This window comes from Corvus brachyrhynchos, unplaced genomic scaffold (assembly GCF_000691975.1).
Source record: "Corvus brachyrhynchos isolate BGI_N302 unplaced genomic scaffold, ASM69197v1 scaffold34, whole genome shotgun sequence".
Classification (NCBI taxonomy): domain Eukaryota; kingdom Metazoa; phylum Chordata; class Aves; order Passeriformes; family Corvidae; genus Corvus; species Corvus brachyrhynchos.
This window is the reverse complement of record NW_008238126.1, coordinates 2,842,055-2,895,114: the sequence shown is the minus strand read 5'-3', so window position 1 is coordinate 2,895,114 and position 53,060 is coordinate 2,842,055. Positions and strand designations below refer to the sequence as shown.

General features: G+C 41.0%; 1 protein-coding gene across 1 annotated transcript; it reads left to right on the top strand.

Annotated features, from left to right (window-relative positions):
- Window positions 1-12,086: 12,086 nt before the first annotated feature.
- On the top strand, window positions 12,087-30,728 carry PRRG1 (proline rich and Gla domain 1). The gene is made up of 4 exons (XM_008633036.2): window positions 12,087-12,201; window positions 15,982-16,031; window positions 20,239-20,399; window positions 26,966-30,728. Exons 2-4 carry the CDS (start codon window positions 16,022-16,024, stop codon window positions 27,482-27,484), a joined length of 690 nt encoding a protein of 229 aa, XP_008631258.1. The 5' UTR covers window positions 12,087-12,201; window positions 15,982-16,021; the 3' UTR covers window positions 27,485-30,728.
- Window positions 30,729-53,060: the final 22,332 nt, after the last annotated feature.

Here is a 53,060-nt window from a genome sequence, read left to right as displayed (position 1 = left end):
GGGGCCGCCGGCGGGAAGGAGCTGCCCGGCGCGGGGACCCCTGAGGGGAGGGAGAAGGGAACGCGCCCCACCGCCCTCCGCTCCTCGCCGCGCTCCGGCGGCCGCCCGGTAAACTCTCCTCCAGGGGGTTGTGCCATTTCCAGTTAAGCTGGGGGAGAAAATGTGTGGAGTGTATTGAACAAAGGAAGAATCCTGCGGAATTTCTCTTTTGGAAGAGGTTAGCGACTCTCTCCAAATTAGGCAGCTGGTACATTTTTCTCTGAAGTTTTAAAAAACACCATCCCCCAAAACAAACCCGCAGAGCACAGCCGCAGCCATTCGAAGCTCTCGTATTCATGTTAAAACTTTTTCCACTGTCGGCAGGGTCACGCAAAGGCCTCGTCTGTGCTGGAGCTGTGGTGGCCTGGACAGGCTGAGGCTGTGGATGCTGGGGTGGGAAGGTGTCTTTGGGAATGAGCCCGACCCTCGGGGGCTCTGGGGGACCTCTGCTAGGCCTGGCGCTGGCAAGGGAGCAATTCATCCACAGGAAACAGGAGGGGCAGAGGGAGCCTCAGTGTTACCACAGTTGAAGCTGGGATTGAATGTTGCATTGGTTGAGGAGTGAGAGAGCAGGCAGTGATTGGGCTCGTTGGGAACAAAACAGAGAGGAATGAAGCCAGTGAGTAAAGGGAAGCTATAAGCACATGAGAACAGTTGAAAGCATTTCAAGTTTTCATAGAAAAGTCTGGAAAGAGAAGAGGGACAGTTGTGCAGATGTTGGTGTTCCAGACTAAAATCAAGACCTTAAATTTATTACTACTATTCAATGTTACTGAAAAATACCCCTAGTTGTGCTTTTTCTCCTCATTACCACCTTCTGTACCGTCTTCTCCCCCTGCTGGCACCATTTTTGATACAGCAGTGAGGCAGAGTGGCACGGAGCATTACCCACAGATTCACACTGACCTTTTAAACACTTTTTCTGATTAACCTAGTTAGTAATCACGTCTGTTCCCCATCAGGATGCTTATACTGGCTCAAGGAAACGTGTGGTTGGGAGCAAAAGAGGTTTTTTTTAGTTGTACGTAAATGAATAGGTATGCGTGTAGAAGCCCTGTTTTTAATGTACACGTGTGTATTATACACAGACACATACACACACCTGTGCAAAGGGATTGTGCAACTGGGAGGTTGAACGTCCTGGCCCTTGTGTTGAACAGAGGGAGTGCCATTGATAAAGCAATTGTGGGGGAGGTTTACAAGTGCAAGAGGTGATGAGCAGTCTGAGGAGACTTACCTAGTAAAGGTGAGTAAGATTGCAAGAGTAGTTCTTGCTGAACCAGGGGAGTGAGATTAGAAGCCAGAGAAGAGGGGACAGGGAACTTCTGTGTGAGAGTACTGAATAGAACAAGAGACTTTTACTTATGTGTTTAGTTTCAGCCATGTCACTTCAACTTCTTTTAGACTAGAAAACTTTATTTTCTAGAACAGATTAGGCTAGAACCCTCTCTTTTCTTGGAACTAGCAAATATCAGAAAATCCCCGGGTGAAACATGGATTATCCTTTTCTCAAGCAAGTTCACCCAGAAATTTGGATGATCAAGGGAATCATCCTTCCATTCCACATGACAGATGTAAGATAAAACTGTGGAGATCAGATCTGGTCCAGGCAGGATCTGATTTTTTTCAGGGTATTCAGAGTTCAGTGTCCTCATTTATGTTAAGTGTACAGGTGCAAATAAATTGAATGTCTGTTCTAAGCCTGTTATGCTTTTGCAAATCAAGCACTCAGATTTTGGGAGAGGCATCCCTAAAATAAAATGTATGTAGTTGGTGTCCACATTGGAACAGCATTTTTAGATAATTTATTTAGAGTCATGAATAAATTATCTGGCAAAAGCAGCATAACATATACTTCAGGACAGGTCTAACTTTAGACTACAGCAGTGTGAACCATTTTTGTTTGCTCTGCCATTTTAAACATTTAAAACCTCCCATTTCCTGTGATCCTCTTGTCCATCATTTTGTTCTGCCTGCCTCTGTGACCTCCCTCACTTGTGATAGTGTAACCTTTTCTGTATTCTTCTGGTGAGGCAGATCACAGGATCAATCAGGTTGAAAAACAACTTACTGGCTTACTTTTGATTTCTTACCTGGCTCTTAGAAACAGCTGGACAGGCAGGGAACAAGAGATGTGGTTGGTACCACTTACCCCAAGTTTGAGTACTGGGAAAAAACTAACCCATTTTGCCCCTCTGCTATTATTCCAATAAATTTCTTCCCATTTACTCACCAAATAACACCAGATTCCTATAGGCAAGAATTCTAATTTCTTTTGTTTTTTTTTTGCACCATCCTGTTAAAAGCTTTTGCTTTCAGTTTCTCAGCTCAGTCCTGAACTTTGTTGCTGGTTTTCATCTTGCTCTTTCATGAATTCCCGTCAGCTGTGTTTCCAGGATGCTTTCTGGTCTGGCTGGTGTTTCTTTAATGGTTGTTTTGCTTCAGCCTCCAAAGACAATCCATTTTCTTCTCCCCACCATTGCTTCCTCTCCCCTTCCACTTTATAAACAAAAGCACTTGCAGTGTGCAGTAGAGAACCCTACAGAGCTGGCAAAGGAGTGGCCTGAATGACCTAATGGCTCGTCTGTTCTCCTGCCAGCTGAGTTCAGGTGTTGGTAACTATTTGATCTTGTAAAATCTAATCTGACGATACCCAGCCTTTTCCTTGTTTGCCTTTGCTTGTCTTACTGATTCTTGTTAAGTAAAATTTGATACACGTTTGTGAGGTCTGAAATACACTTAACCCATTCTTCTCTTGCTAACAATTTTGATGGTGCTGATTATCAAGTAATATGTGTTTTGATCAAGATTGCTGAATACTATTATTAGAATAGCTACATTTCAAAAGCAAAGCCTGTATTCATACTGAAAGTTAAAGAAATTGCATGCCAGCCATCTAAAATCACACCATGGATTTTGGCTTGCTAAGAAAACTCATCTGTTGAGAGCTCTTTTGTGCCTATTTCAGGCTGTTGCGTATTTTTAATAATGTACAATCATTATGTAAAATAACTTTAAATAAAAGGCGTCTGTTCAGAACTACATTTATAAAATCAGGCAAGAAATACATTTGCACGGCCCAATGTATTGGAGTTAGCATCCGGGGCTGAGACTCCTGGATAATGTAGTAGCTCAAGAAGTGTTGCCCATTTTCAAACCAGGAATGCTGCTTTGTGTAAACAGATTATTTTTTTGAGCATAGATGTCTTTACATGAGGGAGAGAGAGACTATCCTGCAATTGCATCTTGAAAGATCTTTGAGATCCCTTGCATTTTACACATTTCATTGTGCATTTTACACATTTCATTGTGCATTTTACCTGCTCAGTGTAGTGTTTTGTTTAAAGTATTTGAATCAGCCTTCTCATGTGCTTCTGAAATTACTTTTGAAAGGTAGCATATCATGTTTGAAAATACTTGACATACTTCCAGTTTTTCATTTTAGTGGTTAGTCTGTACCAATATGATTACTCCAAGAGTGGTCAGATTAAGTGACATTCAAGCTAAAATCCAGACACCATGTGAAGTGTAGGATGGGAGTAATTTGTCGTAGTGAAGTATTCATTGTATCACTTGAAACTGCAGAAAATCTGTATTTGCCAGAACTCTAGGGTGGGTGAGATTTTTTTGTTTGTTTGTTTACACCAAGAATTGTGGTAATTCTGGATATTCCTGTGTTGCTGAGCTCTTTGTTTTCCTGTAGTATAACAATGGATGGACTGGTTTCAAGATTCACTTTACAGCAATTCTTCATTAAAATCCCAATCGCTAAATTAACTGCTTAACTGTCTAAACTATAATATTTATTGTAAGTAGCTGCATTTTAAAATGTTTCCTACTTGGCATTGAAGAATGACTCAAAAAGCGAGAATTTGTTAGGTCACCGGTGTGAAGGCAGTTTATGAAATCCTAGCCGGAAAATTCATAAATAGTGGCTTCATCAGACATGTGAACTTTTGCACCTGGCTGTATCTCTGGGTTTATCAGTGAGCTGTTTACTGACCTTGTGTCCATTCTTCAGCTTTTATTTGCAGACTGTAACTCTTCAAACTATTTATTAAATAAACCTGGGAGGAGAAACAACTTTCTGTTTGTCGTTCTCTCCCTAGTCTCTATTCTCATGGCTATGGGGAGTGGGGAAGGGTTAAATGAGGTTTCATTGTCAGAATTAGTTAAATCTCCTGCTGGCTTTCCTATAGATTTCTCCCATGGCAGCTGCAATGAGCTCACTCTGTGATATTTTATTTCAATACTGCTGAGCAGGTCTGAGTATCAGGAATGGAATGGACTCACTGTGCTATTTTCTGTTTGCTGCTGTTGGTTGTCAGAGCTGTGGGCAGCAGCAAAATAAAGGCTTGGCCTATTGAGTGTGCGGCTGCGTAAGCGGCTTAATTGGTCTAAGCTTCTGTCACTGCCTGAAAACACGAGTTCTTCTTTTTCCACTCCATCCTTGCTGGGTTTTGCATTTTGACTGCTTCCCTGGTGTTCTGCAGCCAACTGCATCAGGGAGCTGATCTGTTTTATTTTGAAACAAGCGAGAAAGTGAGAAGGTGAACAAACTCATCTTTTATGAAAAGGCCGCTTAGGGTGAACTGTAAAGAAGTGCCCAACTACAAGCTCATCAGATCTGCAGTTCTCAAAAATTGAAGTATCAAAGCACTTTCACTATGGCTGTTTGTTAGGAACTTTTGGCAAAGGTTTGATTAAAGTTTTCATCTCAATATAAGAAAGAAATTTTTTACAGTGTGATCAATCATTCACTGGAACACCCTCCCCAAGAACATGGTGGAGTCCCCATAACTAGAGGGGGTTTTTTGCAATTGGGCAGGGTGCTGGATAAACTCATCAGGGCTTCCTTTCCCACAAAAAGTTGGACCAGACAATCTTTTGACATTCCTTCCAGCCTGGGCTGCTCTATGGTTCTACAAAACTTTTTGTGTGGGTCAAGTGATCTACACCAGAAATACCAAAGGTGGAGATGCACCTGCTGATGGACAGCATGTCTCCAATGACTTCTGCAGCATATAACATATGTGAATGAATTACCAGACCTAAAAAATATCAGTGGTGTATTTTTTGCATTAGAAGACTCCTCCACATTTTCTGTGTGGTGGAGTAGGTGTTCAGCTTTGTGGGGTAATAGGGGAATACCCTTTTAAATCTTCCAAGAACAAAATGTTAGACATGTTAGATTCTGTAGAGGATCTGTCAGTTATGAATGAAGTTTTCAACAGCTAACTTCATTTTAATTCTGTGTATGCTTTTGATACAACTAAGATAAATTACATCTTCAAATACATATAATTGCACACACAAATTTGACACATTAATTTGGCATGTGAGTTTTAGGAACGTCAATGTGAACGTACTCTGAATTGTTTTTGTTATGTGCAATTTGTGCTTCCTACTCAGGCAGAATGGGTGTTATACTCTGTCACTTCATGGAGGAGAAGATCAACAGTAGAATTATTGGTTTAGTTTTGGGAGCTGCTCTAGTGTTTTTACAATGCTTGAAAGTACAAAAAAATTCTTTGTAAGTATGACCTGATACTGGTAGGTATGCATTTATGCTGCATGATTGATCAGTTGTGATTTAGAGCTTTACTGTGATCCTTATTTCTTCATAAATGACTGTTTGAATTAGATGCTAGTTCATCTTCCAGTGTTTTCTCCAGTTAGGATGTTCAGAATGCCTCCATCCTCTAGACCAGTGTGCTTCCTTTAGGAAAACTTCCATGAATTTAAGGATTTCTACTGCTCCATAGAAGTCGTTTGGAAGGGACCATGAATAAAATTGTTGGACTAGAGGTCACAAGGGATGCAAAACTAGCTCCCTGAGAGGTTGACTTTGGTGGGAGATACAGTCTGGAAAGTTCATATTTCCTTTCTGTGGCTGCCCTGGAGAGCAGAGGGGCAGAGGAGGAGGGAGGTCAGTGGGTGAGGGACAAAGCTGAAGTGCAGAGCACGGAACTGCATCAGCCACATCGGGGATCTGATCCCCGGGAAAGGGTGGGTGGCAGTGGCTGGAAAGGAGGAGAAATTCCTTGACTCTTCTTCAAGGCTGAAGCCAAAACATCATGTTTTACTATACCCCAAAAGTGTAAATGAGCTGGAGTACTTTTGTGTGTAGGTGCAATCAAGTGCAATGCAGTAAAATAATGTGTACATCTTCACGTATTTGGAAATTCAGGTGAAGGTGATGTGAGGAATAATGGATGTGGGTGTTGAGAGAGGGAAGTAAGAGTATTTAGTATTTAAAACTTACATTTTTTTTTTTTCCTGGTTTGTAGGGCTTTTTACCCTTCTGTTTTACTTCAGCTGCTCTCTGGACTCTTGTGTACAACTTTCTGTATGCACTCTCTTTGCAATTCCCCAGTGTGACAGAAAACTTAATAAAATCTCTAAAGCAGTTGTGCCTCATTATCTTTTGCCTAGGTACCATATAATTCAATAAGATGAAATATGTGTTTATGACTCTTTCATAACTTGCCTGCAATTTGATTTTTGGTTGACTGGAAAATCCTATTAAAACATGCTCTGAAATGTTGTCATATATGCATTGCTTCAGGGGAGGACAGGCAGGGTGGAAATTTATATTAAAGCATGCTGATGGTGCATGAATACTTGGAAGAGAAGGCTTTGTTTGCACATTTCTGTAGCTTAGTTTAGTACTTCACAAAGGAATTACTTTTATTGGTTTGGGATTAATTTTTCTAAATTAAGTGGGGTGTTAGACATTGGCCTACAAAACAAGTGCTAAATGCAGTTGCTGTACAGGGCAGAATGTTGCCTCATCACAGAAAAACAAAATAAACTTCATGAAGTAGTAGTCTTACGTTTGCTATAAAATTATTGCATGCAAAATAAAGATGCCAGTGTGAAATTATCCAGGTTCCTTTTTACTGCAAAAATGCACATTCTGAGATCTAGACTCTTTCTGGGTTTTTTTAATAGCTGCTTGAAAAATACTGGTACTTTGGAGGGAAACTGATTTTTAGAAGTAGCTATTGCTGCTTGCCTTTCACAATATTGTAATAATTCCAAGAAAAACTTCAGTGAGTTGAGGAAAACCTTTTTCAAATGTATGGAATTGTTAGGTCTCTCTTTTTCTGTGAAAACAGCAGACTTGAATATTGGATTCAGATTAATGCAGTTGGAGGCTGAATCTTGTACAGCCAGTTTGTGTTATTGGAAAATCTGTAAAGGTATTATTGGTGACACTTGGGTCATGGTTTTGCTTTATAAGCTGTGTTGGGGAAGAAAGTATCTGTAGGAGTTTCAGAGCAGGATAAATGGTACCTTGTTAGCTTTGATCTTGTGACCTTTTCTGAACGGACAAACACTGTACCTGCAATGAAATTACACTTTTGTGAATGGACGGTGCCCAGAGACTGTTCTTTGGCCCTTCTCTCTCATGTCTGGAAGGTATGATCTAAAATTAAGGTAGTACTTTTACTTTTTTTTCCCTTCCCTACCTAACCTATATATGCTTTTAAAAGGCAGAAAACACTGTTGTACTCTACTTTCTACTTATCCTGAATGCTTTGATGTGTTGATTAGGGAGACCAGAGGCAGTGTGAAAGGGTGATTGTAGGTAGGGAGTAGGATCTTTAAAGAGACCACTTGCCATCTATCAACTCAATTTCTGGTTTTGTCATGGTATTATGTGCTGGTATTTACTCCCCTGGTCCTAATCCAGTTTTAAACCACTTTGGAGAGGAACTGGATGTAGTTACCCATTCTGTACTGGGCACTGGACTTCTTCTCTCCTTTTACAGCCAGGTAGTTACCAATAAAAGCTACATCTGAAGAATTGTGTTCCAGTAATCACCAAATTTCACCCTCATTTATTGATTCCCTTTTTATTTGTTTTCATCTATTTCTACTTTTGTCCTGAACAGCACCCTATGGCAGCAAGTTCCATTAATTATACACTATGTGAAATTTCAGGTCCTTTGATTTATTTACATGTGTCAGCTGAGGACAGTGGATACCCTCCAGTTTCTCATGTGAGAAGTAATGGTTGGCTGCAATGAGTTGCAGGTGTTACAGTTAGATCAGCTGAATGTCTGTCTTCTCTGAACTGAGAGGTTTGTTATACACTGATGATTTAAACACAAAGGATATTTTTCTTCTTTCCAAATAAATAGCAATATGTAATTTTTAATCCATATACAATATAATTTTCAGCTGAAGTTGAGAGCTGCTGGCTATTCCTCAGTTTGTTGTCTGTAAAGCATCAGGAGATGGTCTGAACTACAAAATCAAAGTTGGCTTGTTCATAATCTGCAGAACAGATGCAAATGTTTCATTTGTATGAAAACAGGGACAGAATAGGGGAGGAAAATAAAATGATTGCACGTTCAAAGCTCCTAATTTAGGGAAGCTGTGAGTGAAAACATGCTGTAAAGAAAACATTCTGCAGCATTCTGATACTGTAGATGTGGGTTCATGTGGGTTTTTTTCTTAAAAAGTTCTAGCGGGTCCATTGATTATTTTATCTTAGTATAAATTTAAAAAAATACATGATAGATATTCAATAAGCAGCTGTCACTTTACTAGTATAACATAGGATTTTATCAATACATCATTTAACACTTCAGCCACCTGTAAATGTGTAGCAAAGGGATTGTGTACTTTCTCTGGCTTATTATGTATTGACTTTGTGTGTTACTTTATGATTTTAGAAGCTGGTAACATTTTGGAGAGGAAGTTATTGAAAATATCGGTAGTGGTGATCTTAAACTGGATGTTAATTTTCTAGTCTGTAACTGCCAATTTCCAGTCCTTGGCGGGGGGGGAAGGAAGAAGGTGCTTTTTTTGTTTGGGGAGGTGAGGGCTGGCTAGGTTGTCTCATAATTCCTGGATTAGCTGTCTCTCTGTGTCTCTTTTTGTGGTATTTCTGAGAAACCACTCCCGTATTTCAGGTTTTTAGCCTTAGACTGGACCCTGTGGTGTCCTGTGTATTAGCAGTATTTAATTTCCATGCCAAGAACATAACTTTTGAAGACAAGAGACAAGCATATAGACTGCTTCAGAAATCTCTTTGACTGTGGTGAGATTTTTTATTTTTGAGAGGTTTTATTGTTTGGTTTGTTTTTTAGTTTGAGGGAGAGCTTCACATTACCTTTGTTTTTGTCAACTTATTTATCAGAGTAATTTTGTAGCTTCACAGAAAGTTCTTCCCAAACATTCACTATCACCCCATAACAACCTTGGGCTCTTTACTGAGGAATCATTTATATAGATCTTCCTTCCTCAGCTTCTTACTGCTGTGAGTGTGCTCATACAGTGCCTGTTGAGTGTATCTGCAGGAGCATTTTGGTTCAGATTAGGAATCTCCCAATTGTCACCACTTACTGTGCTTTGGTTTGCATTGCAGAAACATTTCAAAACACTCAGACTGAGCTATTTTTGGATGAAGGTAAACCAGGATAAACTCCAAGAGCTGCAGTCCCACTGCTAGACAGTGCTCAGCTCATGAAAGCAAAATAGAGCTACCCCAAAAGTAAAATTCTTGACCTCTTTTGTGTAAGTGTTGGGTCCTCAGCACCAACTGTTTTGCTCTTCAGGTGCACTCCTAGTGCTCTGCATTCCTAGCTAATGTGAGTGTAGTCATGGATAGAGATAATTATTATGCACTTAGAAGTTATTATTCATGGCCAGTGTAATTGCTTCATATAAAGAGTCCAGCTATTCAAGCCTGAGTTACAATAGATGATATCCAAGTGGCTGACAAGTTAGATTTGTCAGCTGGTATCCAAACACTAATTAGGTCAGGGAGCACCAAATCTATAGTGAAGCTGTGTTCCTGTCTCTGTTACCTTTTCACCTTTCCCACTATTAATCTGACTTCCCCTCAATTCCCTAACATGCTTGTCCTTGTTATCCAGCTGCTACCCCAAATCACAATGTTCTGACATCTCGCATGTGCTGGCAGTGTCTTTGTCTCTTTAACTTACTTGAGTTGCCCCCTTGCAAAGGGCTGTGGAGCTGTAGCTGGTCCTGGACATGGTGTTTGCTTCCTAACTGCCCTCTTTTTGCTGGCAAAATGGATAGTGATTTCCAGCTGCCAAAGGCACTGTGACTGTTGAGATACTGCTGCAATTGGTAAACCCGTCTTCAGTGAGAGCATTAATGAACTTTCTCTGTTCTTCTTGGTCATTGATTTTTGTGGAAAATGTGTGGGAGCACAGAAGAAGTCTCAGTGTCAGATTTAGTTGAAAGGTATTGGGGGAGGAGCAGAATGTGGAATAGATAAGTGACATAGTATCAGTTTTGTGCCCAAACAAAATCAGGATAAAAGCACATCCTGCTGTGAAAGCTTTATTTAATTGTGCATCATTCTTGCTTGAAAAAGGAGAGGAACCGGTTATTGTTATATCAACACTTCAATGGATTATCAAGTTAAATACTCTGAATTTGAATTCCCGAGGCATAGGAGATTGTCTAACCTAAAGCAATGCCTTCTGTCAGTAGCTTACAGAAGAGTGAGGTGTGTGAAATTCTACTGTATAGGCTGCTCGGAAAGGCATGGTCTCTTGAGGATTTGTGGAATTCTGGTTTCCACACAGATGGTTATGTACGTGTTCAATTATGCCTCCCAGGAACTGCCCCACATGGTCCCCAGGAGTTTTAAAACAATGCAATCCACCAAAATTCTCCCTTTCTGTAAAGAGAGTTTTGTTACTTCTCCTGCCAAATGTCCTGCTCGCCAAGATGTATCGGGAGAATGTTCTTGTTTGATTTTGAAAGGGAGGGGAAGGAAGAGATAGCTTAGCTTGTAGCAATTCCCCCTTTGAACCCCTGGAAGTATCCAGAAAATAACCAGCCAGAATATTGCCACAGCTTAAACAGAACAAAAAACACAGAGTGAAGAAGGGATAATGAAGTTGAGGCAGAAGCTCAAACTCTCCAGCTGCAGTCCTGTCCAGCTGCAGTCATGAGGAGCTTCCTTCTCTCTGCTAACAGGGTGGTGGTGTGCCCTGTGCATGCTCATTCTGTGAGTAATGATCTGTTTCACTGGGTTTAGGGTGCAGTGGCAGTCTGCTAAGTACAGGTTCCTCTTAGTGATCTGGTCTGTGGTTTTAGATGCTTAAATTAATGATGATGTTTTATAATGCTGTGATCAAATAGCATATACAAAGCAGAAGGTTTTTCAGTTCTCTGTTTTACTCTTATTCTGGCCCCATGTAGTTTTAGGTGGGATAAATTTTTTGCATCCTTCTCTGATAGTTTCCAAGGTGTTCCATCCCTCTTTATTCCCACCAAATTCCCTGGAAAACCTTGCTGTTGCAAGCAAACTAAACTTAATAAATACAGGATTCTCCCATATCCTATGAAATTTCTGTTCAGGGAAAAACCAATCTATTCTTCCAGCATTTGAATCCATGTAAATTCTTTGGTATGCTTTTCCTGGGGAGAAAACTCTTTGCAGGTAGATAGCAATAAGTGAAACTGTAGTCTTCTGTAACATTTTTTCCAAGCATATAAAAGACATGTGGTGAGAGTGGGATTTTTAGGTAGGCACATAATGCATTGTGAATGCATGGCTGTCAGATAATTAAATAGGTACACAGGAAGTCAGATTGAAAATGTTTAAATATTTCTTCTAAACAAACCTCCCCCAGGAGTATTTCAGTTGTTGTATTTGTTTGGGGCTGAGGGGCTAGAACAGGGATGTTTATTTTTAGACTGAATGTCTACTGATGTTTCAGTTAATAGTGTCCCTGGAATGGACCTGCTTTCATAGAAAGCTCCAGAAGAACCTAAATATTTATAACTTTAAGAAATTATGTAGCTTTTTGGCTTCATGAATAGTACAGATTACAAAACTGAAGTTAACAGCTGTATCGCTTGTCAGAGTTCTGTTGCAGAATGAAAAAAAGCCTCTTCCCTCCCCGGACACTGTCATGCACATCCTTCCCCAGCTGAGAGAAGAACAGGGGCCTTGCAGTATTTTAAGTCCCTTTTAACACAGCAGGGGAGAAACCAAGTGAGGAAAAATCCTGCTGCTGCTTTATATTAGCCTTATTTTCCCTTCTCTTTCTACTTAAGGACTCGCTTTGTTCTCGATGTTCTGTGCCCTTGGAACACACGACAGTGAGTGAGAACAGTGCAGGCAGTTTGTGTGCCCTCAATCGGATCCTCTGTCCTTTAATGGTATGTGCTGCACACAAGTTGCCTTTAAACTCGGAGTCAGGAAATGTACCCGGAAGAGGTGTGTGCCTGCCAGCCAAAGATGGTTATCTTAATAAATGCAACAAAATCTTGCAGAAACACTGTCTTAAGACAACAGCTTTTAATGCTGAAATTAGTTACCTTCCCTATTTAAGAGATTGCCACTGCTAGAATATGATTATCACCTTTGGAAATGTGTATACAAATATTCTATGCTTTATGCTTATAGATAGTGTATTCAAGATTTGGGTACTTTCAGAATTGAAAAAAAAATATTTAGGTTAGTTGTGGAAAGAAATGTACCCCTTGGTTTGTTACTTCAATATTAGTTCCTTAAACTTGCATGCAAGATGTTTCTCCTTGGTAAGAGGCTGCAGCCCTTTCTTGGTGAGCAGGGTAGTGCTGGTAAATAGCAGGGGCGGTGTTGGTGTGTCTCCTGGGCTGTCTCACGGGCTTTAAAACTCAGTGTTTCATTATAGTTCCTACTAGAAGTGTGTGGTTTATTGTTCTGTGTTTTGTTTTTTAACTGTTCTACTGACAGCCAAGCCAGGCAGTCAGGAAAGGTCATGTGTTGGTTGGATCTATCAGCTGCCATTAACTCAGAATTGGACACTCAGCATGAGTATAGTGCTATACAGCTGTTCATCATGTTGTCACATATCTAAAGTGATGCATAACCTTATAGAAGATGGATAGAAGAGGGATTCATGAAACAACAAATATTGGTGATATTTACGTACTGTCGGGGGTATGGGGCTTGTGTGTGTTTGTTCTTGCATTTGTGTATAGAAAAGAAAAAGGTTGCTTTGACACCACAGGGCCATCGTAGGTTCCAGTAAGGTTTGTGAAGACTTTAAAGCAGGAAACTAAGTAAAGAGTTGGGCAGAGGAATAAATGAGTCAGTAGCAAGTCAGGCTGTTCCTGTGGCGTGACCTACCATCTTCAGCTTTATTAGCTGGTTTATGACAGTAAAAATGATTTTCGTGCTTTTCTTTGTTCAACCCCTTCTTACAAGCAACCTTTGAACTATTTAGTCAGTTTGAACCAAGAGTGTCAGAGTAGAGGACCAAAGTAGAATTAAACTCCTTCCCTTTAGGGGAAGGGACAGTTAATAGAGGGCAAAGACCCAAGCGGTTCCTGTGCAGTGGGAGAGCCTGTTCCATGAGTGAAATGTCCATGGAGGGGCAGGGCAGCCATTGTCCATGTCTTTAATCAACCTCTAGCCCTGTAGGTTTTTGGGTGTCATAGCAGGAAGCTGTGAGTTGTGGGAACTTGGAAATGAAGAAGTTTGAGAGGAAAGTCAGGAGAGCATAGAAAGACACGTTTGTCGTAGAATGGGCATAAGTAGTTCCAGGGAGCTCTAAATACTTGTAATTGCTGTAACAATCTAATGTGGATTGATGAAAGGAAGTTTCTGCACTACAGCCACTGACTGAAAAGCTGTATTTGATATTTCCTAGAGAAGTTCATACTGTCTCTTTCTATGGGTAGAGGACGTAAAGAGAAATGTAATTTGTGTTTTGCAGCCACTTCAGCAAATCTTTCTTTTGTCACTAGCTCCTAATATAACTGCCTTTGAAGAAATTAAAAGATGTTTTGCCTTCTGCATTTTCTTTTTTCTCCTCCTTCATGTGTTTTCCCCAGTTTCCCAATCTGTGTATGTCGGTGTTGTGACGTTGATTCCCAGAGAACATGATATGCCAAGTACCTAGTGCTAGGTGCCAAGGCAGAGGCAGTGACTTATTCTGCTCCTGGTGGAAAACATGCCATAGCAGCAGGGAGGGACCAAGTCCCCTTTTTCCCAGCACAGTTCCAAATAGGCAGAGCCATCAGAGCAGTTGTGACTCATGGATGTGGATGCCTGGCTTCTGTTTTGGGTTGGTTTGTTTGGTTGGTGTTGGTTTTGGTTTTGTTTTTGGTTTTTTTTTGAATGTTGTAGAAATCCACACCCAAGTTGTGTTAAAAGAGTGAAACATTAAAGACTAACTGAAATTTCTGGCAAAAAAAAATGACCCCATTTGAGAGGGGAAACATAGGAAGGTATGTTTAATTCACTGCACTGCTACCACTTAACAGAGCAAGGGAGCACCCCTGGGTGCTGCCTCTTCTATTGATGTGTGTTTATTTGGGGGCTGTTGCTAAACCAGCTGTCTGAAACTGGTGGGTAATAAATGGCAAAAGAAAATAATGATGTAATAGGTAAAGAGAATAGTTAGACCACTAGCCAAATCTTTTGTGGCCTGTTTATTAAAATAAGTTTAGCAATTTCTTCATCACAGATACTTGGGTTGCGACAACGTGACTAATCATTAAATGACATTAATTTTATTTTTATTCTAGAAGCAAAGGGCAAAGGTCTTTTGTTTTGGCATAGAGTAGTCTGCTAAGAAAACTTCTGGCTATTAAAAGAGGTTTTATATATATTCTGAAAAAAAAATTAGCCCATTGTTTCTGTCAACCTTAAATACTTAGTAACAACAAGCTAAACTCTATGGTGGTGAGATTTCAGAGTGCTGTAATGTCTGCTCTTTACTCACATTTATTTGCCTTTACAGAGATTTGATGAACTTGCTTTAAAATCAGTTTGTTCCTTCACCCTACATCTTGTAGTGCCAATCCTACAGTTTTGTTGGCAGGCTGGGATGTCTTCATGGAGCACCATTCACCTCAGCAGTCTGTACAAGTACTGCAGTCTGTTCTTGCACGACGAGTTACGGTGTTGGGCAGGCCAGGCTGGAAACATTAACTTTCCCTCTTTGTTTATTACAACAGCCATGGCCAACCTTTTTTACAGAAAAGTTTGCTTATGGGGGTTTGGATTTATGGAAAGTGAGGACATCTGGGTGGTGTGATATGTTGATGTGTAACCTGGCCTCTGAAGACTGGTGCTAAGCCTTAGGAGTTGGTAATTTATTAATAAAAGTCCCTTTAACCTCATGGTGTTCTACTAACTTGGTTAGGCTGTTGCTCTTACTTTGCTGAAAGCTTTTATTTTCCTAACTTTTCCCATACCAATAAAGACTTCAAGGAGCTGCACTACTCTTGCTGCCGCCAGATGCAGTTCTTGCTGGCTCTATGCCTGGTGGGTGCAATGAGCTTCAGGCACTTTCTCAACTGAGAGCATCTCCTCTCTGTTCTCTTTCCAAGATGAGGTACAAACTACATGTAAGTTCTTGTAGGGCAGGTTGGGATCCTCTCATGTAGTGCAAGTTCCTTTGCCAAATCACAGGTCTTGTTCTGCCCTTGAACTTTATGCAGGCATCCTGCTTTAATCAGTAGCTGACTCTGAATGAATTTCCATGTGTTCAGTCTGATTTCAAAAAGTCTGATCTATAGACTAAAGATAATGAGTTGACTTGATGATCTCTGCAGAGTGAATTTAAGTCTTAGTTAAGGTATAAGTAATTACAGTGGAGAATGTAATACCTTTCAAGTTCATTTAGGTAAAACAGGTTGCATTTTGTTTAAAATTATACACACCCTCTGATTTCATATTAACATTTTTGTATATTCTGAATCTGAAAAGTCTTGAAAAATGTTAAACATTCACCATTTCAAAGGTTATCTTTTTCTTGGATAGTATTCCTATACTACTGAAATTAACCTGCATGCAGTACTGGTACAAGTCAAAAGAGGGATTAATCTTGATCATGGAGTTTCAAATACTGATGTATTTGTACCGGTATGTGGGAATCAAGAGAAACTTGTCCAAGTTGACTGTAATTCACAAACTCAACAGGATGTTTCCTCTTTTGTTTACAGACTTGGTATTTGCAAGTTCCCTGCCTTGACAGCAATCACCATGGATAGTGGTAAGTTTAATTTACTGATGAGTGTGCATTCTCTGTTGTTTCCTGTGGACAGTAACACACCCCAAAACTCTCCCCTGCTCATAATCCCAGTCTCTTTGCACAAAAGATGCCCTCTGGCATTGAACTGCCTTTGATGTTACAGATGACACAGATCTTTGCCCACACTGAGCTCAACTGGAGTCATGCAACTGTTCTGACAGAGATATTATTTGCAGACCATAAAAATCATCACAGACTTATTGTGGCTCTTTGAAAGCTGGCTGCAGAATGAAGACCACAAAGCTGAATTTGCAGCCTTGAGTACTTTAGTTTTAACTGTTTTTAAGCTTGTCTCTGTAACTCCAGATTCTCAGAGCAGAAGTCACTTTTTAAACTTTGTAAATAAAAGCACAAATCATTTTTCTCCTTCCAGCCCTATTCAAACCAAATGGACTTACTAAGATGACCTACACAAAGGTTCTAATTTAATAGCAGCAGCTTCAAATTTAGAGCTAAAATGTTTACTTTTACTATTTAGTAGTGATTTTAGTGTGGTTAAATGTTGGTGAGGAGTCAAAAGAGGAAGCTCAATAATGGTCTCAATAGAGCTGGTTTTGGTGTTCAGGCTGCCTCGGGCTCTGCTTTAGCGGCACTTCTGTCCCTCGGAATACTTTTCCCACGCTGCTGATCCCTGTCCCTTCTGTCACTAGAGACCTAGAACCTGTTTTCTTCCCCTGTGACAGCTTCAGCTGGCAGGCTGCAATGTATTTATCCTCTGGTGTCCTTGCCTGGCTCTGGTTCTGATTGAATTTCACCTTGCTAGAGTATCCATTCACTATTAGGGTAGCAGGCAGGCTTTCCAGAGGATGTGTAATGAATTGATCTGACTGTATTGTTCTCTTCAATAATAATAAATGAAACTAAGTCTTGGAAGCTTTCTGATACATAAAAACTTGGTAAAAGCCAATTATTACAGTTACATACAGAGCATAAGCATGTCTGAAGAAACAATGTATTCAAATGCATTAAATTTGGTAGTTGTATATCTTCATCTATATCATACAAAAACTGGGGAACTAGAAGAGACTTCAGATTATTTGTTTCTGTGTGTATCTTTCATAATGTCAAAACAACAATTTTGACTTTTCTTTTCTCTTGTATTTGCTAGTTGATCTCCTTAACAAAGTGAAAAAGTGACTTATCTTGCTTCATTCCTTTATTCTTACCACATGCAAGTGTTCCCTGATTATGTTCAGCTCCACAGTAACAGCTGCAGTGAATTCAGCCATGCTGTGGCTTAGCTAGGTGGGCATCCAACCCAAAGTGGGCTTTTTGCACACTCCTATCCATCTATAGCTGAATATCTACATAATTATGGTCCTGGAATACTAAGAAGTCGAAGTGGGTTCTGCAATACGGTTCCATTTTCTTTTTTTTATAAGATTCATCAGGCCATGACTGATTCTCATTAAATCCCTGTATTTTGATAGCATGTTTTTATTTCCTTGATACATTTATATTGACTTCTCAATAGGATTCGAAGTCACTAGGATCGTGCAAAGCATTCAAAATGTCTCGTCAGAACAAACAAGTTAATATACTTCATTTTTTTTTTCAGCTTTATAGGGTCAAAAGGCATTCCTAGTCTGGATTAGCCAGAGATTGTTATTTATAGGACACATTCATAATTAATATGGGATGTAGTTTATTTTCCTCATCAGGCTTTGTCTCTATGAAATGTGCATTTTCTATACTGTATTGTGAGAGAAGACAGACTTTCCGAATATGAGTTGTTAAATAAAAACTTTGGGGGTATAAATAGTCATATACTGTCTGTTCTTGAATAGAATTAGCATTTTGCTGTTCTTTATGAATGCATTTTGAATCAGAATAGCTCCTTTTGGAAAACTAAAGTATTACCTAGAAATTCATACCAATAGATATCAAATGCAATATTTCTTAACATGCCAGCTTTTAAACTTTTATTCTCTTTGCAAATTGGAAAGTGCATGTAGAAACAAGTATTTGTATGTTGTTTCTGAGAGCCAGAATCTGCAAATCAGGGTATTTTCAGCTACCTGCCCTTTCCTGTGTTTCTTTTCCCTCTGCATCCCATACAAAGCTGTCATAATTTCTCTCATTGCTCTTTTTGGGGATGGATTCCGTCCGTGAAATGAAATTCCCTAGGTTTTGTCTGCTGGAGGAAGGAAAACTTAATTTGTAATGCATTATCTACTCTTCAGTGCCTCTACATATGGACACTCTTAGGAGAGTCTGGCCTGACACTTGTTCCCTTCAAGAATGCCCACAAGGATTTGGGGAAAGTAGGAAAAGCACTGGCAGTTCATCCCCAGGCATGGCTGTGTGCTGCGTTCCTGACATGGATGAGTTCTTCAGCTCACCACCTTGAGGTGATCACTGAGGCATGAGGATGAAAGAAACCAAGTTATTCAGGCCGTGAGGGAAGCGAGGGGAATTGTGTGGGAAGTGGAAAAAAGCCATCTTCTTTCCTTTTTGAAGAGATTTCTGAATATTAATTTCTATGTTATTTAGTCACTGAACTTACACCATAGGAGATGTCCATGTGCTCACCTGTGGTGCTGAAGAAACCCAAATTTGCAGTAGATGCAGTTGCAGAGTTGAATGCACTGTACTCCTGGCATCCTCATGAGCAGTGTAATGTGTTTGAATGCATGTATGTAATGTATTCAGCTGGAAGCATAGGAGTCAGTGGTGTTTTGGAATTCAATCTTTGCATCTTCATTTAATCCTTTGCAAAAGGAAGATCACTCTCTAATGATTTGTAACCAAGTTGTGACTGATTGAACCTGGCTGGACACCAAGTGCCCCCCAAAGCTGTCACTCCCCTCCACCATGGTCTGCACCTTGGGCTCCAGGGGAATCTCAGCCCTGGCACCTGGAGCACCTCCTCCCCTTGCTTCTCGCCTGACATGGGGTAATTTTCTAGCAGCTTCTCACAGAAGCTACCCCTGTAGCCTGGCCACATAGATCCATTACAATAGTATACCACAGACACTAAACAAGTTGAAATTAGTTATGCCTAATTATGCTAATCAGTGCTGGCAAATACCACCACATCTTTCTAAAGCAAAGACACAGGGATTGTCTTTGTTTCCTTGCTGTCCTCCTTTTATAACATTAAAAATCAGATGATTGAGGGAAACAAAACCCTTCAGCCTAACTGTAAATGAAGCAATGCACAAATGATTGTGTAGGCCAAGAAAGTGCAACAAATGCATTAGTGTGGCAGAATCATTATCCCCTCTTGCTGGCACTGAGAGCCCAAGAACAGTGTAGCACTGACTTGATGTTCCTGCTTCCTGACCTGAAATAGCTGGAGAATTCCTTCATCATGCACTGCAGATGTACCTCCTGGGTAATTCAGTCTGATGGATTTCATAGTGTTTCCAGTTACTGCTTACGTAGAAATCATTGAGACAGAGTTTGATGGAAAGCTGGAACATCAGAAGAAAAGAGATTGCTTCCAGCTCTCTTCTTTGAACAGCAAACTAAGGAAAGCAAATAAGGAATACCTGTGTCAGAACATTGGTTGCCTTTTAGGATTGTTTCATTTGATTCGTCAAATAAGGTGAGGTTTTCTGTATGGTTCAAGAAAATAGAAAGAGGATACTTCCCCCCACACCCTCAAAAGGGCACCCATTTCATGGTTGAGATTTCTGGAATGAAGAGAATAAGTCTGCTTCAAAGTTGCTTGAGAAAACTTACAGACTTAAACATTGATAAATGCAGCTGCCTGGTGTTTGTGACTCTGGGTAATAGTCATAAATATTTATATCAAAAACTTCAGAGCATTCTGGCTCTGCTGCCCTCAGGCAGTTGCAAATATCATTTTGGATGTTGACAAGCAGGATTTGTTTGTTCTGTGTCAGCTTGAGCTGAGCATGTGCCTCTCTCTTCCAAGGATTCTTCTTGGGCACCAGCTTCAGTCTGGTTACGCCACACATGATTATGATGCTGAATGGAGGTCTCTGCATTTATGACATTTGAGCAGTAGATACTGAAATTGTAGGCCCAAGTACTTACAACAGTGAGCAAAACTAGGAAAAGCTTTTTATCATATCAAATGAAGGGGAAGACTTTGAAAAAACTTTTTCTCAAAGGCATATTTTCTTTGAGCAATTCTAGCATGAGGTTTTGGGTATCTATTTTAGAAGTGACCTTTGTTGTCTCTCCTCTTCTTATGCAGTGTTCTTAACAGAGGACAAAGCCAACTCTGTGTTAAAAAGATACCCAAGAGCCAACACTTTCCTGGAAGAATTAAAGCAAGGTGACATAGAACATGAATGCAGAGAAGAAATCTGTAGCTATGAAGAAGCAAGAGAAGCATTTGAAAATGAGGAAAAAACGGTATGTTTTGCTGTGTATGTAAAGATGGGTAGGCTGTATTGATACTAAACTTTTGGGTGTGCTGAGTGCTTGTGTGTTTTCCAGCATTGCATTAGATTTGGTTTTTGCACAGGGAAATTGTACTGGCAAGGACACAAAATTTGCGCAGGTGACACATTCCACTCTTCAGTGGCTGAGCTCTACATCAAAAAATAAGTGTATAAAGGCATAGTGGACATTTTAAGTTCTTGGCATCTTTTTGTTGGGGGTCATACCTGGGGAGATGGATAAGGCTGGCAGGAGAATTTTCTGATTTATTAAAATGAAGTTGTAGGACATGTGGTGTCTCTTCAAAGTTGCTTCTTTCTGAAGCTGTAAAGTGCCTGCACACAGGTGTTTTTTACCTCCCAAACTTGACTTGTTGTGACTATTCCTAATGATAGCTCATTGTGTAATTAAGAATAATGTGTACAATGAGACAACTTGTATAAAATTCTAACACAATATCATTTTTGCTTTTTGTTCCAGTCACTAGAGAAAACATAACCTGAACATGTTGTCTCTCACTTCAGCTTCTTTCTCCCATTTAGGAACATGTTATGGTAATTAGCATTTCCCTTGCAGAGGTATTTAGGAAGTAGTAAAATAGAAACAATTACATTTCTTTTCTGCCGCAAGTGGTGAAGGAGCTTCCAATAAGGTCCTGACCTATTATCCATTTCCACTACTGTGTCCTTTTTCCCTGGCTGCTGTGTTCTGCTGTGGTGAGCTGCTAATGGGCCAGGCTCTGCTAATGTGCATTTGTGCCTGACCAGACTCATTTACTTGGGCTTTATTTAGTGCACTGTCCCCCAGCAGAATCCATCCACACAGCCACTTAGTAATACTTAACATCTGTGTCCCAGGGGAAGGGAATGGGTGCAGTAGACTGGGAATATGATACAGTATATTCAGAGAAACACAGGAGCAAAGCTTTCATAGTACAGATAGACTGGAAGTCAGATAGGGTCTGTAGCTTATTTATCTCATGGTAACTTTTTGTCTGATCTCTATCGTTGTATTTTTTATCTTGTCCATTTGCTTCTTTGTTTTTCTGCAGTCTTCTGGGCAGGTCTGCAACATGCAGATTTGTAATATTAAAAGAATATCAAGTAGTTCCCTCAAGTTATTTTTGGTGCCTGAGTTTTTAATTAGCATTGTGTATGTCAAATGTGCATACATGCCATTCAATATTTCCAAGACAGGCTTGGGAGTTTTGACAGATTCAGAATTATTATTTAAAGCTATATAGTTAATTATAAAGATAAAACTATTATGTTAGGCTAGAGCCAACAGGGAAGAATTTGAAGTTCTTTGTGGGTAAAATAGAGTATGAAATTCTGTGTTGACAAATGTGCATGTGGAGGAATTGGGAACATTTATTATAATATATGATTGGCTCTGAACTGAATTCAGGAACAAGATCACAATTTCAATCTATGAATACTTCAATTTAAAGCCAAGCAGTCAAACAAAGCCAAAACCAGATTAAAAAAAAAAGAGTTATAAGAATCTGAAGTAAAGGAGCAGAGATCAAAATAGAGAGTTTACCCACATCTTGAATGTGTACAACTCTCATCTCCCTCTTTAAAAGCAAATTAGTAGGTGAGGAAGGACCAGAGAAATGTGACAATTGTTGAAAAATATGGAAAGACATGTATAACAACAACAGATCATAAAATAATTGAATCAGGGAATATGTGATGATGTCTGTGAAATGAAGGCTGAGCTGAGGTCAGTGACTTGCCATCCTTCTCATAGCAGAGATAAGAGGGGCCTCAAAGGAAACTGGAAAGGTGCAGGTTCAAAGCAAATAGAAGTCTCTCCTCACCACAGCTAATAGAGCTGCCTTGCCACAGGATGTCTCAAAGCTTGTATAGGTTCAGAGAACAGTGATGTAACTGAAGGGAAGATTAATCAGTCTGGAACCATTAATTAAAAGGAATCAGCTTTGGCTAATGGAGGCTCTTGAGGTACAAATATGTGAAATCTGGGAGAGTACCACTGCCTGCTTGTGTTTGAACTCTTTCAGCAGTCTCTAAAGATTATTGTCAGAGAGAAGTTAACAGATAAGGTGAACCCTAGGTGTGATCTTGTAGAGCTGTTCATTGGTGGTGCCTGTAGCCTGCAGGCAGCACTGCATGTGGTCACTGGTCAGGTGTCAGAGGTTGTTGGGAGGCTCAAAGATTTATACAAAGGTTACTGTGCAAAGTACCTGAGTGTGGTTGTAGCACTGGTATTAATTTAATTTCCATTAAGTCACTTTTTTTAAATTAAACTGCATGAAGATTTTAAAAGCTGGAAGTCCCAGATTTTCATTCCTGTTGCAAATTTCCTGTGAATTTTAAGCGTTGCAAAAATTGCAAAGCTCTCTGTGTTGCTTTATTCAAGCAAAACAAACAAACTACTGCTAAAAAGCTTAGTAAGCAACTCAAAACTCGGCAGCACCAGATCTAAAATGATGTGATCGAGTAAGGCTGCCAATGTCAGTCTGTGTAATTACGGATGCTGGATAAATACTCAGAAGAGAAGAGGTGAATCTTTTCCTGCTACTTGAAACTGGGGGCAGACCAGAAGGAAAGCGTGTAGCAGGTGCACTCACTTCCCCTTACTGCTCTGTTCTCACCCTCTGCCTGGCGAATACCAAGCAGTCTTCTGACTGGCTTATTATCAGTCCACCTTTAAAACAAGTCAGGCAATTGACAAAGGATCATTTGAGGCTGACAGTGCTGCCAAATGTCGTAAAGGCCTCTGCTGAAATTCTCAGGAGGGTGTGAGTCTCCTGACTTCCTTGCAGATCCCTTATTTGGTTCAGCATTCAGATCCAGTTGACTGATAGTGACTCTGTTCTGAGAAGTATTACAAATAAGAGGGAAACAAAATTCTTGCAAATTTTGCTGTAATTGTCTTCAGGATGCATTTGAGAATTCCTTTCTATTATTTCAAACTGGATTTGCCAAAACACTAAGGTACATTCAGAAAAGTAGTTCTTGGCAGGAATATATGTTAGATGTTTTCTAAGTCTTTTCCATTGCAGTTATCTGATTATGTGGCCTGCTTAACTTAGTTTTTCAGCCTTATAAGGCTTTTACACCTGGTATTCCTGGTTGTACAGCACTCAGGGATAAATGATTACTGAAGTGTCCTTTTCATTAATCACAAGTTAGTAATTTTGTAAAGCAGGAAGTCTTTTCTGTTATTAGGTTAAGAGACCAGCAATTGTGGGTGGAATGTTTGTGCTGTGAGTTTTCCAGCTTCTAAATTACTCTTTAACTTTCTGTATGAATTTTACAGCTACTTTGTAAGTTTTCAGTCTTCCCCCTCTTGGTCTTTTTCACTGCAGTTTGTACAAATCCTCACACTGTGCAAATTCATCCAAGTTGTCTGTGGCTTTGTTGGGCAGGATTTGACTCTGACCAGGTGTCTTGTACTCCTCCTGCACCATCACTTTACTCTGCAGTGTAGCTGTGGGGTAGCAGAGCAGAGGGAAAGCTTGGCAGCTGTGCAACCCAAACCTAAAGGATGGGTTTCCTGCAGTTGCTGTGGCAGTCTGGAACTAAAAGTCCTTGTGCCTCTCTTGGAAATCTGACTTGCAAAAATGCAAGCTGGAAACCTGGGATCTAGTATGCTAACAAGGTTATATTTGGTGGGGTTTTGCAGGGTTGTTTTTTTGGTTGGTTGTTTTTTTCTTCTCCCCTGAAGAAGAACATTTAAAAGAATTTTTTTTAAATGAATAAGCAAGTGTTTCTTTCTTAGTGTTTTTCACCTTGCACAGAACTTTATTCCTCTGTCTCTGTAAGAGTGTTAAACCTAAAGTAATTTTTGACTGGGGAGTCTAAACCATCTTGAATTTTCCTTGCCTTGCATGTAAATGAAAGAGGACATTAAACTACTTTCATCCTTAAGGCAGTTTAAAGTCTTAGTTTAAGCTCTTTATACATCTGTCTGGTCACATCACCAAGTCAAACATCCCAAAAGCAACACACCCTGTTCTGCACTAAGTGCCTGCTACTCTGGGAGAACAGAACAGCTTTTCTGCTGCTTTGCCAAGTTGCAGAGTGCCAAGGAGAGATGCTGTTTCAGCTTTCTGAAGAAGATGCAGAGGCATTTTCCACAGCAGGTAGATCTGACCTAGAAGTAACATGGAAACAATATTAAAATACCAGTCACTACTTTACTACCCTTCTGTTGGAGAAGGTGCATTTCCTCTGCAGTCTGCAATGCAAAATAGATTGCTGGGGAGAAGTGTGATTTCTTCTTTTTCATCAAAACTACCTTTCTCCTCCAGAGAGTCTTTAAAATGACACATCCTTGCACAGTATATTTAATGACTTTCAGTAAGTCTTTGCAACTTTGGTCTTAAAAACTAACGTTGTACCATTTTATTTCTTTGCTGCCATTGAGGCCACAGAACAGGGATGTGGGAAGTTTGGTCCCCGTACATACAGTAGCATTTCATAATCCTAATTAATCCGTTTCTGCTTTTTTTAGTTAACAATATATTATTTGTTCCACTAAGTAATCTATTTAGCTGTAATCTAACCAGATGCAAAAGTAATAGGTATTCTTAATTGCCTGGTAGTCTGGTGGGGAGAGGATGAGGTGTTTGGTTCTGCCAGGTTTTATCATGCAGAGATCCCAAAAGCCCTCAGTTGTGCAGCTAATGGCATTTTTCAATGTTAGTTCTCCCCAAAATACATTTTTCTAAACTCAGAACAGTTGGTTTGGGGTTCACTGTGGAACACACATCAAGGAGCACCCTTGTATAGAGAAGTATTTAGAGTCCATCTTCCCAGACTTTCTTACTTTGTGTGAAGCCAATGTTACCTGACACAGCTTAGATGATTTGGACCTGGGTTCACATCAAAGAGGGGCCTTGTGACAACCTGCTTGTGGCATCAAGCCTTAAAATTTAGGGGAAATGCCTGATCATGGATTGGTGTAGGAGTCAGAAATGTTTTGGTTTTTGAACTTGCACATAGGCATAACGAAAACTGAATTTATCTTTGGAAAAGAAAATGTACAGGATAGTTTTCATGCTTACATGAATTGTTGCATGCACATGGCATTGCTCTTAACCTGAGTACATTCTGATCCAGAAGTGTTGTGAGTGTGTTTTGCCCATGGTGTCCTGCCTTTGCACAGGGAAAGCTTGGCTTCCATGCTAGAGGGATTGTGCTGCTTTTAGACTCAAGCTGCCTCTGGGGTCAGTGGTGGCAGAAAATGCCTCTGGTGGCATTTTCTGTTTAATGTTCATCATGTGGCAGCAGGCATGGACTAAAAAAACTGATGAATTTGATTCGTGTGTGCACAAAGTCAGTCTGCAACCTGAATACATAATTTAGTAACAACTGAGCATTGAAATTTCAGTTCTACCTGATGACAGTTTTATAAACAGTTGCATAAAATGTGTGCTGTCATTTAAAATTGATGTGAGGCTGGCAGGAGCCAGATGGGGTCAGGTCCGTGCATTTTTAAAGAAAACTGAAGAGTTCAGAGTTTCTGGCGTGGACCAGGGGGTGTCATTAATTACAGTTTTTTGGTTTGGGGTTCTTTTTAGTTATACTACAATATACTAAAATACACCAAATTATGACTATAAAACACAGTGGAAGTGTTTCATAGTAGGAGGGACATTAGAGGTGAGGATGGCTATTCTTTTGAGGCAGGGTATGTTTTTCTTTTTGTACCATTCCTTCATAGTATTCACTGCAGAAGAAATTGCATGGTAACATGATCTTTGTGCTCCTACTTGTGCATATAAATACAGCAAAGAGGACTTTCAAGTATTGGTGTCCCCCTTCATCTTTGTTTTCACTTGTTCATATTTTCACTTTATGTTCCATTTATCTGTAGCTATGTTGTCAAGATTTCTAGAATGTAATAACCTGTTTAATAGCCTCATAGTTATGGTGCTATTTTTAACTGTAAACAGAGGATCTGGATCAACTCAAAATAGCCTGACAGGAATTAATGTATGAGCCAGAGGGTGGGGCATGTCTAAATTATGATAAGACAGTACAGCACAGTTGTGCTTTTCCAAAATGGTCTGTCATTCTGAGCCAGTGTTTCCCTGTCAAATTGTACTGGTGTATTATTGCAATTTTAGAACAAACAAACCCTAAACTTGTACCTTGAGTGGTGCTGACAAATTCTGATCCACCGGATGGCTGATGTGCATGCTGATTAAGCAGGAGCTTTTGAGATATTTTTTTTCCTAGTTTGTTTTGTGGTTGGGTTTTTTTCTTTTCTTTGTGTATTATTACTTAGTCCTGTCTGTGCTGCATGTTTGTAAACATTGAGTGCAGACGTAAGAATCTTAAAAGTAGTGAAGAGGTTGTTTTAAAAAACCAAATCCCTTTTGTATCACTCATCACATGAGAAGAAAAATTGAAAGTTTATGTGCGCTTATCCATGCCAATTCTTATTTTAATCATCAATATTTGAAATGCCTTTTTTTTCCTCATTCTTTAAAACAACTTGCTTACATTGCTTGTTTTTTATTAACTGTGTTATAGTTTCTGACATGTTGTGTCTTGCTCTTCTAGAAGGAGTTCTGGAAAGTCTACAAAAACGGACTCCAGGGAGAAAGTAACACAGGACATAGCTGGTATTCATTTTACCTTGCATTTCCATTAATCATTGGCCTTTTTGTTATCCTCATTGTCATTTTTGTCATCTGGAGATGCCTGTTTAAAAAGAAAATGCGTAGGCAGTCGGTGTACGTGCACAGGGGAGCCCACGGAGCGCTGGGCGATGGTGCTGATGGCAGAGGGCCCCTCCCGCCGCCTCTCAGCATTGTTCATTCCCCACAGGAGGAAATGTATGAAGTCAGTGGGCTCTCTCCAGGAGGTCTGAGCTATTCGGATGCACGGTCAGACTCAATATCCACAAGGCTCTCAAACTGTGATCCTCCTCCTTCCTATGAGGAAGCCACTGGGGAAATCAGTGTGAGAAGAAGCGACACTGAACAGCATTTAGATCCACCCCCACAGTATGAAGACATTGTGAATTCCAGTTCAGCCACTGCCATTGCACTTACTCCCATTGTCACCAGTACTAAGTAAAACAAGAAGAATGCCATGGACCTTTTAAAAATCAGTAATCATTTTGTAGCACTTTATCTTGGCTTATTATGCATTTCTGTAATTTAACGGACTTGTATACAATGAATTTCACCTTTTCTAGGTTCCCTCGTTCTTTGGGTTTGGGATTTTTTTTCCCCCTATAGAATGTCTTAAAAGATAAGGAATCTGTATTGAGAGTGTAGTGCAGATACAGATGTGGTGCTCTGTCATACTTCTCAAAAGTACCTCTGTTTTGAAGGATGTTGCTTTATTCCAAACACTGTCCACATTCCCCACAAGATTTGTGGGATCGCCCTCCCCTTTCTTACTGCAGACTGTCAGAATTCCCTACAATAGGGAATCCTTAAGCAACATTTTAATAGTTATTTACACTAGAGGGGACTGATTTTGCAGTATTGCCTCTTGTCTGGTTGGTTCCTTTTTCTCACTTGGATTTTTGTTGCATGCTGCACCCTCTCCTGGCCCTCAGGAAGCTGGGAGCCTTTGTGTTCGAACCAGGATCTCATGGAGAATGCTGGTGTAAGAGCAATAATTCCAGACTCCTAGCAGGAGGGGTGTACTGTAAAGCTTTTGCTATTATAGCTCAAAATTCTGTAAATGCTTAGAAGCTGACAATTCAAGACACTAATTGGTGAATTTAATGGTATAAGTTTTTTTTCTGTGTTCTGCCTTTCCTGTTTTCCTGTCTTGTTTTAGTTTTCTATTCTAGAGGTGAGAAGTGTGCATATGTTAACTTCAGAACTTGAAAGTTCATGCGACAGTAATACCGAAGTACTCAAGAGTGGATAAAATCCTGATCATAGACTTCCTACTGTGATTTTCACTGGGACCAGGATGTAATCTATAAGCACATACACCCAAAGGCATTACTCTCCTTTTTAAAAGGGGAAAAAGGAAAGAAATTCAGTGTCTGTGACTTCTTTTTTTCCCCAGCTATGAAAACCTTCCTCAAGGTTTTCCCTGCTATAAACCCCTTCCTCAAGTTCTGATACTCTCTTGCCTACTGACAGGTACCTTGTGTGCACCTTGTACTGGTGCCTGTGGAAATTCTTTGCAGAGAATATAGAAACCTTTTTTCAACAACATTTATTGCTTATCCATTCCAAGGAATTCTAAGAACGTGCAGCCATAACCCCAAGTATTAGTGTGGAGTGACTTTCTGAGACTGAAGAGATGAATGCAAGTTATATACAGGCTTGTACAGAATTTCACCCACCTGGTTTAGGTGGTACAAATTCTAGTGTGGTGTTTCTTTTTTCACAGGTTGATTTAAAAGGTAATTGCTTGGTTTAATTTCTGAGTATTAAGTTTCAGTTTTCTTTCTTCCCACACCAGGGTAGCATGGCATTAGCTTAGTACTGTTCTGTGGTCTACTCATCAATTAGCACCAAATGAAACTTATTGAGCCCTGAAGGACTAAATTTTGTCTTTCTTACAACAGAAACCCAAACTGTCTTGTTTCAAACACCCCAAATGAAATGCCCATGCCATCTGTTTGAAATTGCTCTTAATGTCCCTCTCATGGGGCCTTGGCCCACCTTTTCTCAGAGGATTTTTATGGAAGGAGACTGGAAGGAAATGGATGGTTATAGATGGGTGTGTAAATGCACACTTTGATAAGAATATGATCTAATGTATTGACACGTGGAGTCAGGAGTTCTCATTTTTGGCAGAGTAGGTTGTCTTTGTTGCCTGCTGGGGCTCTTCAGCTGCTAAAGCAAGTTGTATTAGAGATGAACTCCTGGCCAAACTCCTGACTCCACAGTCAAAACTGTAACTCTCATTTATATTCATTATATATTACAGATATATTAAGATAGGCAGATAAGTACAGTATGGTTTGGACACTTGTAGTAAAAATTGCCTGGGTTTTGTTTGTGGACTGTCAGACCTTTTCTTTTGAAGTGGTTTTAGCTCTTGTGAATTCCGAATTGAGACTTGTGGAAGTTAAAGCTCCTTTCATACCAAGCAAGAGTTAATGAATACACTGCTCTAGGCAGATTCACCAGAACAAAGTGCCTCATCCCAGCGTGCAGGAACCACCTCAGAAAGAGCTGGTGCTTCAGTGTCTGTGCCATATTGGCATCTCCTGTGCCTGCCAGCACAGATAGTAGTTTTAGCAGTAACTTCCTCGTCAGGATATAGGACTTTCCTGTAGGAAATGCATGGAGATCACCCATGTCACATTAGGTTGTTAAGCAGCCGTCATCATCCCCTGAACATGGGCAGTCTACTTTAGTAATTTAGACATGAGCTGGCTTTTCCCTTTTTTCTGTTTTTTCTTTACTCTGTATTCCACTACCACTTCTGAAGGGTTTGTTTCTGGCTCCTAAGTTGAGTATGTTACTTTGTCTTGTTACTGTGTCCAGTAGATACTTTTATGTGCAATCCAAAATTGAAGCTTGCCATTCCAAAAAAATTCACAACCAAAAACTTAAAGTGATTTAATTAGACAATGCCTTTTCCATGAGTACGTGAGTGTGAAAGACATTGTGGACTATAAATTTATGTCTTGGTGAATAAATTCGATATTTAAACTAAACCTGTGTGGGACAGTTGTGCAAATGCATTTCCTCTGAGACATGAACAGTTTTCTCCATGTTGGAATAGTGTCAAATTACAAATTGTTTTGTTCTATTTTGTGAAATGTGGGAAAATAGCTTAGTCTTGTGGTTGGCTTTTCTAACCTAACTGAAAAATAAAATTTTATTTGTACTGGAGTTTTATACAGCTTTTTTTTCCTTGTTGTTTTACCTATCCTAGAATTGCATGGTCATGCAATAAATATAAATTTATAGTTGTATCTCTCTAAGGTTTTGCAACTCTGAATGCAGTGCTGTCTTGACTGATGACATGAATAGTCAGGATACTGCCTTTCCCACTTCTGAATGTAACATTGAATTTCATCTTGTATAAGGACTGAAATTATTTAGCTACTAAAACTAACTTAAAGGTGGCGCTGTTTTAAGAAATTATGGAAATTAATGATTTGCTTAGATGATATTAACATTAGTGAAGGTTGTGCTCTCTTCACTGGATGTAAATAACCTCTGATTACAGTATTGTGTATGTTAAAGGGGTTTGGTTTACATTAAATTATCCTATTTAAACATTTTTGCCTATGTTTATAGAAAATTTTTTGTAACATTTGTTTTTCAATATGCTAAATAAAATTTTTTAAGATGCCTCTAATGTTTCAAAATACCAGTTTTACACAACTGCAGTATTTACTTTGTGGTCTTTTAATTTCCATTGTTCTGTGGACTTAATCAGTTTCATGAATCAATTGTTTTGATGCTATAAAATACAAATATAATTTTGTTTGCAGGTAGGCAAGACTATTGTTTCAAAATTCAGGCTCAATTTCAATCGGTGTTGTTAATTTGTATAGTTTCCAATTTTGAAAAAGCATTTAACGCTGTCATGAGCTCATTTGCTTAGAGTCTGGTGTTAATAACACCAAGGTTGTGGGTTCAATCCCTGTATGGGCTGTTCACTTAAGAGTTGGACTTGATGATCCTTCTGAGTCCCTTCCAACTCGGAATATTCTGTGATTTCTTGTAGCCACAGCTAAATAAGTCACAGGCCAAAGGAAAGGAAACTGTAGCAAAAAAAGTTGAAGTTGGAGAACCTAATTTCAAAGTTCACTTGAGCCACTTGAAAGTGACTACAAAATTTCATGTCAGCTCTAGGAATGATGAATTAACAGAGAACAAAACCAGCCTTGTGTAATGATCCCTTCTGGAAACTGGAGGTCTCCATTCCAGGCAGCACAAAGTGCGTGTCATCCCTTCCCGCTCTCATAATCAGGATAAAATGTCCTTGGGATTGTTCACCAGTGCAGGGCCTGTGGGAGAGACTGGTGAAGCCCAGAGTGAGGTTTGTGTCTCAGAGCTGTGAACTCAAGTGCAGTTTTGTGCTGCTCATAACAAAAAGGAAAAGAAAGGTACTTGAAGCAGCAAAGAGCAGTGACTTTCCAAGCTGTCAGTGCACACTGTGGCCCCATGTTCCCCTTGGGAAGCTTTTATTTGTGTATCCCAAGCCAGCACCATCCAAACAGGACGCTCTGCCCTGGGTTAAGTGGGGCTTGCTGTGCACACTCACGTTTGTGTCCTGGCCTCACGCCCATCAGCATGGGCTGACATGTTCATCCTGCCCCTGGCTTCCAGCTATGGGAACGTGGGAGATACGGTGCTAAACTGGTGTCATGCGTCTCAGTGTCTATACAAATGAAATCATTGCTCAGGTTACCAGTGATGAATGTTCATTATTTATTGTTTCTTGTGCCCAGAGCACTCTGCTGTGCTGCTCTAAATCACACTGATAGATTTCTTTTTATCTTTTGCATAATGTGAGCTTTGTAAATGTCTCCTAGTGCCACTTGCTGATTTTTAAAAAGGAAAACCATGTTCAGCTGAAAGCACTGAGGTAACATCTGTACTTGCTGCACACACATTTGATTGATTTGCTACAGGGTAATTGAACTTTGAGTTTTGCCAGAAACTTGAAGTACACTTTTCTTCTGCAGGGGCATCTCGGTAATTGTATTTTTCATTTGACAGTGAGTTATTGAATGCTAAATAACAAGTCAGTGTAAGAAAGGTCTTGCTTATGCTCTCTTGACCATATCCATCTATAGATACACAGATATAGATATCTCCAGCACATATATTATACAGCATATTATACAGGACTTACTTACCATTTAGATCTCTGCAACAATGTTTGCTGTAATATTAGACCTGTGTCCTCTTTGCCTGTCCTGTCTCTGTGTATCCTGCAATAAAGACACACTGACTGCTGTGCTGTTTTCCACTTGAAAGCGTTGTACAGAACTGTGTGGCTCCCAGGGTTAGCTGAGGAACTTAAAGCAAGAAGGAAACAAGTATTTAAAAAATCCATTTTGATACTACCAGCAATGAAATTTCTGCTGGTGAAATTATCTGTACCAGACTGTCTCCCTGGCCTTTCCTGTGGTGTGGGATGTGTTTTCCCACACAACAGACCCTGGATCAATTCCATGGGTCAGAGGCTCCCAGTTTGATTTTTCTTTATTTTCTCACTCAGCTCTTGCTGCTGGCAGTGGTGCAGCAGCCGCTCTTGGCTGTGCACAGGGACTTGAGTTGTTTGTTTGGTGACACACATCTGTACATAGGTGGCTCTGGGACCCAGGCTTCCCTGCTTCCCTCCCCTGACCTTGCTGGTCTGCTCACACCCAGGCCGGGCAGTATTTCTGTGCTGGACAAAGAGCCGAGGGGATGAACGCAGCAATGGGGACCAGAGGCAGGTGTCAGCCTGCTGTGCCACAGGGAGAGACACAGTCTGTTATCACCTGTGGCCTTTTCACTGCCAGTCTGAATGCAGCCACCTCATGTGGGTTGTTTCCAAGATTAAAACCACTGCAGGCAGCGTTTCTTGCCAAGACTTACTGTGAAAAAATGGTACTGTCAAAGAAAAGCAAGGGTGGTGTGACCAGCTCAAACGTTTTCCCCAGCTAGTACCCCTAAACTTTCTTAGCACAAGTAATTTATTTCCATTTACTACTCGAATTATTATTTTTATTTTTACTTTTGTTGTGTCTACTTTTCTGTTTGTGGTTCCATTCTAACCATAGGTTTTTCCTTACAGATGGGTGAAGGTAAGATATACCTTGTATATATTATACTGTAATCATGAAGAGCTACATGTTTCATTTTTTTTCATTTTTCTGTTTCTGGATGGGTTGGGTTTTTTTCTTAGCTTGCTGGTTTTTGCATTTTGTTTAATAAAAGTGCTTGAATACCTCCTTTTTCTGTTCCCCCTAAAATCTTTTGCATGCTCATTTTTTAAAGTGCATAACAGCTGGTATTTTTATTGTGCAGCTTCTCTAGAAGAAATGTATCTTTGAAAATAATTTCTAATGCTATTTTCTCTTCAATGATTTTTTTCAGCCTTATGAAGTGCTACTTGTAGCTTAGTTTCCCTTTTCTTGCCTAATTGTGCTTCCACCCATTACCTTCCAGCCTTTCCACACAGGCAGCTTGACTCCATGAAAACACTACCTCTCTCCTCCACTGGCAGGAATGTTTAAAAAAGGGAGTTTCTGTTCTGCACATTGCTTTCAGATTTCAATTTTTACTGTTCTGCATAACCCAGCATTGACTTCCTGAAAATTGTTCACAAAATCCTGCTCCCAGTGCCAGGCTGTCAGCAAACCCACAGCCCCTGAGGAAGGCTGGCTCTCACTCTGACCTTCACCCACAGCCCTGGAGCAAGGATTTGAACTTGTGTTTCCTCCATTGCAGGGCATTAGGCAGCTCTGAACATTAGACTAAGCTTGCAGTCTCTATCTTTCTCAAGCTTCAAAATCCTTTGAAATCCTCTATAGTATATGCAGATCTCTGGGTATAGTGAATTTAAACTACTTAACATAGATTTAATTTACTTACTAACTTCTTATGGATTGTTGGAAAGCAGAGCAGTATATTTCTGTTAAAGGATACCATAGGGTGTGGGTTTGAGCTGCTCTCTTGATTTTTTATATGCTGGTGACACCAACCTTGGTATGACACTTTATAGATCACAAATTTCATCTGGAACCTGAGAAGTCTTTACCAGTATAGGTTTTGTTGCTTGTTTTTGTCAAAACTGGCATGGTCCCATCAGCAATTTTAGCTTCACTGAGTTACTCTTCAGTATAGAAGTGTTTATTAAAAAAAATTCCTGAGTAGCAGCAGTTGATGGTTTTATGATTGACTACGGTGATGTCTCCTAGCAACACGACTGAAAAAAGATCATCCCACGTTGCTCACTTGTCCAGACATTTCCAGATTGCTGTGTTTATCTTGATGAGGCTGACTAAGCCATCTCACTTCACCAGTACTTACTCCCTGCACCACATTTCTGCCCATTTTGTGTTGAAAAGGGTTCTCCAAAGTGACACCAAAGGTGTAAGGCCTGTTCCCAAAGTCCTGCTTTGGGATGTGCAAAATGCCCTCCCAGGCGCTGAGTGGTCCTACCCCACATCCCCAAAGCATTAACTTCCCTTGACCTGCCCTTTCCCAGCAGCTCTTGGGTGCCAGGGCTTGCAAAGGATGGAGACTTGTGGAGTTCATTTTGTTGTCTGACACAGGATTTCAGAGCGAGGTACAGCCTGTGGACCTTTCATCTGGCACCTCCTCTGTGCTGGTGACGATGACAAATGAGTGCCTTGCTCATAGTCAACATCATTTCAATTAATCTTTCTTTTAAAGAGATTGCTTTTGTTAGTGAACAAATGCTCCTCTTCCACGAGATGTCACAGGTGAGATTCTTCAAGAGACTACCGTGCAGTCTCCCACCTCCTCATGGCACTTCCCTCTGGTTTCCCAGATCCTTCTCAGACCAGGAGAACACTGTGTGTCCCCACCACAGCTGCTGTCTGAGGCTGGTTAGCACTCAGATGTGATGGAGGCATTGCTGGATGAGAGATGGCAGAGATGCTGCCTTTCCCCACTCCTGGAGGTGTCCAGCACTGATGGAGATGTGGTGGTGGAGCTCAGGCTGCTATGGTGTGTGCCTGTGACAGCAGCTACTCTGCCTGGCTGCCAGCTGCATTTGACCATGCAGTAATTAATGCCTCTGAGGAGCAGGCATTGTCCCTGTTTTCAGCCCTTTTTAGCTTCAGGACCAGCCCGTGGTAACGTGCTCCATGTGCCCAAAGCTGCTGTGGGAAGAACTGCTCACTCCACGTGAGACACCACAGGGCTGGGAGAGCTGTGCCAGCTCCCCGTGGCCTGAGGTAGCTGTTCTGCTTTACAAACCCCTAAGCTGCCATGGAGCTCTTACTGGGGACATACCTGCTCTCTGTGTGCCATATCCCAGCAGCACCTTAGCTGGATTTGTGCTGCAAAGGAGGCCAGCTGAGCATCAGAAGTTTTCCAGGTCCTGCCCCTGTCTCTCTTACTCACGTGGCCTTGATTTTAATTTCTTTGGGGCAAGTTCTAAAAGCTGTGTGTTTTTTACATGGCTTTGAAGGCAGTTTAAAGAAATCCTGTGAAGGTACCTTGGGAATGTTCCTGCCATTACTGTCCAGTGCCTGATACAAATTGTGTTCTTCACTTTGTTATTTAAACTGCTGGCAGGTAAGTTAATTAATTTTAATAGAATGCTACAGGGTGAGTTTTGCAACTCTAATTATTATCTTACTATTCTGAATGTTAAATATTTAACATTCAGAAATGTTAAAAGGTCTCTTTTAATGCCGAATCTAAAAAAAGTGGTGCAATTAAATGATAGTCTAGTCTTTTTCCAAAGAAACACAAAAAAAAAAGAAAAAGAAAACGAAGAAAAGGAAGAGGCCAGTTTAATTGAAGTAATTACTTTTGTAGTAGTTGTTTAAAAGTCCTCTAAAACCTTTTGTTTTGTTCATGCACACGTGTCTCTGATACATTTATAGGTTTATATGGTTTTGGATCCAGTTAGCATGTGCTTCTCTGTTTTCCTTGGCCTGCCTTCTTGCTGTGGTTGGTATCAAGATACACAGCAAATCCATAGCAGGGAGATCAAAATGGAGATATTGAACCAGTCACACAGAACCAGCCACCCTCCAGAGCCACCCTCCAGAGATACAGGTCTGTTAAACTGGATCGGCCAGTGCAGGCACTGGTGGAATCTGTGTGAAAGAGTCACCTTCCAGAGAGGGTTAATCAGAGGCTGCTTGGTGTGGAGGAAGGTGTGCAGGAGTGCTGGGGTTATCCCAGCAACCTTGCAGTGACTGTCTCACCTGATAGGTGTTTTCATTCCTTAGGATCTTTCTAAGCCACCTCTCTGCTCCCTTGGCGGTGTGAATAAGGTTGTCTCCACAGGGCAGGCAGATAAAGTGTCCCCTAGAGCCAAGAGATTTGCAATATTTTTCTTGTCATTTCCCTTTTAAGCCTCTGTCAGTAACAATTGAGTTTGGCCTGCTGTATTCACCTTAAGAAATCCAGGGAGTGGATTTCTGTGAATGTTTCTGTGTTCATGTATCAACCCCACTCTCCCTGGGTGTGAGAATCCCTCCGAGGTGAGAGTATCAAGTTCCTGTAGCTGCCTCTGGCCGCAAACCATTACATGTTGAACAGTTGACTCCTGCTGTGCTTGAAAAGCACCAATAAAGGACTGTAAAGAGTTAAATCCTACTGTATTTCAGTTTTTTTACCTTTAGTCATGTTCCTCTTGAACCAAACACTCTTCAGAACACCTCTTCACAGATTAGGCTCTCTTTTTTTATTCTCGCCTGTGCCAAGGTAAATTTATAACAGAGGTTTTCTTTCACTTGTGTATAACATTGAGAAAGATTCTTTCAGTCAGTGGTTTGACCAACCTTACAGACAGCAGAATTGAGCAATTTTGTCTAATCTCATCATGTTGAAAAAGATGTACTAAAAAACTATGAGATTAAAAATGCAGTGGTTGTGCACAAGTCCATTCTCATTACATTTTTCCAAGTAAACATTTCAAGCTTTTATCTGTTGTTGAGCATTGTTTCTATACCTAACAAACCTGTATGAGACAAATAATGAAATATTGATTTGCCAACTTGAAACTTTTTCAGCTGCCATTTTATTCAGTGCATCCGTTGCAGCACAGCAGAATGGAGGTTTTATTGTGGGCTGAGCAAACCCATTGGTTTGAGCATGACACGGTGAAATTGTAACGCAGCAATAAAATTGCAGGGCACATTTATGCCATCTGTTTCATAGTGGAAAACCAGAACATTTTAGTGATGGCCTCAAACAATAAATCTGGACTTAGAAAAGAAAAATAATTGGCGCTTGTAATGTTCAGCACAGCCTATGATGTTGCACGGCCTACTTCCCCCCACTGTTGCTCAGCTGCAAAGTTCCCCCAGGTTCTTCTTGGTTTAGGCATCCTTAGCTGTTATAGTCTGCTGGGTTAAGGCTCAGAAAAACATCTCTTAAGTCATAGAACACTGACTCAAGAGATGTTTGCCTCCTCCTATCTCATCTATCGCTTTTATCAGCTTTCCATTTTTGGAGTGGGCAGGCATGAAAGGGGTCAGGTTGCATTGCTCCACCATCAATCAGTGATAGCAAACAAAGTTAAAAGGTCACAATCGATGGGCAAGAGGCAAACATGAAAGAGGTTTATTCAATCTTTCATCAAAACAGCATAAAATCTAAGACATGAGCCCTGTGTTATCAGAAAAAGAGGGAATTAGATTATTGTAATAAACGTAGAATGTGCAGAAAAGGTTTTTTCCCTGGAAAATCAGTGATGTAAGATAAGAGGGTTCTCTTATTCTGTTCTCTCATCAAACATTTGATATTGTGATCCTTGTATTTTTAAGTAACCTGTGACCTGAAAGAATGGTCCTAAAAACAATGTCCTTGTAGCTGTGGAAATCTGTAGATACTGAATGCTATTAAGATGTGTAATGATTCTTGTTATTAATTATATTTGTTGCAAAGTTCTAAATGTTATGGTTTCTCTACCTAATAAGAAATAAAAAAAATGTCTTTCTTCACCTTCAAACTGAAAGTAGGTTTAGATTAGATATTAGGAAGAAATTCTTTACCATGAGGGTGTTGAGGCCCTGGTACAGGTTGCCCAGAGAAGCTGTGGATGCCCCATCCTTGGAAGTGCTCAAGGCCAGGCTGGACGGAGCTCTGAGCAACCTGGTCTTGTGAAAGGTGTCACTGCCCATGGCATGGGGGTTGGAACTAGAGACCTTTGAGGTCTCTTCCAAACCATTCTGTGATTAAATTCTATGATTCTTTGATGGATGGGATCTCTTGCAGGGAGTTTCTCTGCAGTTTCTTATGTTTTCTACGCCCTCTTTCCCAATCCTCTCTGATGTACCTGGATGACCTTCTGCAATGGTATCTGTCCAAAGTCTGCATTGTCTCTTATGGAAGAGGAAAGGAGAAGACAAAAGATGTCAGGGCTGTTGAAGCCACTACTTTCTGGTCCAGCTACAGCACTGTGATGCCCCCCACTGTGACACTCCCAGTGTCAAAACCCCTCACTGGCATGTCCTGCTGTGTTCAGCTATGCCATCCCCAGTTCCCAGTCCTGGTTTCTTACCTGCCAAAACATGGCACTTTCCTACAGCCTCCCCCACAAAACGCTGCTTCTCAGGGTGAGACCTTCAGAGCTGATTGCCTTGAGTCTAGCACCACCTTCTGTGAAGGAGGTTTGCATCCTCGCCCAGCTGCCTCAAGTAGGCACCTGGTTACCTGCCTGGCACAAATCAATGCCTGTCAGATAATAAATGAGAAGGATGGAAGCAACTGTGTTTGTTTGTGTTTTAAGCCACAGAAGGAACAGGTTGTTTTTTTTTTTATAGTGTTTGCCAGTTTTAAGATGAGAGCTTGAAAAATGTCATTAAGATGAGGAATGGTAACAAGGTGATAAAGAAACAATCTTCTCGCTTTAATGACTTGAGCTAAAAGCTAAATGACTGTAGCAGCTCAGATTGTAAAAGCAGTGGGAAATTTAATGAACAGTGACCCCACAAGAAAGTCAATCTGTCTGTTAATGTTTAGTTTTGTCATTTCTTCTGAAAAGTAATAAACGTCTATTATATAATCTATTGGTTACAGAACCTGGGGTCATGCTCCCATGGAGCTTAACTCTGCCAATCTGTCTCAGCTGAAATTACTGACCTTCCCCATGAAATAGGTAAACATCCCAAGCAGGAAATAGCTGTGCAGGTACTTGAGGAAATAGCTTTGGTTGTGGGAAAAGAAAATTGCCATGAACTCGACTGCAAAAGCTCTAAATGGATTGTGAATTCCCTTAATGATAAGCTGATTCATCCAGTTAAATTATGTAAAATATAATGAATGAAACTGTGATTAGTCAGTAATGGCTGATGCCCCAGTTCTGTAACATGTCATTCATCTGGATGGTGTGGAATATTCACTGCAAATCTTGTAGCAAAGGCAGTAATCAAATAAGAGATAAAAATATGAACCTCTTTGCTTATGTTTAGCTACTGAGAACACGTATTTACTTAACCAGATGGTGGGAAGAGGCATCTTGAAAGTTGGGTGATTTAGAGAAGTGTATTTTAACTGCAGGCTAAAAGCTGGAAAGCTGCAAACTTGGATAGCACCATCCACACAGGTTGCTTCTGTGAGCACAGGCCTGGAAGAGGCTGGAGCCCTCTGCTTCTGCCCCCTGCCACAAGGCAGAACCAGCCCTGTCCTATAAAGTTCTTCATTTGGGCTAAACTTTCAGGTTGGCTTTTTTCTAGTCTTATCTACTTCTTAAATCAGAAACTGATCCTGTTTGTTTGTGCTTTATGACCAGCATGTTTGAGTGGCTTTGCACAGCAGCTTGTGCTGTGAGAATGAGACTGTGCATGGGTGGGAGGTCACTTTGGAAGTGGCTGAGCTGACAAAACTCTTCAGGCTTTGCCTCTCTTCTTTTTTTTCAGCAGTTAAACAGTGGCAATTATCCAAAATCCAATCTCTGCACATGCACATCCATCACAGTGCTCAAATTTAACTGGAGATTTGTGAATTGTTTACAAACTGCATGTCGCACTAAGTGTGTATTTTCTTCTTTATGATGCTTTAATAAAAATTGTGTAGCCCTACTGACACGTATTTACATGTGTCTTACAGGTAACATTTCCTGTAAGTGCACTCAAGTTTATTTTTGCTTAAAAGTCTATTGCAATTTGCTGTCAAATATTTAACACAAGTAAATAATCACATTTAAAAAGTCACAGAACTTTTTATAATTTTCATCATTTTTTTTCCTCTTTTCTCTTTTTTGTTGGTAGCTGGCAGTTGGTTTTGAGGGCTGGAAAAACTGCTTTCCCCAGTGGTAACGTCCCTTTCCATTAAACAAATCTTGTTGATGTAAAGGAAATTTTCCATCCAGTAGTTCGTTAGTGCTGAAGTACACTGAAAAGTTGGTGCAAATTTGTCTGGAGGCCATTATTTTCATGAAAAGGAAATGAACCTATAAATGGTCATATTGGTCTTCCACCAGTTCTGGCACTGCAGCAGCCCTGGGGCAGAACCAGGATGGGAATGGTGACCAGGGACCACTGCAGACCTGAGGATGGCCATGCTTGGCTGCTGCTATAGGGCAGCTCTGTGGCTGAGCCAGGGACCCAGCAGGTGAAGTTGGGACAGCAGAGTCGGCCCCCAGACCAGGACAGAAGCCCCCAGTCCTCTTCCTCACTGGCTTTTCCTACTGGAGCCAGCCCTGGGCAGGGGCTGCAGAGCCCCAGGCACCCTGGCCCTGGCTGGGCAATGGTTTGGTCCCCATAACCAGCAGGATCCTCCTTTTGGTGCTGCTTGTTGCCTTCTGCCACCTCCACAGCAGTGTGACAGGGCAGACAGGAGGATGGCAGCCTCCCAGCCGGGCCCCGGTGTGCCCTTTGTCCCTTTGGCATGCCTGATGTATGACTATTTCCACTCATACTTTAATCTGCCTCACATTCTCATCAGAAATATTTTCTCTCTCCTGGCAGCACTGAGTGTGTTCCATGTGTGCAGCCAGCAGCAGCTGCTCAGCGCCCTCCACACTGGGCTATGCCCAGCCTTGGCTGCACTGCTTCACCTCACTTTTTTTCTGAGCACAGCTTGCTGGTGCCTTTCCCAAAGTAATTTTGGAAACTACAGACTCATTAAAGAACCCTTCCAAATACACCTTGTGTGTTGTAACCACTAGATTTTGCTTAGCAGGCTGTAGCTCCCTGAGAGCGCCTCGGCAGTCACCCAGGGCAATGCAACCCAGTCGCACCCCGCAGTCCATTTCGGACACCCCTGCGATCTTGATCTGGTCAGCTGTCAGCGTTATCAGTGATGATGAAGGAAGTGAGAAGGGTCTCTCATGAGGGTTGAGATGGCTTTAATTACACCCTGTCCCTTCGATCTCCAGGGGCAGAGAGACCTCGTGATCCGGGCACAGGGGGTTTTGTCAGGGGCTCAGGGGCGGTGCATGGGCGGGGTTGGGGTACAGGAACCAACAGGGAGAGTCCAAGGGAGTGGCCACGGCTAGGGCAGGCGGGAGCAGGAAGGGGAACGTGGCATCACGAAAGCAGTGAGTTAACAGGCTACCGCTCTTGTGGGGAAAGATACCAGATCAGTCTCCTTTGTGAGAGTACAGTGTCTCTCCAGTCAGCAGAAAAGTCATGGGCAGAGATGCAGAGGTAACAGTGCTCGCTGACCACCCATGGTGTCCAAAAGGAAGGCAAAACAAGACAGAGAGTAAATTAATTTTTAATTTTTCGTGATGGCAGCACAGCCACTTCTCACAGCAGGGCACAGAATCATTAGGGACTGACCTGTCCTCATTGATACAGAAGTTCTTCATCCAGGCAATTTTCTGACTACAGTTTTTTCCAATCTTGTAAGGCTCACTCTCCTTCTCACCCCAGCACTGCTGCAATCCCTGTGGCATAAATGACTCTGCTTTCCACCATCCTCACTCCTGACCTGGGAGGGTGGCAGCTCATCCTCACGGGTAATGACGGCCTCATGCATGTTCCTAAAGCGGGCTGTGCAGGGACACGTGCACCAGCCACAATTTCACAAACGGTGACTAATCAAGCTACTTAATTCCTCCATTCCACAGAGCTGCCCAACTGTTTATAGCAATTAAATAGCAAGAGATGTGGGAGAAGCACACAATAATGTCTATGCCATGCGAAAAATGTTGACCCTTTTGTGGCCGTGGGCCTGGCAGAACCTGCAGCCCAGTTTCTGCTCATGCTGGCACAGCTGGCTGCAGGCTGACACTAGAAGAGCCAGTGCTGCCAGGCCTCCCTGCATCCCAGCTTTCCTGTCCTCATCATCTGCAAACAGCCCAGTCACAGCCAGCAAGGTCCTTTATCTCACCTTACTTATTCACTCATTTTAAGCAGTTGCTTGTAAGAATGTGTTTCCTCCTTCCCACAGCGTTCCTCACAGCATTGCTGATGTGGTTCTTCTCTCATTTACCTGCCAAGATCTGTTTAATGACTCTGCATTCTCCTTTCTAATGGCTGGTGACACTGCAAATCACTACCAAAGCCTGCAGCTGGCCAGTAACTTGTGTGTAATGCAAAGCAAAGAGAAATCACTTGTACAATTGAATCACTCAGAACCAAGTATTTCAGCTGCATCTGATAAGACAGCTGCAAAATATGCACAGTCTTTTGGAATATAAGAGAGAACATGAAATCTGTGGAAAAAATGCATTTCTGGTTGGCGTTATCAACAGTGTTTAGCAATAGTAAGCAATTTCCAGTCAAGTGGAAGATAAACCTTTTATAGACCACAGTGATTTGCTGTCAGTGGCACTTTCAAAAAGCTCATTTGGATCAACCAGGTTAGGAGGTGACACAGACATTTGTCAGCCAAACAAAAGAGATTACAGACCCGAGGGTGAGACAAAAAATTTAATTGCATAAAGGTCAGTGAAAGCAACACGAAAACCTATAGAATTGTACTCAAACTGTTAGTCCTATTAAAACAGCTGATAAATAGGCTACTTCCTGAGGATGAGTTGTAGCACTGAGCCTCCAGTTTAATTGTCTGATAGTGTCCAGGATATGGAAAAAAAAAAATGGGGTTTTTTTGGTGTTTAGGTGTCCTAGATTGGATAGCAACAGAGGGCCATATTAACTTCTGTGAGATGAAATTTAATGCAGACTGATTATATTTTAATGCTATAAGCAACACTTTAAAAGAGTAAGTGCTCTTTCTATAAATAGCACGCATACATTGTAGCATGGAATTCCTGGCTGCAGAGCCCGATCCTTTCCTGTGAGGGAGGCAGTGGGATGGATGTTGCTGTATTGCCCTCTTGTGGGACGAGCCTGCAAACAGCAGCTGAACGAGCCGGAGCTGCCACTCGGCGTCACTCACGGGTTCCCGGCGGCCTGAGCTGACAGCCAAGGGGTGCCCTGCCTGGAGGGAGAGTGTTCAGAGATCTGCACGTGCTAAATATTTACTCAGATAAGTCCATTTCCCCCTAAATCTTCTGTTCCTGCATTTCTGTAGGACACAGCTCCGAGGCTGTGTCCCTGAAAGAATTGCAAAGATTGTCCCGTAACACCAAAATAAGCAGCACAAATGCGGTACCACTCCTATCCCAATTCCCTTTCTGCAGGACTTGATGTCCCAAACAAGAATGAAAGAGCAGGAGGACGAACAGCACTATTTGGTGGCACAGAGTGCAGATGAAGCGCGTGCCAGAAGTGAAGGGAGCGTACCAGGGATGGAAGTCTATGCACAGTTCCATTTTACTGCACTGGGAATGATGCCATCTATCACACAGAGTGCTGCAATTGCCTCCCACAATGCTGGATCTCATCTCTATTCTGTCCTGCTCTTCTGGGAATTTTAAAGAAGCGTTTTCCTGTCTAGCCAAAGTACTTTTGTCACCCGCACTGAGTTGTCTGAGTACTTCATAGTCTCTGAAATATTTATCCTCTCACTTTTCTTGTCAGGTAAGAAAATTCTCCATTTTGCAGATGACAAAGTGAGGCACATGGATTAATCCTCAGTTCCAAAAAGAGATTTATGTATGCAAAGTGGTGCTTAGGCAGAATTTAAGAGTCTATATCCAAAATGTACATTGTGAAAAGCCCTGTTCGAGGACTGGAGGTGCCTGGTGGCATGCAAGGAAGCTGTCAGGGAGTTCCCTTCTCTGCCTGAGGGAGAGGAAAAGTGACAGCGGTTCAACCCCTTGTTATGAGGCATTTATTTCCGTATTATGAAATAACATTTTCTAAAAACTGCATTCAGATAGGACTTCACATGCAGCCTGTGCTACTCGTAAACACCTTGGGGTGGAGGAGGAGGAGGAACAGCTTACAATGCTCCCAGCAGGGAAGGAATCAGGGTAAGATCTTGTCCTACCCTGCTGTGACAAGCTGAGGGAAATGCTGCCTCTCTTGTTTTATGCATCTAAATCCCCACAGAAAATCTCCCCTGAGAGCCTACTGCAGCACCAACAGGCACAACACCTGGCTGAGCTGAGCTGACCAGCTAGGCTTATGCTGAATTTGTGAGGCTGTTTGGGTCCTGACCTGCTGTTCAGAATTCATTTCACAAATCTGAACTATCCTGGAGCTCACTTAAGAAGACTTTATCACAAAACACGATTCCCTACTTCTGACTGATAATGGAGAGCCCTGCTGTGAAAAACATGAAACCTGCATCCTAGGCTCTTCTTATCCTGTGAAAGTTTGAGCCTCCCTGAGATTAGAAAAATGCTCTGACTGTCAGGTGCTGCATATTTGGGGTGGGAATGGTCCTCATTCCTCTGGGGCCACTGAGAAAGGCAGGACTGCAGCAGCAGCCGAGAGCAGCCATAACCCAGGGCTCAGTGGGCTCTGATTTTGGCAGCAGAACTCTGTCTCCCACTCTAGGGCATTCTCTGTTTTATAAGTGCTGTGTTTCAAGTTTCTAAGTAGCCTGAGGAACCACACAGTTCCCCTCCACACGCTAAGTCCCTAAAGCCAAGGCTACTGATTCAGTCCCCTGCAGGGACCTTTGCCTTCTCCTCTCACAAATTCACACTTCTGACTACAGAGCAGTCTGAGTTCAGTAAGAGGTGACAATCCCCTCTGTGTGAAATGCCCCATGAACTGGCAGCTTTTCCTATAATGCAGAGGCATTTCTTCAAATGACAGGAAAGGTGATGCTGGTTTGGGAATCAGCCTCCCGGGCACAACATTTTGTAATCCCTGATTATGGAAGACAACAGGCAAGACACTGCAGATACTGAATCCCTCTTTCTCCAGGGAAACATCAAAGACAAGTGTTTAGTTCCCTTGGTGTTTCTCATTGACCAGTTTAAAACTCTCCTGTGCTCAGCAGCTTGGCTTTTGGACACTCCCACCTGGAAGCCTGATTTTCTGTCTTCAGTGGAGAGTGACTGTCACCCCACCAAGTCACCCCTGCAGATGGCATGGCAGGGCAGGTGCTGAGCACAGCTCTGCCACAACTGCTTCTCTCAGTTCCTGCAGCCCATTGCTGGGTGCCTGCTAAAGTGCTCTCAGCTGCTGAAACCAAACAGCCACGGTGGACAGAGAGTTTTGTTTTCTTTCTTGCATTTGGGATAAATAGTGACCTTAGAAATAATTTCCCCTAAAAAATTCTGTCTAACAAAGGCTAGTCATTACTAACAGCACTTAAATTTAGGCAGCTAATTTAGACATCTAAACTGGGAGACTGTCCTACCTAATTTCCTTTGTCTGGTGTGTGGAGAAAGAAAAACTCACACAGAAACTTTTCAAAGTTGGAACTAGAAGTCAGGGGCTGTTTTAAAGTCAGTGTTGAGTTACATTAAAATGCAGTGGAACATCTGGATTTTCTGATTTGTCCTCCAAAGGACTATCTCCTCTGCAGTGGTAGGAATAGGCATATACAAGACTAGGCACCTCCTTCCATTAAGTATTGTATCAGTCTCCTAAATGTGACCTGTGAAGAGGAATAGCATTAGCACTTTTCTATTTGATAAGGCAACTCCGCAGGAAGGGAAAATGTTACATTAGAAAACAGATACTGATTTTACGTAGACTGCAGGTATCTTCTGTGGAATCTTCATGCAGCAAATCACTTGTAAGTTGATTCAAAGCCCACAAAAACAAGATCAGTTCTTACTACCTACATGTCTTCCTATGTGCACATCTTACTATGTACATGTCTTTAAGGAGATGTTTAAGGACATCTCTATTCAGCAAAGCAGACTAACGTGCATTTAAATCCCACTGAAGGCCAATATTCCCCCATAAGCTCATTATTGAACTGCGATTTTGAAACACATCATCACCTCTGTTTGAAATCTTTCCTCACTTTGGAACTCTACTGTTTCAGCAAGAAAAGCCATATGGAACTAATCTTGCACATTTTGTCTAGCAGATAGGCATTATAGCAGATTGTGTTTCCCTTCAAGTGCTTGTCCATATGAGCATGCAGACTGTGGTGTGCATATAGCTGAACATGCAAGACAAGATTTTTAGCCCTAACAACATCCATACTGATGTACCTCCTGCTTAGCTGCGTAATTATGAAATGAGCACACTCATCACTGCCTATCTGCCAGTCAAATGAAGCTTTTCTTTCTTCTTTTCATTTTCCTTTTCCTGACCTCACAAAGACCCTACTATTTTTTAGCTTGTTTTCTCCTTATTTTCTTTCATTTAACAATTGGTCTTTCCCCCTTGTCTGCGGGCTCCTCACTCAGAAACATAGAGTTCAGATTACAGGAGAGAGATTTCTCTTTCTGGCAGATATTCCATACACTACTACGTTGCCTCACAGAAAAAAAATCTTTTACTGGGGAGTAAATGGTTTCCTGAAACTTCAGTATTGGCAGAGAATACAGAGAATACAGAGAACCAAGAGAGGATGAACTCTGCAGGATTTCTACCAACCATTACCCCAGGACTGGGAAGGAGGCATCAATCACCACTAATCCTTATATGTTGAACTGCGTAAGTCAGATGCCAATAAAGACCAAATAGTAAAGTTTAATCAGCTCACAAAGTACTGTGGTTTTTTCTCTTTCAAAGGTGATGGGTATAGTTCCAACTCAGATTGGCAAAATGTCTTACATTGTGTCATTTTTGTTCGTGTCACAACACTGGGCCTACAAGGCAAACTCATCTCAGTTCTTTTCTCTTAGGGCTTCTTAGTCCAAGGCATTCTAAGCATTTTTTGCTCAGTTGTTTGGACTCTAAAGACAATACATTCATCCCAACCCTTGCAAATAGACCTAAGCACTATGTCATGACACCAATTTACACACATAGGAACACATCTAGTACAGATAGATAGGTGAGTATATTCTTTTCTAATGGAAAATTTTATTTTAAATATTTTTGAGAATATATGAACCATATTTTGGGAGGTGAATATTTTAATACTTCTAAGTGTAAAGATTTACATTAATCCTTGTCTGTCAAACAAAGGGAAGAGAAAATCCGAGAGCAATACAGGTAAGATTTCTCAAATGTGTCTTAAAGTATTTTCCTATGCACTAGGCTCCTCTATGATTAAAGCTGTATATCTGAGCACTCTCCAGTTCTCTAAACTAGTGGATATACATTCTGGGAGACTCCAAAGCTCTTTGTTCATTAGCATTTTATCTCTGAATTGCATTGCATTAATAAATACTTGTCCAACATGGAATATTGAATGCCAGGAGAAGGTAATATGGAAGAACTTAAATTTCCTCCAGGGCAGGTGGATATGAAGGGAGAGGGTAGGAATTTATGGCAGGGTAAAATCTGAAACGTTTTTGTAATGGCCACCATTTGGATTAGACAGAGGATTGTAGTGTCAAATGGGCTTCTAGCAGAGTGAGATGGAGAAGTTTTTAGAGCAATAATTTATGATACAGCTGTACTTGTGAGTGGTGTATAACTATTTCCCTTATACATATGTAAGAGAATGAAAAGGGTATGTTACCAACATCATAACCAAGCATTCATATTTTACGGTCCCAGCTGGGACTGAATGAATATTTTATGAACTGAAAACGTAGTTTGGGTTCACTTGGCACAATTCACATGGCAGATGATTGGGAGCTGGCCTCAATTTGAGCTGTAAGGTTTGCAGTGAGTGAGAAAGGAATCAAAGGCAGTAGGTGTGTGTGCTTCCACATACACTGCTGCAGAACTTGGCCTTGAAAATTCTCTGCCAATTTTATATGAATTACCTAAAAAATAATTGGCATAATGACTCAAATTCATGTTGACCTACAGCAGGTCAGCTGTAGATGTGCTTAGACCCTAATTCTGGCCAAAGAATAGATTTCCTTCACCAGGAACAAGCAGCAATGGTGATGCTTGCCCTTGCTTCGTAACTTCGTACAAGCGTGGGGAGTAAACAGTCCTTTGAGAGAGAGCAACCACTGACCCAAATCTGAATCAGCTCTCTTAATCAAGTAATGAAAAGTGCCTGAAAGCAAACTGTATTTCCATTTTTCAGTGGTCTAAAATACAGGGAGGTTGAGTTGATTTGCAGTATTTTCATTGTTTGGCCGCTTCAGTGAGAAATCAATCATTTGAAAAACATGAGTGATTAGAAACTCTCAGCTAGCTTTCAATTAATAGAGAATAGGAATATGGCAAAAATTTTCTTTTATATTTTTCACGTGAATTATGTTATATATATTATACTGCTGTTGAATTTGAACATTCTGACAACTTTCTCCATAGGGCGCAGAACTCTCCATGTAGAAGAAATATTAATTCATCTCCCTTATATAGAATAAAAAGAACAGCAATGGTTGAGCTTATGCCTGTGAGCAGAAAAATTGTGCTGCACTGTCTGAGGATGTGAAGAGAACAATATCTAAAGGAATTATTCTGGTCTGATTAAATAATTATAAAAGATGTGAAAATTATTGTTTTATCTTTGTTTTTTTGTTTACCTTTGTTTGATTTTCCAAACTGATTGCTGCATTTATTCAGTACACCAGCAATTTTAAACAGCCAGTGTGCATATGGGTGTGTTTGACAAACATGATAAATAAAATTAATATAAAATATAACATTTATATTATAAATTTATGAATATAATTTTATTTAAAGTTTAGGTTGAGTTGATTTGCAGTATTTTCATTGTTTGGCCGCTTCAGTGAGAAATCAATCATTTGAAAAACATGAGTGATTAGAAACTCTCAGCTAGCTTTCAATTAATAGAGAATAGGAATATGGCAAAAATTTTCTTTTATATTTTTCACGTGAATTATGTTATATATATTATACTGCTGTTGAATTTGAACATTCTGACAACTTTCTCCATAGGGCGCAGAACTCTCCATGTAGAAGAAATATTAATTCATCTCCCTTATATAGAATAAAAAGAACAGCAATGGTTGAGCTTATGCCTGTGAGCAGAAAAATTGTGCTGCACTGTCTGAGGATGTGAAGAGAACAATATCTAAAGGAATTATTCTGGTCTGATTAAATAATTATAAAAGATGTGAAAATTATTGTTTTATCTTTGTTTTTTTGTTTACCTTTGTTTGATTTTCCAAACTGATTGCTGCATTTATTCAGTACACCAGCAATTTTAAACAGCCAGTGTGCATATGGGTGTGTTTGACAAACATGATAAATAAAATTAATATAAAATATAACATTTATATTATAAATTTATGAATATAATTTTATTTAAAGTTTATTTATAGTTTTAATTCTCAATCTTTGCATTCCTTGCAATAAATACATAAAAGATAAGTGTGCCATTCTTTGGTTGCTTCAGCCATTACTCAATGATGCTAAAAAAGTTAAACATGCAACTGAAAGTTGTAGATTTATATCTTATTTGAAAAAGCTCTATACGAAATCAGAGGCATTCAAAAAAACCCTAGTTTGACTTGCAAAAAAAAATGTCACTTTTGTATGTCTCAATAATATTTCACTTTTAATTTAGAGATATTATTGGTCTTTATCATAGGAAATTAAAATATAATAAAATCACAGCAAGATTTCAGAATACTTTTCACCTGAGCAGCTGTCAGGTCCCGTGAGGGAGGTCCTGGGCCTCCTGCTCTGGCATAGGAAAATGTTGGATCTGCAGAGAGCAGGCCTGGACTGCCTCCTCTGGGACAGCTGATGCTGAGGATACCTTTAGACTAAATTAAGGCAAAACAATGCCAAAAAACCAATTAGAAAGTTTCAGCTATGGAAGCAACAATTTAAACTTTGATTGGTTGAACAGCCCATGTCAACAAAAACTTAAAATTTCTCAACAGCCCACAGCAGCATCAAATCAAACTCCTCTGAACCGACCGTAGCAGCAGCACATTAAACTTCTAAGGAGAGGAAGAAATGAAGAAGGGAAGATAGGAAACTTAGAGGTAAAGGATCCATGTCACCACCCAGGGTTCCAGCACCATCTCTGGTCTGGTTCCTGTGGAGGGTGGGTGCACACACAGCCCCCTCAGCTGTGCTACTTACAGAACAGTCCTTGAGCAGGCACATTTTGTTTTCCTCAAACTTTTCAGAAGGGAGTTGGGTTGTCTCTTAAATTTCAATTCCCTTCCCCTGTCAGACACACAACTGCAATACTGTCCAAATTTGGTTTTAGAGATAGTTACCCAAGATAAGGAGGGTGGTCCCAAAAAAAAGCACTATCCTGCCTCCAATACCCTCTTTCCTAACATGACCTAAACTCATTGGCATAACATTCCTTTTCTCCTCTGCCCAGTGTTTGACACATTAACTCTTTCAGGTTTACATTAACTCTTTCAGGATTTCAGCCTCTCACAGCAGCTCTCCTCTTTAGGATGAAAATCATATCCTACTCTCCCTACTCTGTAACTGAGAAATTGCCACACACACTGAAAGCACACAGAAGACCATTAGCTAAAGCTAGAACCAAGATGAGTTTCTCCAATTTGTGAATCTTTATCCAAGCCACCTGATTAGCAACTTTTTTCCAGGAGCGTAGGAGCTTGGGTGGGTCGGACGGTCGGGACGGACGGAGACGAGAGATCTCTGAAGTCAGATCTTGGAACATGCGGTTTATTGCAAAGGGCGTGGGTACAGGGGCACTGCTTAGAGCTGCCAGCCGCAGCTCGGAGCAGGCCCAAGAGAGCAAGAGAGTAAGCGGGTAAGTAAAGAGAGAGAGAGAGAGAGAGAGGATAAGAGTGCGTAAAGTCCTGGTTACAATACAATAAATCATCTTCTGTACTGAATATTCTAATTGTCACTAACCAATCTAATACAAGATACAAATCCTATAGCATTTACATACAGCCTATAAGAGTTCTTATATTACCATAGAGTGTTACATCTTAACTCCTAAAAACTACTCTTTGGACCCCTTCTGCTGAGCTAGTAGGGTCTGCTCTGACCCTTGGACCTGCCTGCTAGCAGAGGGTATTGTTCAATCAAGAGGGGATTACCTTCAGTCGGCCATACCATTGTTTTCCAGTTGTTCAGTAACTAAGACTTGGTATCTCAAAGGTGGCCTTCATTTCGATGTCGCTTATAGTTTTCATATTCCCAAAATCTTTTGTCAGGCAGTCATATTTATAAGGCTTTCCTGTTTCATCTTCCCCAACACAGGAGCAAATATGTGCACTGTGTACACTGCAGTACAATCTAGGAAGCTACAAGCAGAGGGCTGAAACCAATTGTTTTAGGCACTGTGACAATACAAGCCAAAAATACAGTATAGCAGAGGAAAATGGAAGATGGAAGAGCAGTGCACAGCAGCATATTTATTCCTGAGGGCATTTTTCCTTGGTTTGCCACATATCCTCACAATACTACAGCCTTAAGATGAATTTGACAGACAAAGTTCGTTTGGACAAACTTTGGTTGATGAAATAACAACTTTGATAGCAATCAGCAGCCACACAGAAGACACACATTGGTTTGGGGTTTTTTTGACTTAGATATGTACATAGGAAGATATATGGAAAATGACTGGAGTTGCCAAATGAAAACCAGGTGAGGATTTGCATTGAACCTAGTTATTACATTAGACTGCTACAATAGAATCACAGACTCAAAGAACCGTTTAGGTTGGAAAACCCCCTAAGATCCAACCATTAACCCAGGACTGCCAATCCAGCACTAAACCATGTCCCTAAGTGAAATATCTACATGTATTTTAAATACCTTCAAGGATGGTGACTCAGCCTCTTCCCTGTGCTCTTCCTGTTCTAATGCTTGACAACACTTTTGATGAAGAAATTTTTCCCAAAATCCAATCTAAACCTCCCCTAGCACAACTTGAGGCCATTTCAATTTGTCCTGTCGCCTGTTACTTTGGAAAAGATACCGCATCCCACCTGCCTAAAACCTCCTTTCAGGTAATTGTAGAGAGTGACAAGGTGTCACGATCCGCTAATGCAAGCGGGGGTCGTGATGGTTCGTTTATCGATCTCAGAGTGTAAAAGGACACAAGAGATTTCAGTTTTAATCAAAACAGTGCACCTTTATTAAGTGCCCACAACACAGTAATGCAATAGAAGAGAGTAAGAGAGAGAGAGAGAGAGAGAGAGAGAAACAAAGTAGAGAGGGGGAAAAAGAGGGGCAATAGCTACCAACGGAGGAGACGAAGTCCTCGTGGTCTTCCGCCAATAGATTCGTCTTCTGTCCCTTTATAGTCCTTTTCAGAAGCGAGGGGCAACTGGCCAAGAGGTTGGGAAATCTACAGCCGTTGTTATGGGGTCCATTGCTTTGGGAAGCAGGTACAGGACAGACGTACAAGACAGGTGTACCGGAGAGATGTACATGACAGGTCATTCCTTTCCGCTTCGGTGCAGTCCTTCCCGCCTGGGCAGCAAGAACGGCGCAGTCCATTGTGACCTGCACTAATTTTCCTCAGGAATGCGTACCAGTTCCCAGTGGGCACACCCATAGGCCACACTTGGCAGACAATCCCACCTCAGCCAGGCCAGGACTGCTGTGTTCAGTCTCTGTCTTCGGCAATGATCGTGAGGCAGATGAGGGATTTTCGGACCGTCTCTTACACAAGGTCACCCCCAAGTCCCGATTTCTCCAGCTCCCTCAGTTGCTGCTCAGAAAACAGGACTGGCCCCAATTCTGAGCCATGGGGAACACCCCTGGTGTTTGTCCCCAGCTGGAAGTGACTCCATTCCCCACCACCCC

What these genes read in the sequence shown, in the direction of transcription:
- PRRG1 (XM_008633036.2), top strand. An exon ending in TTGAAAATGAGGAAAAAACG is followed by an intron (nt 20,400 to 26,965) that starts GTATGTTTTGCT and finishes TTGCTCTTCTAG; the next exon opens with AAGGAGTTCTGGAAAGTCTA.